General features: G+C 32.2%; 8 protein-coding genes across 9 annotated transcripts; 3 read left to right on the top strand and 5 right to left on the bottom strand.

Annotated features, from left to right (window-relative positions):
* The first annotated feature begins 6,501 nt into the window (after positions 1-6,501).
* On the top strand, positions 6,502-9,958 carry LOC130955681 (putative calcium-transporting ATPase 13, plasma membrane-type). The gene has a single exon (XM_057882603.1). The coding sequence runs from the start codon at positions 6,786-6,788 to the stop codon at positions 9,825-9,827; it is 3,042 nt and encodes a 1,013-aa protein (XP_057738586.1). The 5' UTR covers positions 6,502-6,785; the 3' UTR covers positions 9,828-9,958.
* A 3,614-nt stretch (positions 9,959-13,572) lies between these two features.
* On the top strand, positions 13,573-18,839 carry LOC130955870 (caffeoylshikimate esterase). Its single transcript, XM_057882855.1, has 9 exons — positions 13,573-13,723; positions 13,895-14,103; positions 14,940-14,969; positions 15,078-15,204; positions 15,298-15,444; positions 16,323-16,453; positions 16,562-16,699; positions 16,835-16,933; positions 18,502-18,839. Exons 1-9 carry the CDS (start codon positions 13,678-13,680, stop codon positions 18,721-18,723), a joined length of 1,149 nt encoding a protein of 382 aa, XP_057738838.1. The 5' UTR covers positions 13,573-13,677; the 3' UTR covers positions 18,724-18,839.
* An 823-nt stretch (positions 18,840-19,662) lies between these two features.
* On the bottom strand, positions 19,663-21,276 carry LOC130955069 (6-phosphogluconate dehydrogenase, decarboxylating 2-like). Its single transcript, XM_057881845.1, has one exon. It carries the CDS (start codon positions 21,274-21,276, stop codon positions 19,816-19,818), a length of 1,461 nt encoding a protein of 486 aa, XP_057737828.1. The 3' UTR covers positions 19,663-19,815.
* On the top strand, positions 21,257-24,995 carry LOC130955070 (uncharacterized). Of its 2 annotated transcripts, XM_057881846.1 has the most exons (5): positions 21,257-21,487; positions 23,098-23,238; positions 23,377-23,437; positions 23,612-23,810; positions 24,631-24,995. In XM_057881846.1, the coding sequence occupies exons 2-5, from the start codon at positions 23,125-23,127 to the stop codon at positions 24,671-24,673; spliced, it is 417 nt and encodes a 138-aa protein (XP_057737829.1). In that variant the 5' UTR covers positions 21,257-21,487; positions 23,098-23,124; the 3' UTR covers positions 24,674-24,995. The 2 variants fall into 2 exon arrangements, with proteins under 2 accessions (XP_057737829.1, XP_057737830.1); XM_057881847.1 differs by lacking the exon at positions 21,257-21,487 and having other exon boundaries at positions 23,108-23,231.
* An 895-nt stretch (positions 24,996-25,890) lies between these two features.
* On the bottom strand, positions 25,891-32,642 carry LOC130956272 (plastidic glucose transporter 4-like). Its single transcript, XM_057883315.1, has 14 exons — positions 32,458-32,642; positions 32,096-32,362; positions 30,961-31,075; positions 30,730-30,797; positions 30,048-30,180; positions 29,862-29,961; positions 29,644-29,756; positions 29,100-29,193; positions 28,584-28,737; positions 27,898-28,044; positions 27,743-27,816; positions 27,033-27,121; positions 26,796-26,910; positions 25,891-26,495 (listed from the first exon to the last, which is right to left on the bottom strand). The coding sequence occupies exons 2-14, from the start codon at positions 32,355-32,357 to the stop codon at positions 26,313-26,315; spliced, it is 1,647 nt and encodes a 548-aa protein (XP_057739298.1). The 5' UTR covers positions 32,358-32,362; positions 32,458-32,642; the 3' UTR covers positions 25,891-26,312.
* A 2,553-nt stretch (positions 32,643-35,195) lies between these two features.
* LOC130956244 (cytochrome c-type biogenesis CcmH-like mitochondrial protein) lies at positions 35,196-37,934 on the bottom strand. Its single transcript, XM_057883291.1, has 4 exons — positions 37,698-37,934; positions 36,905-37,093; positions 35,772-35,903; positions 35,196-35,654 (listed from the first exon to the last, which is right to left on the bottom strand). Exons 2-4 carry the CDS (start codon positions 37,046-37,048, stop codon positions 35,451-35,453), a joined length of 480 nt encoding a protein of 159 aa, XP_057739274.1. The 5' UTR covers positions 37,049-37,093; positions 37,698-37,934; the 3' UTR covers positions 35,196-35,450.
* Positions 37,935-38,689: 755 nt separating this feature from the next.
* LOC130955679 (probable galacturonosyltransferase 9) lies at positions 38,690-41,712 on the bottom strand. The gene is made up of 3 exons (XM_057882602.1): positions 41,257-41,712; positions 39,738-40,955; positions 38,690-39,302 (listed from the first exon to the last, which is right to left on the bottom strand). Exons 1-3 carry the CDS (start codon positions 41,407-41,409, stop codon positions 39,027-39,029), a joined length of 1,647 nt encoding a protein of 548 aa, XP_057738585.1. The 5' UTR covers positions 41,410-41,712; the 3' UTR covers positions 38,690-39,026.
* A 5,458-nt stretch (positions 41,713-47,170) lies between these two features.
* Positions 47,171-48,011, bottom strand: LOC130957669 (basic leucine zipper 43-like). The gene has a single exon (XM_057884516.1). The coding sequence runs from the start codon at positions 47,954-47,956 to the stop codon at positions 47,315-47,317; it is 642 nt and encodes a 213-aa protein (XP_057740499.1). The 5' UTR covers positions 47,957-48,011; the 3' UTR covers positions 47,171-47,314.
* Between the last annotated feature and the right edge of the window lie 17,097 nt (positions 48,012-65,108).

Raw genomic sequence — 65,108 nt, 5'->3', positions numbered from 1 at the left:
AGCCTAAAGACTAAAATCGTATTTAACCCTAAAGATAAACCAGGATGAGTGAAAGAAGAGATTTTTTCCTTCAAAGTAAATAGTTAACTTGATTTTTGATATATTAAATTAGGCGGTAATGCTAGGAAGACAAAAAAAAAAAAAAACGGTCAGGACTTATCTTATTTAACATTATTTAATGAACAATGCTAGGGGGTCAGCAACTTTTGTGATTGGTAGCCATCAAATAGCCATCAATGATGATTTAATGGTGTGAGATTTCATCCAATGGCTCACCTTTCTCTACTGATTATATGCTGGCCAAAATTTAATAAAATTGCTAGCCCCCTAAACTTTTCCTTATTTAATTGTTACAACAATTAATAAATACTAAATAAGTCAAGTTATGACTACTTTTAACTAATTTTTTTTAGTTATCAAATATTTCTGTTGAGCTAATTCTATTCAACCTTTTTTATTTTCTAAAGAGTAAATTATTCTTGTGACATATCACATTATTATTAGATGAAATAGATTAACTTATAATGATTAACTTAAATTACTCAAACTTAATCCAACCGGAACATCAAAATCTCAAGGTTTTGAGAACCGGACCGGTCATTGAACCGCTCTAGTCACTGGTTCACTGGTTTATTGGTCCAACCGGTCTAACCGGTGGTTCAACCGAAAAAACCGTTTTAAAATAAAATAATAAATAAATTATAATTAAACACCCTAAAATATAATTATAGTATAAATCAAAAGTAATTTAATGCAAACACTGCTTGCCTGACAAAACCCAATATTTTTAATGCAGAGGCTATAGTAACAGCAGAAAAATATAAGCTCTAGTTCAACATGGATGCTACTGCTTACTTATGGAAATAACTCCCTATAAAGATTAAACAACAAAACTGAAATGCTGTTAACCTGAAGAAAGGCAATTAAATCCCACTACATAGCTAAGCGGACTGAGCTGAAAAATGTTACAGAGCAAGCAAAGCTGCTTTTTCTACAACTAAAGGTGATTCATTTCTTAAGAAGTTAGAACTTAGAACTAATGACATCCCAAAAAATCAATACTTCCTTTGTTTTCTCCTATGCCTAAGCTAAAAGGGTAGTCAAAGTTGGCTTAAGACATAGAGGTGAGGCATCAAAAGGGGTCAGAATCTTTTGCTAGCTTAAAGGCATGCCTTTCTACTTCAGGCAAGGCATACCATTGGAGCCTTGGTAATATAATCTACCAAAACAACCCATATGCTGATCAATTTTCTAACTTGCTAAGCATGCTAAAAAAATTATTGAAAAAGAAAAAGACATTTAACATACTTTTTGCATCTTAGCATCAGAGTCTTTGGCCTTTGGCCTCGAAGCTATCTTAATTTGCTTTTAATGCTATAAACAAATTGCAAGCATAAAAGTATAAAAGTAACAAGCAAAATCTCAGCTAAATCATTTCTACGAAACCTGCCACAAGCAATGCACTGAATTCGCCCTTGCTTTCCATCTTCCAAGTAAGACTTCTTCTGGCTGGGGTTCTCGTTAATCAACCTAACGAAATGAAGAAACGCCTTCTTCAAATTTTCCTGACCAACCTGCTGGTGGTGCTTCACACCCAACCCACCACCGCCAGCAACAACCCCATCAACCCTTATCTGCTTATTAGGCCTCAATTCACTGAACCAGCAGCAGAAAATCCATTATTGAAAAAAAACTCCTAGGGTGAATTTGGAATACAATAAAATAGAAATTGGAATTAATTTAATTTTAAGATTATTTTTTTCTTATACTAAACAACAAACAGAAATTGAAGACCGAAGAAGACCGAAGAGGCTAAGAACGAAGAAGATGAGCAGAGGAAGTTCAGAGAAGATGAAGACGACGAGTCACTCACCTGGGTTCGATGGAGGGCTACTGGTGTTGAGGACCAGGCGACGATGGAGACGATGAGAGGGCTATTGGTGTTGAGAAGATGAAGACGATGGAGGGCTACTGAGCTGGGAACCAGGCGACGATGGAGGGCTACTGGTGCTGAGGACCAGGCGACGGCGGTGGCGGTGGCGCTGACGACCTGAGACCGCGGCGACGATGGAGGGTTACTGGGCGACGATGGAGAGGAACTTCAGAGGGCTAGGGTTCACTGACTGAGATGAATGAATAGGGGTTGGAGGAAGAAGGGGGGTGCTTCACGATCGGGTCGGGTAGGTTTTTATTTTGTTTTTTTTTTAAACAATTAAAAAATGGCGTCGTTTAGAGGAACCGGCCGGTCACCGGTCCGGCCCAACCGGCCGGTTTTTCAACGGTTTTTTTTTAGACGGTTTTTAGAAGAGGACCGGACCGTTTGTATTGCCGGTTCGCGGTTAAACCGGTCGAACCGGCCGGTCCGGTCCGGTTTTCAGAACCTTGCAAAATCTCACTCATTACGCTTGAAGAGAATGAACCGTAACGCAGATGCACAGCATACGGACCTCACGACCATAACATGGTTCGTGCTGGACAAACAATCAGAACACTCTGAATCGCGCGGTGACTTCACCATCTTACTCATCACATTGTTATTGGTTGCATGTTCCTCTGCTCTTTTGTTAACAAGGAAGTTTAATTTATTTTCTAATTCGCTCTCATTTCATTTCATGTAATTTCGTTTCATTTATTCTATTATATGATGATACTTTACACTTTGCACGCTGATCTTGCCAAACTGATTGGACTTGCTGGAGAGACTAATGCTTAGGCAATTATATATAAATTTTGTTGGATTTGCATTTTATTTTCATTTCAATTTCAATTTCATTTTATTCATGTTCTTTTGATGCTTTGAACACGAAAAAGTGAAGAGTATAAAAAACTTGATGTAATTTTCAACGAAGTCTTTCTCAAGACATGATAAGCAAACTAACTTTTTTTAATGATTCTAAGACATTTCATACAAGATACTTTATTCATTATTTTTAAAAAAAGTTAAATAGATATTATGAAAAAATATCTCAAGATTATTTTATTTAATTTAAAATTTATAGTTTTATACTATAATATTTATAATTAAATTTTTATTATAAGTAAATATATATATTTTTTTCATAGTATTCTTCAGTTCAGTAGGCCAAAAATTAATCCGTCGCGGTATTGAACCCCATTTAAAGGTTTGCGGTTGTTCAATAGGTTACTACATGTACAAAGCATAATTCAAACTTCAGACACTTGTTTAAGCAGACTAATGAGCTAACTACTAGATCAATCTATTTTTTTTTTTTTTTGCACCAGGGTATCCATCAGGCCGAAAGCCCAATAACTAATCCCTCGGGTACTGCAGAGACAAACAAAGTAGGCGATCCTCCCAAGCAAGCAAGCTCCAACCTAATTTAATTATACTATAATATATAAATATTTTTTGTTGTGGTTTTTTTGCTGTTGCCTTCTTGTAGATAGGCCCAAACTAAAGCCCGAACAAACCATATTCAACTACATTAACCCAAAACACCTACCTTCTTAACCCTGACAAAAAAAAAACGTCTAAACCAAGTATTCCAAAAACCCAAAAAAGATCAGAAATTTTCTTCTTATTTACTTTCTCTCATTTGCATTCTTCTTGTTTTTTTCCCCCCTTTTGAGCAGGTTTCCAGTTTTTGTTATTTATACATAATTTCTATACTTATCATCCAAAACTTTCTATATATTTCCAGAAAACATCTATTATTTAAAAGAACGAAAAGATAATAACTTTTAAAAGAATTAGTTTAAATTTCTTTATAGAAATATTTGTTGACCCAATATTTCTCTGTTTTGACCTTTGCCCTTAAGTTTTAGCCTTTTAGGTGTATATGAAAAGCATATTTAAAGAAAAGTTATTCTCCATTTCTTGTTTTTCCCCTTTAAACTAAAAAAAGAAATAGAAGACATTAGAACAGAAGTAAAGACATACGCGGAATCAGCAACACAACAAAGCAGAGTCTCCTTCTTCGTAACATCATCATCTCTTGCCGCCTCTACTTTCCGAAGAAGGCTAAGGCAAGTAAGCAGCAAAAAGAAAGAAAAAACAAAAGCAACTTAACAACCAGCATTCATATTCTCATTTTCCATCGACGTTCCTTCCTTCTTAATCAATAATTAGTTAATTACTACGAAGTTTCCCTAGCACTCACCATGTAACCATGTACCATACCGTACCTGGAATCCAAACATTTTTTCTTTGTTTACGGTATTTTTGAGTCTGACAAATAAAAGATTATCCGTTATAGATCTAAGTTTTATTAAAAATTTATCTTTACTTAATAAATTATTACTTATAAAAAATAATATTTAAATTTTTAACACTTATTTAAATAAACAAATGAATTCACCACTTCACTAATTCAAATGGATTCTTCGAATCAAACTACTTGAAAGGAATTTGTTCTTAAATTACAATATAAAAAGTATCATCAATTAATTTAACACTCGATTGAGACTATCTAACTATCTGTGTCAAAATTATTCCCGTCAATATAAACAAATGGTATATATATTACAAAAAATTAATTATTAAATAAATAATTATATATTTATATATAAATATATATTTTTCAATTTTTTAATATATATTATATATTTTAAATATATTCAAATAATTAATTAAATTACTTATTTTTTACCTACATATAACATAATATGGTCAAGATAATTGAATGTTGGATCTCTCTTGAGACTACTTGTTTCCAACCTTCAACTAACTGCCATGGATAATTTTATGTGATGATCTGGCTAATAATAATTTTTTTGGGACATCATCATCATTATTATTATTATTAGGGTGAAATATATTTTTTGTTTTTAAAATTTGATAAAAATTTTAAAAAATATTTTTAAATTTTATTTTGTTTTAATTTTGTCTCAAAATTTTTTGATTTGCATCAAATATAATTTTGATGGCTAAATTTTTAAAAAATTTAAGACCAATTTAACAATAATATATGAAAATTATACTTGATTTACTTGTATTGATAGTTTTTTTATAAAATTATTATTGAATTGATCTTAAAATTTTTGAAAAATTAACCGTTAGAGATATATCTTATGCAAATAAAAAATTTTTGAAATAAAATTAAAATAAAATAAAATTTAGAAATATTTTTAAAATTTTTGTCAAATTTTAAGAATAAAAAATATACTTTACTCTTATTATTATTATTATTATTATTATTATTATTATTATTATTATTATTATTAAAGTTTTGGTTGGGTTCTACACCAATAATAGCCTCCCAAAAGAACCATAGCAGCGACAAGAAGGATTAGCTCATGTACCTTTTAAATACGTTTTGAGTTTTGAGTTTTGAGTCTTTATCACTTGTACTTGTCAATTCTCTTTAAAAATTTGTCGTACAATTTTTTTTATAGAAACAGTGAAAAGACTAGGAAAGTAAAAGGAATAAATTTACATATCTATCCAAAGTACCCGATTAAAGTTTGATAAAAATTTTAAAAATATCTATAAAAATTTATTTTATTTTAATTTTATTCTAAAATTTTTTTATTTATATTAAATATATCCTGACGATTAATTTTTTAAAAAATTTAAGACTAATTCAATCATAATTTTATAAGAACAACTCTTAATACAAGTAAATTAAATATAATTTTTATGTATTATTATTAGATTAGTTTTAATTTTTAAACATTTAGCTATTGAGAATATATTTAATATAAATAAAAAAAGTTTAAGATAAAATTAAAATAAAATAAAACTTAAAATTTTTTAAAATTTTTGACAAATTTTAAGACAAAAAAAAATACTTTTCCTTTAAACAAAACAATGTGGTCAATTTTCTATGGATTTTCTATCTAGTTTTGCATGTATTCATATTCTTCCGAAAGTAGCTACGTTAATTCATTAATTTATTTAGAATTTTCGGATTGATTGGAAATTCCCCTCGAAGAAAATAACAAGAAAAATAGCTAGTCACATTAAAAATATTATTTTAATAATTATTATTGTGAAAGAAGGAGTACAGTTATTAATATCCACAGAAGTGATAAATATAAATAGAAAAAATACGTTAATTCAACAAAGCCATTGTCCCCCATATAAATATAATACATATAGAAGAGTAGTCAAATATTACAAATTAAGCGTTTAGTTTAGAGTGTAATCCTTATATGGTATCTAATTTGCCTTGCAAGTTGCAACAAGTTCAGTCTAAAGAGGAATTCTTAGTCGAACAGAAACCCGAGAGCATATATAATTATATATACACACATGTATTTCATAATTCATAGTAATATAAACATCATAGCAACAGATTAAGCTTCGGCTATATAGTTCGTTTTTCATAATCGCTTAATGGTTAAGAAAATATAAAACATAATCTTCGTTTAAAGAAGACGTGTACGTGACGGTAGATGGTCAAACACAGAAAGAACACGCCATTGCATCTGCTTGGAAATGAGTCATCAGGAGGTGTTTGTTTTCGTCAGCATTCTCGCTCAGGCAGTTATTGTTGTTGTAACTAAACAAGAATCGAATTCTTACTTGTGTCCTCGATCTCAATCATCAATGAATGAGTTATAAACGTCGGTTAATACCCTGTGAGATTCACGACAAGTGCATGAATTGAGTGTAAAGCGGAAACGCGTTTCGTAACTTAGTCCTACTATCAATCTATAAAACCCAATTGTTTATGATCCAAATTTCATTAGCCATCACACACTAAACAAGTAAGCATTGGAAACAATAGTTTCATTCTTCAATTAATTCCTTGCCTTCTAGTATATACTATATAGCCTTTGTTCTTTCGATCTCTCTTTGTTCTTGAATTTTAAGGATTTGAATGAGTTTACTCACAAACATGGAGCGCATTGAGTCATTATTCAACGCACCAAACACCAAGAAAAAATGGCACTCTGCTTTCTTAGTCATATATTGTTCTCGAGCCCTGGCGTCACACTTCACTCTCAACAACAAAACCAAACAAAGGAAAATCAATCCTTCTCCATCATTCACCGTCATTGATTTGAATCCGCAACAACCCTTCACAATTGATCAAACCACCCTAACCACCATCGTCAAAGAAAAAGACCATGCTACCCTCAAGAAACACGGCGGCATTGAAGGCATAGCTAAATCCCTTGAAACCGACACAGAACATGGCATCAAAGGCGATGAACATGCAGAAGACATGTCACGCAGACGCCATATATTCGGCTCCAACACTTACCCAAAGCCACGTTCTAAAAGCTTCGTTCATTTCGTATTGGAAGCTTTCAAAGATGTCACCATTCTCATCCTTTTGTGCTGCGCAGCGCTTTCTCTCGGCTTCGGAATCAAGCAGCATGGACTCAAAGAAGGTTGGTACGACGGTGGAAGCATCTTCCTTGCTGTGTTCATTGTCATTTCTCTCTCTTCCATAAGCAATTTCAGACAGAATAGACAGTTTGACAAATTGTCTCAGCTCAGCAACGATATACAAATCGATGTGGTGAGACTCGGAAGGCGGCAACAGGTTTCGATCTATGATATTGTCGTCGGCGACGTTGTTTGCTTGAAGATCGGCGATCAAGTCCCCGCCGACGGGCTATTCGTCGACGGACACTCGCTGCGAATCGACGAATCAAGCATGACTGGGGAGAGCGACCATGTGGAAGTTGGAAAGGTTCATAATCCGTTCTTGTTCTCCGGAACGAAAGTGGTTGAAGGTTACGCGAAAATGATGGTTACTTCCGTTGGAATGAAGACTACATGGGGTCAAATGATGAGCTCGATTAGCCGCGACGTTAACGAGGAAACGCCGTTACAAGCTCGCCTTAACAAACTAACTTCATCAATTGGGAAGGTTGGTTTGGCAGTTGCTTTTCTTGTTCTTGTTGTTCTTCTTATCCGTTACTTCACGGGGAACACAAAAGATGAAAATGGAGTGAAAGAGTTCAACGGGAGCAAGACTAAGTTCAGTGATATAATGAACTCTGTCGTCGGAATTGTGGCGGATGCAGTCACCATTGTGGTTGTTGCAATCCCTGAAGGGTTGCCGTTGGCGGTTACGTTGACTTTGGCTTATTCCATGAAGAAAATGATGGCGGATCAAGCTATGGTGAGGAAGCTCTCAGCGTGTGAGACTATGGGTTCTGCTACAACTATTTGCACAGATAAAACAGGAACACTCACACTCAACGAAATGAGAGTCACAAAGTTTTGGATGGGATTAGAACCTGTGTTGGAGAATGCGTATTCATCGGTTGCGCCTTTTGTTCTTCAATTGATCCAGGAAGGAGTGGCTTTGAACACAACTGGTAGCGTTCACAAGTCGAAATCCGAATCCGATTTCGAGTTTTCCGGTAGTCCTACCGAGAAAGCGATCCTCTCTTGGGCGGTTATGCAGTTGGATATGAAGATGGATGAATTGACGAAAGGATGCTCCATAATTCAGGTTGAGACCTTCAACTCGAAGAAGAAACGGAGCGGAGTTTTGTTGCGAAGGAAATCGGACAACACGGTGAATGTGCACTGGAAAGGCGCTGCTGAAATGGTACTGAAAATGTGTTCAAAGTACTACGATGCTTCTGGAATTTTGAAAGATCTTGACAGCGAAATCATGAGGAAATTCGAGAACATCATTCAAGGAATGGCAGCTAGTAGTCTTCGCTGTATCGCTTTTGCGCAAACGGAGGTTTCAGATTCAGAGATAGAGCTTGAAGACGGAGAGGGGAAAGCTATGGTGAAAGAAAATGGATTGACTCTACTAGGACTAGTCGGAATCAAGGATCCGTGCCGGCCGGGGGTGAAGGCGGCGGTGGAGTCTTGCCAGAACGCCGGAGTAAATGTGAAGATGATCACAGGGGACAATGTTTTCACTGCAAGAGCAATAGCAACAGAATGCGGCATACTGAGACAAAATCAAGACATGGCTGGCGCGGTGGTGGAAGGCGAGGAGTTTCGCAACTACACGCCGGAGGAAAGGTTAGAGAAAGTGGACAAAATATGCGTGATGGCGAGATCCTCGCCGTTCGACAAGCTCCTGATGGTAGAGTGCCTAAAACAGAAAGGTCACGTGGTTGCCGTGACAGGGGACGGCACGAACGACGCGCCGGCACTGAAGGAAGCTGACATTGGACTCTCCATGGGGATCCAAGGCACAGAGGTGGCGAAAGAGAGCTCTGATATTGTGATTTTAGACGACAATTTCGCCTCCGTCGTAACGGTTTTGAGGTGGGGAAGGTGTGTTTATAACAACATTCAGAAGTTCATACAGTTCCAATTGACCGTGAATGTTGCTGCACTTGCAATAAACTTCGTGGCGGCGGTGTCGGCCGGCGAGGTTCCTCTCACGGCAGTGCAACTTTTATGGGTGAATTTGATCATGGACACGTTGGGAGCATTGGCACTTGCAACGGAAAAGCCTACTTTGGAGTTAATGGAGAATCCGCCGGTTGGGAGAACAAAACCTCTCATAACAAACGTGATGTGGAGGAATCTTATGGCACAAGCTTTGTACCAAATTGCGGTTTTGTTGACTCTTCAGTTCAGAGGTGAGTCTATCTTTGGTGTTACTAAAGGGGTTAATGACACTCTGATTTTCAACACTTTTGTTATGTGCCAAGTGTTCAATGAGTTCAATGCAAGGAAATTGGAGAAGAGGAATGTTTTTAAGGGGTTACATAGGAGCAAGTTGTTCTTGGGGATTATTGGTGTGACAGTGGTACTCCAAGTTGTGATGGTTGAGTTTTTGAAGAAGTTTGCTGATACTGAGAGGCTGAATTGGGGGCAATGGGGTCTTTGCATTCTTCTTGGTGCTGCTTCTTGGCCAATTGGTTGGGTTGTCAAGATGATTCCAGTTCCAGAAAAGCCATTTCTTGATTTCCTGAGTATCAAGAAATGAAGAAGAACTAAATCATTATATCTATTTATTTATTTCATTTTATTATAGATTCTTTATTCTTTTAAATAAAGATTTCCTTGTATATCATTTGATTCTTTAATTAAAAAATTGGCATTTCATAGCATCAGTTATTCAGTTTTGCCCGACAAAATAATTTGCTTAGATAAATGGTTTTAACTCATCTTAGGATGGTTATACTAGGTAATCAATGACCTTTTTTTTTAAATACACTACACTTCTAAATTACTCACCTAAATCTTAATATTAGAATAACTATCCATACACCTAGTGAAATGAATATCCGATATATCTATTGTTCACATTGTTTAGTATTTTCATTGTCTATCTCTACTTTTTCTTTTACCATATATAACTCTTTGGAACACGTTATCACTATATTTTTTTTCTTCCTAAATAAAATAAAATTCATTTTCTATCATTCAGAAATTCTAGCAAAAATTTTAACAAACAATGTAAATTATGTAACGTTACTTTAAATAGTTTGAATAAAATATTCACATCGTACGCAAAGGAAAAAAATTGTTCTGTTCACAAAATAAACTCCCATGCCTTAACTACATGTTCCATGGTAAGATCAAAGTAATAGAAATGTAAAAATGACTCGCAAATCACACCTCTCCAAGGTATTAAACAATATGATTCCATAAGCAGAGTTTCTGAACATTAGAACAGTCTACCACTTATGGTGGGTGCATAAGTGGTACATGGATCACATGGTGAAAGAGATTTTGCAAGCTACCTCAACTTGTAATTCTCAATTCTGTTGCATAACATAACCGAAAGATATTTTAGTTTCGTCTCTCAACTTCTCAAGAGATTATTAATTCCTCGTGGAAAATTACAAACTGCACAAGTTACTGAGAAAGGTTGATATCTATTATTTCCTATCACCTTACTCCTGTTCATCAGATGACATTTTCCTTATTCTGTTAATTCATATGCAAATATTTTGGTTAGGGAAACTGTTGCTTTATGCATAGCATCTAGTTTTAACCAAATAGTCAAATACCGTTGGATTTCATGTTTGCTAAATTGATGGAATATTCTAACCATGTTACCAGTATAAAACCAACTACTAAATTAGTTATTGATATAAAATATAAATTAAAATATTAAATAATATATATTTATATATAGATACCTAATGAATAATTTAGTGATTTATTTTTTGTTTTCACATAACATTAAAAAGTATTTGTCATAAGACCTTCTATGTTTGATGCCCAATAAACACTGTGGCATAAATTTAGCATTCTTTTAATTTTACTAGGTAAAGTAAATTTTTTATTTTAAAATTTGTTAAAAATTTTAAAAATATTCATAAATTTTATTTTATTTTAATTTTGTCTCTAACATTTTTAATTTATATCAAATGTATTCTTCACACTTAATTTTTTAAAAAACTTAAAACCAATTCAATAATTCTACAAAAACAACCTTCAACACAAGTCAAATACAAAATTTTATCACTAGCTCGTAATTGTCAAGTAAATTTTTTGAAAATTTAGTTGTTAGCAGAGATATATTTAAAACAAAATAAAATTTAAAAGTATTTTTAAAATTTTACTTTATTATTTTGTTAAAAAGAAATGTAGCAACAATAGTACAATACAGGTTCTTAGTACCTATATCATCTTACAACTTTTGATACAGAAATCATTAATACTTTTGACATGCGCATGCAGCATCTGCGCAAGCATAAAAGGAATCTTCCGTCAATGGCCAAAGGGTACTTATGTAAATAAACATGTTCAAGTTTTGCTATAAATTGCAGCTCCCACGACCTCACTTCATAATTGCACCAACCAAAGTACACAACTCACTCATACAAATTAAAGAAAATGAAGCACATAAAAAATGCATCATTAGCAAGTGAAATTAATATATGGAGGTCTCCAATTCCGTACCTCTTTGGAGGCATAGCTTTTCTTTTTGTTCTTATTTCTGTGGCATTGGTGATCCTTATTTGCTACCACAGAAAGCATGTGGCTTCTTCTTTACATTCATCATCTGAGGGTGAAGAAGGAATGAAAGGAACAATAATGCCTAGTAAGGTAGTTATTGATAATAATGAGCCCAAGATTCTTGTGATTATGGCAGGGGATGAAAACCCTTCCTACTTTGCTGAACCAATTGCTTCTTTGAATCGTTGCACTTGTGATTGTGAAGCTAATCCAACAACACCTTCATCAAGTTTAATCAATGGAAAAATAACAGAGAAACAATGATTTTTGTTATGGTGCTTCTTCTTCCCCTTTCATATTTGAGTGGTTTTAAGGTCCCCTGAAAACATTTTGCTGAATAATGCTCAAAACATTTTGTTTGCGGCAGCTCAGAAAGACATGGATATCATTTTCTGAATATAGAGCATTGGTTTTGCTTGGTTTTCATTGTTCTGAATGCAAACATGGCTATGAATGCTACCTATGTTGTAATTAACTTTGATTTGCATTCAAAGTATGTTACATGCTGAAGCATGGTTTATGGAACATGTGGAAGAACAAATTTATATTTATTGGAACATGTGCACTTAAATTTATTAGAAATTTAGAACATGTTGAGGCCTAAGTCTATCTGAAACATATCTGTATATGAACTTTGGCAATGAATAATGCATCATATATGGAATGTGCTCTTGTGCAAAGGGAAAAAGTGCACTATCTGTTTTGTTGTTTGTTTTTGTGTACAAATGTCCTCTAAGTAGGACCTTAATTCAAACATCAGATAGTCAAATTGTTTGAATAAGTTAGGGAGGTGAGAAAGTTAAAATTTAATTATTCCTAAATTTAGAATCAAAGACTACTATCATTAAAATTAGAGTAAATAACAATGAGGTTCTTGAAGATTTTGATTTTGGACAAATTAGTTTTTAAAGAAAAAAGTACTAATTTGATCCTTAAACATAGCAAAGAGTGGACACATGATGTTCTTCTATTAATTCAGCAACTAAAATCTAACATTAATGCTTATATGTACGGGTAATTATTTTGACATGTCTATCTATAAAAGATAGTTATGTAGATAATAATTTTTGGAGTGAAACTTTACTTATTTTGATAGGATTGTGATAAATAGAGAGCTGTTGATAAATGATATATGAAAACTCAAAATAATAAATGTTTTATTGTCCAAAATTATATCGTTTTTCTACTCATGTGATAATAACGGACATGTACATGTCCATTGTTTGCTATCTTGGAGGACCTAATTGATATTTTTTTCTTCAAAGACAAATTAGTCCAAAATCAATATCTTTGAAAATCTGATTTTTACTTTACTCTTAAAATTATAAATTTAATAGTAATTAATATTTTGTTTTTTATTTTCATATCACAAATGGGTATCCAATGATAATTGTATTAGATAAATTATTCTTTAAAAAGAATATTAATAAATTAATTTTTAATTTTTTAGAATATTATACAAATTAATCTCTAATAAAAACAAATTAATCTCAAATTTCTAAAAATAATATAAGTAAGAAATTAAATTATTTATTTAAAATTCTTAAAAGATTAAAAAGTCAATTTATCAAACTTTTTTTATTTAAATACTAATGTATACGAGTTTGGGGTTTCATTCTATTTTCGCAAAGCAAGGGTACGAAATGTGATTCTTCAAACTAGAGGGGCCAAAATGTAGATATGAAAGAACTCAGGGGTGGTAAATACGTAAATGAAATTTGTACTATTGTTTTGATCTTTTTCTCTTTTATTATTCTGGCTGTCATTTTCTTTTTCCCGTGTCACTCAGATTTCCCTTCCTTTTTGGAATCTCCTTCCATGTTGTCACCAATAAGAAAAATAAATAAAAATATTTTTAAATTCAAATGGCTCTCACTCCCACGAAGCTTCGCCACCCTCCGGAATTGAATGGTAGGTACTTTGAAAATTAAGAAAAAGCAAAATTTAATTAATAAATTACCATAATATTCCATTCCCGAAAACTTTATTTCCGTTTTTAGGCCGTGAGTCAAATTTGATTTAATTTGTTTTTTCCCCTTTCTGTTAACGATTTATTTATCGGAAGTGATTGGAACGGTGTAGAATTGAAGGAAGTAATTGGTATCCAGAGGAAGAGAAAGAAGAGGAAAGAGGATAAGTTATTATTTTGCAGCATGAAGCAGCAGCTACCTGGCGTTGATGCTAAATTGCAGAAGATTGCAGATTCTAACATGGATGAAGCACCCGCTAGAAGACGTGCCCGTGAAGCCTTCAAAGATATTCAGCTTAATATTGACCATATACTCTTTAAGGTACCCCTATCTTTTGTTTTCTTATGAATCCAATCATTTCTTTGTTAAAAAAAAAAATTGTTTCTTGTTAGGTATTTGTAATAAATCTTGTGTGTGTATGTGTGTTTGTTTTTATTGAGAGGGTATTAATTGGGGGTGGCACAGGAGTAGTTGGGATCTGCTTCAATTTAACAGTTTTGGTTGAGGTGGATATAAAAACATTGACTTTGTGATTGGTACTAGTAACAGTATCATGTGGCAGTTTGGCCACTCCATTAATGATTTGAAGTGTGAGAAGGAATTAGCCAAGGTCTAACTTTTTTAGGTATTTGAGAGAAACTGTGGTGTCCCCTATAATGAACTTGTGATGATTAAGACAGTGGAAGTACTAGGTAGTTAGATATTCATTCATATACATATAAATATATGTAACTCTAATGGAGCTCTAGTATTTTGGCCTGCTTATTTTTTTCGTTACTCTTTTTGCATCACACTGACTACAGGAATTATCTATAGTGAAATTTTGTCCAGTTTTCTTCTTCATAACCTTTCAAATCTATCCTTTTTTTTTTCATTTTTGTTTTCTTTTTGACATTTACATAATCTTGGCTTTTGGTATGAACATCTTTGTGAAGTGATCACCTCATCCAAAGTGCCATGTCATGCGAAAGTTAGTTAAATTTTACTTCCAATTGCGCTAAAGGCCCTCGTTTAGGTGTTAAATGTAGAATATATATATTTTTGTTTTGAAAGCCTAAAAGTTTTGAGTTTATTTATTGTATGAATTTTTTTTTAGAAAAAATTTTTAAACTAGTTATCAAAACCATAATCTAATTCCTTTATTTTCTATTTTGCAGACTCCATGTGATGGACTAAAAATGAAAGAGGTGAGAAAAACGGCTTTATACAATTCAATAATTCATTGCTTGTTGTCTTTATCGTGTTTAGTTGTTGTCATCCGATGATTGATGGTTATCTGATATGCAATCTAACAGTCATACAAGGTAAATTCAAGGGGCATTGAAATATTCTGTAAGAGTTGGCTTCCTGAGGCATCCAAGCCAAAAGCAACAGTGTTTTTCTGTCATGGATATGGAGACACCTGCACTTTTTTCTTTGAAGGCATGTTCCTGGTATTATAACATGTATCTGCGATTAACTAGAGCAGTAATGCTGTGAAGTAGCAACTCAAATGTGTCATGGAATTATTTTCAGGCATAGCTAGGAAGATAGCATTAGCTGGATATGGAGTCTTTGCTATGGATTATCCTGGATTTGGCCTTTCACAAGGCCTCCATGGCTATATCCCTAGTTTTGATGGTCTTGTTGACGATGTCATTGAACATTACACCAAAATCAAAGGTAATTAAATTCTCACCATCTGCTCTGTCTCGAATTTCAGTCGGTGTTAATTTTGCTGTCATAAATCTGTTGAGATGCCACTAGTTTCTCCTCAGAAAGTAGATCAAATATGATATCATTGTCTCCTGGTTGGTGGTTTTTGTACTTTGGATAGAGTAAAGTGATTAGAATGGCATAATATTTACTTCTGTTCTATCATTATAAATTAGTCTGTATGAAGTAATGCTTAATAGTAGAAAGTTCAAAGAGGATATCAGAAGGAATGAGTGTCAACTAATGGTTCATTTCATGCAGCGGTCTTAGGCAATAGCATAACTAGAATTAAAGCATCAAACAATCCAAAGTGAATATAAAAATTTAGAGTCCCGGAACTTTAGATTCTTTTTTTCTATAATTGAGGGTCTGAGAAGGAGGAGCTAGTTCTGGAGTCTCACCTGTGTTTGAAGTGGACCAAGAAAAATTCTTGAGCTTCGTGAAAACGAATTCATCAGGTTGAAGTTTTTCATTCATCTTTATTAGTTGACTGAAGCTTCTATACCATGTCTTCCAATTCATGCGGTAGCTTAAGTGTATTTGTCAGTTTGAAGTTGTCTAAAGTGAATCACTAGGAATTAATAGTGAACTGGTAAACTTTGATTTGTGTTTCTAATTAGAAAACTTATAAGCCTCTTCAATAGTTTCATTTTCAGTTCAAAGGCATGTATGTAACTTTTTCAAATATGTCTTGCTGGAAACAGTTTGCCTTACTATGGAAATAATGAGAGTTCATTATTTATGAAATTGCAAATTTATTGTTATATGTATTTTACGCTGGAAACAAGTTAAAAACATTGAGACTGAGAGTTTTGATTCAAAAGATTTGATTTATTATTTTGCAGAAAATCCAGAGTTTCATTCTCTTCGTACCTTCATATTTGGACAATCAATGGGTGGTGCTGTTGCACTAAAGATGCACCTGAAACAACCTAAGGCTTGGGATGGTGCTGTTCTTGTTGCACCTATGTGTAAAGTAATTTTTATTATTATTATTATTATTATTATTATTGAGTGCTTAATCAACTAGGTGAGCTCTGGTGCTCTTTGTTATGATCTCTCTTTGACCAGAAGCTCTGTGTAGATTGCAGACGACATGGTTCCATCAAAGTTGGTCACTCAGATGTTGATTGCTATGGCCAATGTTTTTCCGAAGAGGAAGTTAGTTCCACAAAAGGATTTAGCAGAAGCAGCTTTCAGAGAGTTGAAAAAGAAAGAACAGGTTTGTATGTTGCAATTCAGCATAATTTATTAGTGTCATCTTTCCTTCTGCTCCTAGTTTTGACTCCATTATTGTCCAATTCTCTTCATAATACATGTGTTAATATCTCTTGACACCTTTTTAATGTCACTACAGACAGCGTATAATGTTATTGCATACAAGGATAAACCACGTTTGTGGACTGCTTTAGAAATGCTCAGAACTACTCAAGAAATAGACGATCGTTTGGAAGAAGTAAGTTTCAACTTTCAAACCAGTCTAGCCTTTGTTGTTTAAGTGTCTCAACAAATCTATCCTTAGCTTGTAGACTATTTGGAAAAAAATTATTTAGTGTTGAAAATAAATGACATGCTTGAACCCTACTTTGTTGGAGTAATGTTGACCTAGGAGTCTTGTTATATAATCAAATAAAAATGTTTCTATTTCTAATATGACTTTTATTATCTATGGCAATGGAAATTGCTGCCAGGCTCTGATACCTGTTTTCTAAAAGCAATAGTTACTCTGTAGAAAGCAAGCTTTTTTATTTTACTTGAATTTGTATTGTCTTTTTAACTCCAATTCATATCCTCTTCACTATGTTCTACCTAACGATCTTGATATTAATTTTTTACGTTTAACAGTCATGGCAATTGATCTCAGTTTCTTGCTGTATATTTTGACTTAGTTTATCTCTTGTTCTTCTTTGCCTTTTTTTTTATTTCATAACAGAAATTTATGCTCTATCTGGTGGTTTCATTTTGAATATGCTTTAAGATAATTGTCCAAAGTAGGATTATTTTTCCTTGATATACCAAAAACAGAAGTTTGAGCATTTGTGGCAGTGAGATGTAGCGAGTAGCAAAAAATCATATTTAAGAAACTTAGATGGTTGAAACAAATGTGAAGCAATTCTAAACTAGGTATTCAAAACACCCTTTGATTTCTTAGAGTAGCTGAATATAGATATAGGTTCTTCTAAGGAAACTTTAGTTTCTTGGGTTATTTACTCTTATCACATGTTTAAATTGCTCTAAAAGTCAAAGGAAAGATGACAAATGAATTCATTTCCATGTTTCTTACAACTCAACAATCTCCTTTTTAATCCTTCGTCTCACTAGATAAGAGCCAACTGTACTTTTGCATGTAAATTTTTTAACCATTACATCGGTCCACGAGTCAATAATGAAATCCCCTTACTCTGTAGCTAGCAGCCTCACATGAGTCGATAAGCTTGATTACAACATTTTCTTTCCTGTTTGGTTAGTGTCTCAGTATATAAAATTTAAATATAAGATTGAAAAATTGTGTATTTGTCCCTGATTTTACCTTTTCTAGTTTTGGGTGAATAAAATATTAGGCAAATTTTGTCTCAAGACATATACATTCTATCTGATTTTGTATCTGTATTCTTTTTCAAACTGGTATGCCTCCCAGTGTTCTTTTATAAGACAATTACCAAACAGGGCCTTATTATCCTAATATTTGATCATCAAGACTATATTACTGAGAATGATCTTAGATCCACTGAATCTCTGCTTAGATATGAAATTTCATTCTCTCCCTCCTCTTTTCTGTATACTATTTTGAGCATTAAAGACTTGCATGCTCCTCGAGCACATTTAATTTGTTCTTCAGGAGTAACCATAACCACTCATTATCATTTATATTAGTTAAAAGTTATTTTAAAAATAAGAATGCATGGTTGTTATTACTCCAGAAGCATGCATTAAATGTGCTTCACGAGCATGCGGGAATTACTCATGTTGAGAGCACTGCAATGAAATTAATTCATCTTCACCTTTATTGACTGTAATTTACAGGTCTCTTTGCCAATATTAATCCTTCATGGGGAGAATGATACTGTGACTGATCCATCAGTGAGCAAAGCTCTGTTTGAGAAAGCAAAAAGTTCAGACAAGACACTTAAACTTTACAAGGATGCTTACCATTCTCTTCTTGAGGGAGAGCCTGATGAACTAATAAATCAGGTCTTTGGTGACATCATTTCTTGGCTTGATGACCACTCTTCAAAACGTACATAGTCCTCCTCTTGTTAATTTATACTGATTATTTTCCTCTCTCTCTTAAATTCAAACGAATAATGATGTTCAGATTGTTTAAGAAAAATAAATAAAATAGAAAATTGGTATTGCTTCTCTATGGTTAGCCACAATTTTAGTCAATTTTCCATGCTTGATGTGAATACAACCATATTACGTATACACACAAATTTTCAGCCACCAAATTATTACTTATATAGAATACATATTGAAATACAAAATATACATTAAAATAAGTTAAATAATACATGTATTTATACATAAATACAAATATTTGTGTAGGAGATGGGATAGGAGTACGATTAGAATAATTTAATACACAACCATTTAAACATTAATATTTTGTTAACAAAATAACACGGGTTATCTCTGTATTTTGTTAATCAAAAAAATAATTTAAATATACAATTAATTAATAGCTATTATTTTTTTATGAGGTTTAGAGTATTCAGTGTCCTAATAATGTTTTGGGATTAAAAAATTTCCTAGAAATATGGAAGAATTTCTCTTTTCACAGATTACATACTAACAATCCTATCTAAGATTTGGTGGTGGAGACCCTTCAACCCGTTTGTTTTGGAAAGTTGTTGAAGTATATTTGTATAGGAAGAGTAGTGTTTAGATTTGTCAGGGATGAACAACTTGAAAGTGGAGGGATGCAGCATCATTTCAACTTGGAAATGACAGATTATATTTCAAAGGAGATTCACTATTTGAACTCTGAATGTTGACAGCTGAGAATCAAATCACAAGCCAAACAGAAATTCAAATTTGTCATTTTCTCTACAAGTTTTTGTTACCCCAAACAGTTTGCACCTAGCTAATTATCACTAATGGAGGGGTGAAAAACATCAATTAGAAAAAAGATAATTATTTCCTGAAAACTAAAAAGACTTTAGCCAACGGGGACAAATCATAAACTTTCAGAAGAAGGATCACCAAATCATACAACACCCAAGCAATTAACATAGACAAAGTGAAATTGAAGTGCTTCTTCAATTCAATTCAATTCAATTATTCATGATGAACTCAGCACAAAGCATTGCATTACATTACATTACAAGCACCAGAAATCTAGCTTCTTGACTGTTTGGCAAGCTTGAACCACTCAGTATGGAAAGATCCCTCAATGTCAGTCCTTTCGTATGTATGCGCACCAAAATAGTCCCTCTGAGCTTGCACTAAATTAGCAGGCAATCTCTCTCTTCTGTAGGAGTCGAAATAAGCAAGACTAGCAGACATACCGGGCGTGCTGATGCCCGAGTTGATAGCAAGACTCACGACTCTGCGCCAGGCCGATTGGCGATCGATGATCTCCTTCGCAAACTCCGGATCCACAAGGAGGTTAGCGAGGTTAGCATTCCTGTCATATGCCTTTTTTATTCTATCCAAGAATATGGCTCTTATGATGCAACCACCTTTCCAGATCCTGGCAAGTTCACCCAACTTCAAATCCCAACCCTTTTCGATACTCTTGGCACGGATCAGATTCATTCCCTGTGCATAACTACAGATTTTTGCAGCATAAAGAGCCTTCCTAACATCATCAATCAGCTTCTGCTTGTCTACTGGTTGATCACTCAAGATATCGCCAAAACCACCGGATTTGAACACCTTTGCAGCTTCAACTCTTTCCTCCTTCAATCCGCTAAGGAACCTAGCATCCAAAGAAGCTTCAATCGTGGGTGCAGCAACAGATAACTCAGCAGCTTGCTGGACAGTCCACTTACCGGTACCTTTCATGCCGGTTTTGTCGAGAACCTTGTCGACCAGATATCCATCTCCTTTATCATCCTTAATTCCAAATATATCTGCAGTGATTTCAATCAGGAAGCTCAGGAGTTCTCCCCTGTTCCATTCTGCAAAGACATTTTGTAGTTCCTCATTTGATAACTTCCCGACGGATTTTAGCACATCATAAGCCTCGGCAATTAGTTGCATATCACCATATTCAATTCCATTATGGATCATCTTAACAAAGTTACCGGATCCACCTTTACCAACATATGTCACACATGGGCCGCTGTCGGGAACTTGAGCTGCCACTTTGAGAAGAATGTCTTCTATGTATTTGTAGGCCTCAAAGGAACCACCAGGCATCAAAGACGGACCATTGCGAGCACCCTCCTCGCCACCCGAAACTCCCATCCCAAGGTAGAGAAGGCCTAATTCAGCCATAGCTTTCTCTCTTCTCTCAGTGTTCTCATACCATTCATTACCACCATCAATGATGCAGTCCCCTTTCTCCAAGTATCCTGAAAGGGTCTTAATGGTTTGGTCCACGGGTGCACCGGCCTTAACCAGCACTATTATGACCCTAGGCTTCTGAATGGACTGAACAAAGGATTCGGGGTCATGGTAGCCGTAAACAGGAAGATTTCCTTCCTGCTTCGCTCGTTCCACAGTCTCATCAACCTTGGATGTGGTTCTGTTGTATACTGAAATGGGAAAGCCCTTCTCAGCTATGTTGAGAGCAAGATTTTGCCCCATTACAGCAAGCCCTGCAAGCCCTATTCTCGTCTTCGGTGGAGCCATTTTTTGTTTCCTGTTCAATGATGGTTAATAATTCACTCCAGAAAAGAATCATAAAAGAAGAAAGAAAACAGCATGAGGTTCTTCTTATTTCTGAAGAACATGAGCTGTAAAGTGTAAACAGATTAGGCATATTCCAAGAATAAATATGTATGGAGAAAGAGGAATCTTCTAGTTCCAAGAATCACAACAGATTACTTTATCCCCAGAAAAGGTACTTGTTTCCTTAAATTTGTACATATATGTGAATAACAGTCCTGCAATTTTTTTTTTGTTTCTCAAATATTTCTAGTTCTTTACAAAAATTATTCAGCAACCAAGTTGAAAGAGCTGCATGCAAAAATGAAAACTAGTACCACAAAAAAAAATGATCCAACATCATTAATAATAATGGCATGATCAGCGAGAAACTAGAAGTAAAACCCAGATCATCAACAACACTATCTTATAGATTTCTCAGAAAACCACAACACAAACTAAAGAAGATAGGTTCATGAATCATGATCACTCACTTGTACCATCAATCAATCATACACTAACTAAAGTGCACATAAAATACAAAAACAAAAACAAAAAAAAGAAAGAAAAAAGAGTAGGTTTAATGCAAACCTGGTTTTGTTGAAATTCGAATAGAATCAGAGAAAATCTAAGGTGTGGTGTATGTGGGAGAAAATGAGAAAGTAGAAAGATATTAAATAGAGGTGAATTTGGTATGCCAAGACAAAGAGGTGAGTGAGTACCAACTACACCAAGCAACGTTTTTGGAAAAAAGAAAGAAAAGAACAACCACTTTCTTAGTTATGAATTATGATTGAAGAATAATATGAATTATTATGAATTTTTTATATAAGCTGGGGTCAAAATTGTCCGACCAATCAACAAGTTGGGGTTGGTTGGTGGAGATGCTCAAATGAATAACATGATCATTTGATTCCATTCAAAATGATCATGTGTTACAAAATGTTGAAAGATTTAACCTGTATTAAGAATTTAAGATGGTTGTGTTTTATATTTTTACCCTTTTTTTTAATAAAATTATTTTAATTTTAACATTTGGTTAAAAATAGCTTTTTGCCATTATGATTGTCTTTCCGGAAATACGTAATAGTAAAAATTGTAATTACAGTGATCATAATAATAGATGTAGTGATTTAAAAGTTAATTTTGATTAAAAACTAAATAACAAATATATAATTTTAACCAAAACTAAAATAATTTTATGATAAAATTATGGTAAAAACTCACATGCAGTTATTTTTATATAAAATTAATAGTTAAAAGTTGATAATTTAATCTGTTTGACTTAAATGACATAATCTTTTCATATTCACTTAAAAGATTACGAATTTAAATTTCTCTATCTATAGTATAAAAAAGTTTCATAAAAAACAACTTAACGTAAATCTTCGCATAAAACTATTTTTACACCAAATTACCATTACATCCGTATAAAACCTGCAGATATTGTTAATTAAAGTGAAAACTTATGAAAAGTTGACTTTACATGAAGTTGATATCTGAGAGGGGTTAGATGAAAATTTAGTCAAATCAATCAACTCATCTAACGACTCTCAAGTATCAACTTCACGTGATTTCGACTGCACCCAAGTTTTCACCGTTAATTAATTATGTATTTTTAATCATTTTAAAAACCAAAAAAAAGAAAAATAAGGTTTATATTATATTTTTTGTGTTTAAATCTTTTATTTTGTGTCATTGACCAAAAAATAAAGGAAATCTCATAATGTATTTATTTTGTTTTATTTATTTTTTCCACGGTAAAAAATATTAATCTTGACCCTGCATGACCGAAAAATCAAATAGAGACGTGTAGAGCAAAGAGAGGCAGCCATGGAAAAAGAAGAAGAGGAGCGAAGAAGAGAAGCAGCAATCGCATCATCACCATGCCTGCGACCCAATTTCAGCGCCAAAGGTGTCACCCAAGATCAGCTATCCAAGTTTCGTGTCGGTATTCACTTTAATTTTCTGTTCGATTCCTTTTATTAGGTTTTTCAACATTCGAAAACCATTGCGAAAATTTGACGTTTTTCAAAATTCCCTTTGCATTGGTATTAACAGTGTATTTGCTTTCAAATGGTATAGGAACTGCACAAGAAGCGTTTACAATTGAAGTCCAAATCAAAGTTCAAAACGAAACTGAAAGGTTCCTATTGTAATTTTTCATGTGCATGGTGTTGTGCTGTTGTTTTAGTTATTTTCAATTGAGAGGGACTTATGAGTAATTAATTTTAGTTAGTAACTTGCGAAAAATAGTTAATCCTTCACTCTCTTATTTTGAATTTTCTGTTATTTTTAACTTCACCTTTGGGTTTTGTAGATGATGCTAAGACTTCTCAAGGCAATGATCATTCAAGAAGCCAAAAAAGTGGAACTGAAGATTTACAAGTTGATGTCAAAGAATCATCATGCCCCTTGAAATGTGATGCTTTTGCTACCAGAAAAAATGATAAGGACTCGAAAGATAATAGTAATACCTCTCTGGTTTCTGCACCAAAGAAACAAAAGTTGCATTGGGGGTATAACTCTAACTCCACTTTGGTTAATTGAGCTTAATTGGTACTTAGTAATACTCATTCAGTTCTTTGGTTTCAATTTGCCCCTTTTTATCCTTAAGAGTTAGTACTTAGTAATAGGTACACCCACTAGTTATTTTGGTCTTTTGAATTTTGATAAATCCAAATAGTTTCTGTAGGTAGCAAATGTGGGTCAAATCAGTCCTTTGAGGGAGTCTCTTGAGGGATTAACTTGTGTTACTCATAAGGACTGTTTTGACCTATCAAAATCTACAAAGACCAAAATGATTCACATGTGTACCTACAAGGACCAAAGTGAGCATTAACTGTAATCTAGGGAATAATTCTATTATTGATACTCTTAAAAATCTGTCATATCAAATTAAGATAACAGATTCATGTAGTCTAATATTAATCAAATCAGGTTATTGAGTGACTGTTAATTTCTGTAAAACAATCTTCAGAAGCATCAGATTTAAGAGAAAGAGACACAAATTACGTTTGTATTTTGTTCCGTAGTAGCGTGGGACAGTGTCAGAAAACACAAGAAATTTTTGTCATAGTGTTTTGTCTTCAACTCTTCATCACCTCTTCTTTTTTGGAGATACAGAAAGTACAAGAATTTTTTGTCTAGTGACACACTATCTCTGCCTTTGTTTCTCATTTCAAACAAAACGTTAAAGGAAATTTTTTTGTTTGTGTTTATGGGTTGTTTCAAACCAAAAAAACTGCTATAATTGTGTTCAGAACATGTAGTTTTATTTGTGATACTTCATGTGAACAGTGCAGAATCTTAGTTGATGTCTGTTATTGATATTTGTAGGCTTGACACCAAGGAAAGGTGGGAGAGGAAGTCCAACATGTAGATATCACCATGGAACTGCTGTGAGGAGGATTCATGGAATTTCTTCAAAATATTTAAACATGGGTTGATATTTGGTAAAAAGACCTGTAAGTGCTCATGTTGCGCATGCAGAATAGTAGGATAAAGGGAAAATGGCTTGACAAGTTAACAAAGCTGGATTCATTATAGCTTGTAAAGAAGATAGATGACAGAGCTAATTACCTTATAAGGAATTATAACTAGTTATATTAGCATATGATCAGACATTGTATAATGTAGCCATGAAACACATCAATGTCATGCTGAAGTTCTGTAAAAAATTATACAAGAATTCACTGTGTCTCTATGCTAATCTTACATAACCTGTTTACTCCAAAATCCGTATTACTAGATTATCATTGTGCAGGAGCATTGTCCACTAAGGGATTATTTGTCAGATGAATTTTGATGAAAGGATACCGGAAGAGAAAACTTGTAGTGCAAATTTTTTACCTCCAAAAATTCAGATACTTGAATGATGAATCTAACAACCCCTACAGATTCAGATGCTTTATGATTAATCTGAAATGAGAAATTGTAAACCTTGAAAATACCTTGATGGCTAAATCTTGGTAAACAGTAGTATAAGCTAGTTAACTGAATCCCTTTATCAAGTGGAGTGGATCTCAGACTACAGATTAAATTGCTATTTGGCAACTTTAGGTTTATTTGATTGATCAAAGTTCAAACACTACAATCTTTTGGCATATCACTTTTATTTCTTTGATCTGTTACTATTATTTTGTGTACATTCTTATATCAATATATTCAAATGGAGTATATACTCAAATAGGTCTTTAAGAAATTTTAAATAAGACGTTTTCATTTCCAAAAAAAATTTATTACATTGGGGTTCCGGAACTTTATAAAAGTAAGACATAAAGGTCCTTTTGTCACATTTTTAAGGACCTATTTGTCTAAGTGAAAACAACAGAATTGACTAAGGTAGGGACTTATATGTCTTATTTTTATAAAGCTTAAAGACCTCGACGTAATAAAATTTTCTAAGTGACAAAATCATCCGATACGAAATTCCTTAGGGACCTATTTGAAAATATACTCATTCAAATGCAAAGGGAAGGGAGGAGTAGTTTCTTATCTAACTTGAAAGTTTAACTAAATTTATGGATTTTAGGTAAATTTGAATTATTGAATTTAACACGTAAACTTGATTCAGGGTCTGAACTTGAGAGTTTGATAAACTTGGAAATCCAAGAAACCTCTAAACTTATTGCTTCCAGAAACAGAAGTTTACAATTAGTGCCAACATCATGGTTTATTACATCAAAGGAAACTCTAAAGGCTAGAGGAATCTTATTCAACCCTGATAAATTGAAGCGAGAAACTGAGAATGTTCTTGACAATATCTACCAAACATACATTCTAGACAAAATTTGTCAGTTCCAAAATAGATACAAAGTACAGACGCTTGACCATAGCTCACACATATCATTCCCATATTTTCACGACTGAAACTTGGCAACAATAAACTACTAGCTGCTGACCGGCTCGCCAGGCAAGATGATGACCATTGAGTAAAGAAAGCTAGCATCAGTTCTAAAGGCAAAACAATTCCATGAGCAGCATTGTAATTATGACCACATGCACCTTATGGAAGATTTTCAATTCGTCGGACTGAGGGCACGTTCTATTTCCTCCAAAGATCGACCCTTTGTTTCCACCACGTTACCTGCTATGTACAAGACGGCGAGAATGCAAACGCCCGAGAACCCCAAGTAAACAGAGCTGATGCCAACCTTGTTCACCACACTCAAAAAGTAGAGGCCGATGACAAAGTTGGAGATCTGATAGGACAAGAAAATAATCCAAGTTTCGTTATCAGAAAAATATTTAGGCAACCAAGAAAGGCTGTATAGCAATAAAATTCAATGCAAAATAAGTCATACCAATCTGGGTATCACATAGAAAGAAATAGATCCAAAAGTTTTGAGGTAGAATAATCAACCTATTTCCTAAGTAAGTTTCTTCAATTATTGTATCAGGCAAATCAATATGAATATGTACAGACATAAAATGATAGCAAGATGTATACAGTAGTTACACATAAAACATTAGAGTTTAGACTGCTATGCAAAATCACTCACCCAGTGTGTGCCTAATGACAAAGAAACTGCTTTGGCTCTGATTCTAGAAGCAAATATCTCTGGTAGAAGCAAGGCAGGCACAGGACCAGCACCAAGGGAGAAGGATAGGACATAGCTGGTTAAATTCATAGATCGCAGAGTCAACAGAAATGGAAAGACTAAATTATAGAGAGAACAATAGGACATAGCCATATGTTAATTAAGGTTTAAATCTTTTCAGATGTTCAAATGACTTACAGAACAGTCCCAAGGACTGCAAGTGTGCCTGAGTATGGCGCAAGGACCTTCCAAGTAAATGACAGGGAAAGAAGCAACATAGAAGCAGCCTGTGAGAAAGAAAAATTGGTTAATTAGTAAAGCCAGTAGTAATGGACACATGGTTAATTGGAATAGAAGATACACCTTCCCCTTAACCAGTGCTCTTGGGTATAAAAAAATCGGTGCTGGGAGAACCATTCCCCCTATGGGATACCAAATGCTCAAATAGGATTGCCTCCAATAGGAGGATACCTATAGTTTAAACCCAAAAGTATCGGCATGCTAATGTAGACGAAGACTAGGGAAAAACTATTCATATATAGAAAACGGAAAATTGGCATTCAAATAATTTAAAGTATTATGGAAACACTGATGTACCCAGTGATACTTACATCCATAATTTGGCATGCAGGCCTTTGGGATATCATGGCTGAGTTGAAAGCCAAAAGAAGATGGGTTTTAACTAATCATGGTAATTTAAAGTGTAAAGTATATAAGCCCTATTGTCACACACAATAAAAGTGCAAGAAATGTCTTTTAACCCAAGGAAGTTTAGCCAGAGAGCATTAGGGCCACAAAAATCACATTTTACATTCAAGCTTGTGATATTCCAGCATATCACCAATCTATAGTTAATATATTATGTTTTTATGCTTTAGGTCTGGATGCATGCAGAAAATAACTAGTACCATCCCAGTAAAACTTGTGATAAGGAGACTTTTCCTTCCTTGTTTGTCCATCAAGGAGGAAGCAATAGCAGTTCCTGCAACAAAATAAACATCAATCATAAAAAGTATCATGCCATGCATATTGCACAAAGCTAACTAATATTAAAAATACTAACCAAAAACATTTGATGCACCAACTAGGGCACTTGCTGCAACATCAGAAGCGATTCCGGCACTGCGAAACACAGAAGTTGAATAATAGACGACAGCATTTATTCCAGCCATCTGCTGGAACAAGAAAAGTGCAGCCCCAACGCTCACAACTGAGATAAGACATTTTAGGGAATTACAACACCATTTTATGTAAGAAAGCATTCATCAACACCAGACTCCAGAGTAAACCAAAGGAAATTCAGCAGTGAAAGAAAAAACATAAACTGTTGGATGATTATCACTTAAGATATAACACTTCACAGTTCACACTTCACACAAATATTTTACGTACAACGGGCATGCCTCAGTGAAGTCAGAACATTAAAGGTAGTCTCTTGGGTTATAAAATCTGACAATGCTATGGGTTTATATCGAAACAAGAGAATTGGCTTTCAAAAAACATATTCAAGATAAAATTATCACAAATCACAATAATTATGTTTATGTATATAGGACTAGATGGACCCCCTTGAAATAAGGAATATTTTTGACAAAGCCTTCAAATGATGAAGCTTTAGCACAAATGATAACAAGCAGATAAAATTAACTGAAGTAGGGATGACATTGAAATTCTTTATATGACATTGAAAGAATTTTTTTAATGGGATTATTAAAACTAGATTAGTCATCAACATAAGTTTTTTGGTACCTTTCCAATATCTGCTACTAAACAGATCAAACCACCCTGCTTCAGGTTCAGAAGAACCTTGAGTTGCTGCTGTTAAATCACGCATAACTGCACCAACTCTTTCTTTCCCATATAGTGTTTTAATAGCCTTTTCAGCTTCAGCTATTTTTCCTTGCTGTAAAATAATAAATGGAATTTTCTCAAAAAAACTACCATAAAATTCATTGCATCAAATCTTAACTAACAAATATCATAAAGAGTAAAATATTCGTGTTCTGATGAATTAAAATTACCAAACACAAGTATCAAAATTCTTACTTTTCCAACCCAGTTTTATAATAAAAAGCAATTGATAATGTCTTTAGTATATTTAAAACAACTATATGGAAGGTTCACGAGTAGAATACTTGACAAAACTCATTGATGGATCCAAAAGCAGCAGCTTCTGTTTTTTTTTTTTTTCAATGGCTATTTGTCAGATAAACTTATTACTCCCACGAGGCCACGACATAAGATAACACTTAATTGCAGGACAACCTGAAAAAGCCATCGGGGACTCTCTGGAGAAATTGCCATTCCAAGTGCTAACAGAACTGATGGAACAATTGCAATTCCAAACATAGTCCTCCACCTGGAAAAAAAAAAAAAAAAACACCAATAAAATTGAGTCAGTTGGAGAAGGTAGAAAAACTTGCCAATAAGTGACTGTGTATAAAAGTTTGACTATTAACTCAAGTTGAAAATAATAAATTGAAAACATCCTCGAAGATTTCTCTTTGAAAAGGAAAAGAACAGTAGGAAAATCACAAAGGAAAGAGGGTCTTGTTAATCTATTTGTTTCTCAATTCTAAAAAAGACACAAGTTTTCCCACTGTCACATGGAATACAAGAAAATAATAGAACTAAGAATTTTGCTTACAAAGTTATTTACACTGAATACATTAATTTGCATCTCCAACATACATGCTACAATATCTGAATGATATGATTCATCAGGAGAAATAAATAGCTCACAAAATGGTAGTGGTGAAAAATTCCCAAATAAATAAATAAAAAGCTTTATGATGAAACAATTCAATACCATATAGGGTTTCCTGCCAGAGGTAACCCAGCCACCAGAGCCAGAAGAATCCCAATACAAATAAAAAGTTGATTAACAGATCCAAGAGCTCCACGAATTTCTGTTGGTGAAATCTGCCCATTATATATATATATATGTAAACATTGTCACAAGGCTCACATAAATACATAAAGATTTAAAAATGTTGACAAATGTAAGAGTAATTCAAAGGTCACAACCTCAGATATGTATAGTGGTACAATAGCAGATGTGACCCCAATTCCAATACCAGCAAGCAACCGACCAATGATCATTGTCTGAACACTTTGGGCTGTAGCACTGTAAGTATAGCATAGCTCAAAACATCAGATATATAGCACATTATACAAAAGATAAAACCTTGTCCTAAAGAACAATTAACATACCAAAGAAATGCTCCAATTGCTAGTGGGATTGCATCTAACTGAAAAGTCCTAGTTCTACCAAATTTGTCAGCCAATGTTCCACCGGTAAAGGAACCAACAGTTGCACCAGCTAGGAGAGTGCTGACAATCCAACCTGCTCAAGGATTTTCCACCCATGAAAATCAAGAGAAAACTACTATCGGGCCTATACAATAATACAATCAAAGCTAATATACTTTATAATCAGAAGATGTAAACATAAGGCATACAAATTCACATGCTAACAAAAATAATAAACCTTTTTTTTACTTATGTTTTCTGCACCCTTTCATTTTGTTTGTATAACAAGGTCATAACATGGACAGAAAGTAATCTGAGAACTTTGTTGGCTACACACACTAACATAAAAATATAAGAGCAGAGTTAAAAAATAGGAGAAACTATTCTCCTTTCTTTTATGTAAATATATGGTATTTTCATAGAAATGTACAGTTTTCATTGGGGAGTGGATAAAACCACTCCCAAATTGATAATATCACTCCAATTTGATAAGTTTTAGGTATAGATGTACTTTGCATTGAGAGTAGTATCTCCCAAATTGGGAGTGACACTGTAAGTTGCAAGATCCACTCCCTTTTCATTGCTCATAAAATAAACATTTCAAAGTAGTTTAAAACTATATATAAGAAGAACTAAAATGTACCTTGTAAAACAGTATTTTCAACTATTCCAAGATCCTTTGCCATGTATTCTAGAGCACCATTCACCACCCTACCCAAACAAGGCATTGTTAGAAGTTTGCAACATAAAGATACTATCTAATGAAAAACAGTGATATAACAATAGAATCCAACAAGTATTGCAGGCACAACATTGTTGACATAACTTAGATGGTTATAAACATGAACAGATACTGTTAAGAGGCAATCCATACCCAAGATGATAACCAAATAAAATGGCTCCGAGGCAAGCAACACCAACATAGGGCAGAACAGTTCCAGAAGATTTCCCCTGAGGAACGGTGGGGACAACATCCTCGACACCTCCATCTGCAACTCAATTTTACTTACTATTATGAGCATATTAATATATCAGAAAGCCAGAAGCGCCAGATTCACACAGAAAGCTGCTGAACCTTGGAAAGCGGCCTAAGACTTTGAAAATATTAGACATGTAAAAGAAACTTCCAACACTAAAAGGAGTGTTTTCAGAATTAACTCAATTAATTAATGCCTATGAAACTGCACATTGGGCAATGTAAGCATATTCAAATGATACACATTCATGAATCATGAGATGACACCAGGACTTTGAGAGCCACCAAGAGCTAAAAACAATAATAAGGATGAATGGATACTATAATATACACTTTCAAAACCTAGATTTTTCAAAAGAAGATTAATTCTTCAAAACCAATGTTCCTAACAGACCAGTTGATCCGTGTTTGAGACAAGCAAAAAGCATGGCAGATTTCAAGCCTCACAAATGGTGCCCATCCCAATTTAACATCACCTATCTCCCACTCCATCTCCTACGCCACAATCTCATTAAGAGGTCATCCAAGATCTTGACAAGGAAACTCTACAGCCACACACACACATAACCTGTATCCAGCCTTAACCAAAAAAAGAGTATAGACTTGTGTAGCTACAAAAATTTACAACCACATTGAAATTCACCACCTATTTGACAAATCAATGCTTTACTTCATACATTATGACCCCCTACCACTTATCAAAAGAATTTCATTCCCACACACACACACACACACACACACACATACACACACAGAGAGAGAGAGAGAGAGAGAGAGACTAACACGGATAACATGTACACAGAGACAAGCAGAGAATTATCAGAGAACAACATTGCAGTTCAAATGTTCAATACAAAACAACAATAAAATGATAAACAAACAATCTCACCATGAAAGCAGGCATCAAGCAAATAAATCATGGCTCCATACATGACTCAATCATATTTCAAAGCTTTGGTAAATGTAGTTAATAAAAAAATCACAATAATCAATAAATCCAACAAATTAAAGCCACTAGAAACAGCATACAAACCAGAAGCATGAACCCTGAGTGATCTAGTCTTAGCAGGATACCCAAGCATGTGATTAAAACCAAGTGAAGCTCTATCCAGGTGAGTTTCCACAGTAACAGAACCAAGCCTTAAGCCAAAGCAATTACTACTATTAGGCATGCATACTCTTCTAAATCTCACACCACTCCCATTTCTCAAGCTTCCAAAATCCACCAAAGAATTCTGCTTTTGAACCCTTATAGTGGCACTGGTTCCTTTAAAGGCAAAACTTGATGCTTGCATGGTAACTGATCAAAATTCCAATAAACAGAAAATTAAACCAAAAAAATACACATTAAATATATTAATAGAAAAAAGAGAATGGCTCGAGATGAATTATTACCGTGTGAAAGAGAGTGCAGATTAAAAGGGTGAGGAAGATTTTTGTGTTGTTAGTGTGGGTTGTGTTCCACAAAGTAAGAAACAGAGAGAAAGAGACTGAGCTCTGTTCTTCGATGGAAGATTGGAGCTTCGGAAGGACCGCATACAACAATGACGAAGATTGTGAATTAATTATTATTAATAATAATTAATTTTGGTGTACTTTAAAATGTTTTTAGATGATTATTTTGACATTGAAACGTAAAATATTTATGTTGGAGTATCCATCATATTTATTAAAAAAATAATGACATATATATTTTAAAGTATAAATATGTTCTCTTTTTCTTTATTTTTTTTCTAACTATAGACGGTATCGAAAAAAAAAGGATGGAATCAACATAAAAATTTTAAATTTAAATGAGACATACAAGGAAAAATTACATTTTTTATAAATATTTTTTATATACTGTACTATATGTTTTTGGTATGAGTTGTGTGATGGATTAGAAACTTACGAAATCTTTGATATGAATTATGCTATGTATATCAGAGACTTGTGAGACGAGACGATAGTTGGATGATCTGATTGGAGTAATGGAAGTGGATACCTAAAAAAATACTACTATATCTCTTTTATATAGTCGGTAATAGTTATCTTATCTTATTTTATTTGGAAAAAGTTTAAGGGGTCAGTAGTTTTGTTGAATTTTAGCCAGCATGTAACTAGCAGAGAAATGTGAATCATTGGATAAAATTTCACATCATTAAATTATCATTGATGGTTATTTATTAACTACCAATCACAAAAATTACAGACCCCTAACATTACTCTTTTATTTGACTAAGATAAATAAGATATTTAAATTTGAATGTTAGACCGTAATATTGGAAGTTATCAGTCCATTTTAATCGTATAAATGACCTCATTTCGAGTTTCCGAATTTGTTGATATTCGAAGAGAGACCCAGAGACCAGTCCGGAGTACATACCAACTAATTTCCTAATTATGTTTCTTTATTGGCATTATTTTACACTAGTGAAATAATAATCACATTGGTATTGTTAAACAACTTTTTGGATATAAGTTTTTATGATAATATAGAAAATAATACATCAAATATTTCACTGAGTGTTATTTAATGTTTTGCTAAGTGTTGCAAAATTAATAAAATTATTGAGCAAACAATATCTTATTTTTCAATTAGAGAAACTTTTGACGATAAATAATTTTTAATGTTTTTAGTTATTATTTAGTCAGTATAAATATTAAATTATCTTTAACAAATAAAATTTATTAATTTATGTGTATAAATTTTAAAAAATTTAGATATAAATTATATTAATTTATGTGTATAAAATTTTGATAAATATAAGTATAAATTATATATTTATTGTGTACAAAATATTTATAAATATAAACATAAATTATTGTTGGTCAAAATTAATAATATTTACTGGTCATATAGCATTCTTCTTTCAATTATTTAAAAAAAGTCTATAAATTTATGAAACTCACCTTAAAACTAAAAGACATTCGATTTATTTCTTAAAATAATATACTTACGTTTGGAAAAAATAAAAAAGAAATCAATTTTAGAAACTTAAAAACTAAAACTAAAACTGTTAAAGTCAACTAACGTAAATTAAAAAAAAAAAAAAAACTGGACTGACTCACTTTGTACATCAGCTACGTTAAGAAAATAATATTTGAGAATGCTAAGGTCTAAGTGACAATATGGTAACAACTAACAAATAAAGAAATTTGACTAAAAACATCTTGCAGTTGGTAAAAGTAAAATGAAAAATTTTAAAGGTTATTAAGTATTGGATCTAAACCAATATAAGCCAAATCAGTAAAGATTGTGTGTTGAATTTTCTCATCCTTAACTCTCTTTAAGTTTTGTCAATTAAATTTAAATTTTCTATTTTGAAGAAAGAACACAAAATATAATCATCATCATCAAGAGTGCTTTGAACAAAATGAAAGTAGATAAGAGAGAAAGTGGAAGTAAGTGACGTGGGAAGTGTGGATTAGAATTTAGATCATATTATGGAATTAAGGAATGAGGTTGCGTTTTGATGTCGCCACTCGTGACATTGGATTGGATCCTCTGCCCTTACTGTCCTTTTCTATACCATTCACATGTACTGGTCCCCATTTTTCAACATGTCAAATTGTCAACAATAACTATTACTCTTATTATTATTATTATTATTATTATTATTATTATTATTATTATTATTATCCTGTTATTCTTTATAATTTTATTAAATTTATAATTAAATTTTTATATTTTTTAATTTTATAATTAGATTTTTTTATATTAAAAACATTAAAATTAATAAAATATTTTTTTTAAAAAAACATGTAGACAAAGATTTAATTGGATTCTTAAATTGTAGATACTTTTGATTTACAGAAAAATATTCATTTAATTCTAATATTTTTTACCCTAAAAAAAGACATCATTATAAAATTAAAAACAGTATAAAAATTTAATTAAAAAAATAGATAAAAAACTAATTATAAATTTGATAAAAATATAATCACTAACAAAATAATTAATTTTTTTCATTCTATATATTTCTAAAAAATATTTTCATTCTCAACACCTTTCTTCTCCATTTCCTCTTTTACTCTTCTCTATTTCTAATTTGCTATAGATCTGTTACACAAAGTTATTTATTTTTCAGAATATAATGTCTGATACTTTTACCTGATTTTATTTCAATATTATTAAAAACATAAAAAGCAAAGAACAAAAAAAAAGTGATACAATTCCCCTTATAACTTTTTTAATAGTAAAACACTATTAAAATATTTGACAATACATCATAGTCTATGTAAATGCCACTAATAACATTGTCTTGGAAATGAATTACTGATTCTACCTTAATAAATTACATCAAATTTTCTCTTCAACTTGATATTTTATTTCTTTCTATCCATAAAATTCACCAAGTTACCCAAGCAAGGATTAGAGCCATTACAGGATGATATAATCAACGGGATCATTGACCTCGCCATCTCCGCCACCACAAAGAAGTTCTTGCTACCTGAGAAGGAGGCGGTGTAAGAACATCAAGCATGGTTTCCTTCTCTCTTGGAGTCAATGGAATGCCTCTAACAAGATTCAAAGCCATGATATGAACATTAGTCTTTTGTCTATGCTTACTGTAAGCCCATACTCCAGCAGCTGCACCTGCAAATAGCACCTATTTGAAAGCAAACATTTCTGGACTCAGCACAAATTCAACTACATTATCGTGAAAAACTAAAAATTAAATCAAGAAGTTCAAGTGTTTTTCATCATCTGAAAATATTTTTCTTACCGGTGATAACCACAAAGCTGCTGTTTGCATATCAAACTTTGGTGCATAAAGTACAGTCTCGCCAAAATCATCCTCGAGTTTCTTGTAGATCTCCTTGTCAGACTTTCCGGACCGAATTTCATCTCGAATTAACTACAAAATAGTTCCGGTGTTTACATCATAGCACAACAATTTGTTTCCTAAGGCTTCTAGCAAGCATGTTTATTTTATATTATACAGCATAAATGGATGGAAGGACAATGATCTTCCGAAACATGTTACAGAAACAGTTATTTCAAACACGAGAAATCTCATAGGAAGCAGCCTGGTATACGCTGTTTGATTTCCTTAACTTCCCTTAGACAGTAGTTTGAGTAATTGGCAAGGAAGGAAACAAAATTAAGGGGGATGAAAGGCTCTTATGTATTTCGATACGAAGTTTCAAAATTGTTTATTTGCTTAAAGACACTATTAGGCATACATGCATAGGAAAATTTTTTTAAAATTAGAAACAAAGCCGAAATAAGAATTAAAAAGATTAACTATATCCATAACTCAGAAATAGTGCATTCATAAGCAATATAGTCAAATTGAGCATTGATGACTCATCAGATGAGATAATATCATAACAATTAACAAAGTTTGGCCATTAGGCTTGTTTAGAGACATATTTTTAGTCTGCTGAAACCAAAAAATCATCTCAATCCTAATAATGCATGTTCCCTTTTTCTAATTATTTCAACTTTGGAGACTTTTAGAACTTAGCAGTTTGTTAGGATCACATTTCAATTAAGTTTGTCAAGCAAAAGAGTACACGGGTTTATTTATACTGGTAGGGGAGCTGGGGAGGGAGAATCTTTGTAAACTAGATAACGTGGAACTTCTTATAATAGATAGAAAAACCAACTTATTCTATTACACATAACAAACAATGCAAACACAACTCATATCTGCTCCTGCATCATGATGTGTGTCTAATTCTATTGTTGTAATTCATTCATTCTGCGTTCATCAATAAACGGTATCTTTTGAACCAAGTTCAAAATAAACTGTTTAGACTATAAAAGGACATTCAAATCAAATATTCTTTTCTTTTTTCAAAGAAAAAAGTTGAAATGGTAAGGGACTTAGAAGAAACAATAGAGTAGAGGTACCTTTCTGAGCAGAATTGCAACGTCTGCTTGAGATTCTTCAATGGATTGACTCCCACACTCTGTACACCTTACATTGTGACTGATGTTTCTTGCTCTCGCCTCTACTATTTGGTTCTTCTTCACCGGATCCTCCTCACTCGCCATTCAAAGCTACCCGACAAAGCTAGTAATATTAATGTGAAAATGCAGCTGCAAAATCCGTTAAAACTTAGTAACCATATCCCATCTACTTAGTGTGTTAAATAGTTGCAATTCACTACTGCTAGCATATTGAGCTTTGCAATTCACTTTTATAAAGCCATATTTTGACCCGAGATGTTTCGAGATGCCTCTCATTTACTGACAAACGGCATGAGTTTTTCCCTATATGGATCCTATTTCAATTGGAAGTAATGAGTTGATCCTTCATGCAAATATCAGAAAGTTCATCTTCTTCATTCAATTCACCCTTGTTTAAACCAAGGTTCTGAAACTGGACCATTCAAACTAGCAACAGCAACCATACCATACCAAATCAAATCAATAAGCTCATAACATAACATCATCATCATTATCATCATCAACAACAACAACAACAAAAGTTTAACATACCAAATCAAGAATATCATAAGCCACAGCAGAAACAACAAATTAAATTAACAGAACTACAGAGGCAACATAAGAAAAAATTACAGAAACATTTGAAGGAAGTGACGATGGAATCCAAAATTCGCAAGGAGGGGACAAAAATTTCCAGAAGCAACTAGATTCGGTGGGAAAAACAGCAGAAAAAAAAAACAAGAAGAATACTAACCAGTGAAGGGACGGCGCCAGCTGAAGAAAGAGAAGCGACGTATGGCGGAGTGACGAGTGCGACGGAGGGCGAAGTATAGGGGCGCGGCGGCTGGAGGAGGAAGGGAAGAACGGCGGCTGGAGGAGGAAGGGAAGAACGGCGGCGGCGGGAGACTGAGAAGAGGAGTGGGAGAGAGGGGTGAGGAGAAGAAGTGGAGACTGGAGAGCTTGGAGGGCTAGGGTTCCGGTTTTACTGAACCGTTTCTCCGGTCTAACTCTAGTTTTCAGTTTGAACTTTGAAGGGTCCTGCCATCTGATTGAACCGACCGAGCTTTGGTTTCTGGTTTGACCAGAAGGTCCGGTTTGAGATGGATATGCCGTTGGAGTTTGTTTGCTGCATTGAAAATTTCTTCATTGCCATGGTATGTGTGGGATCGGTTACATTAACTGAGGTATAACTGTTTGATTACTCACGGTAACTTTTTTCTAAAATTAGGAGTGAGACTTGAACTCAAGATTTCTAGATTAGAATGAAAAGATTATATCATTTGAGGTATAGTTTATTGATATTACTCACGATAATTGAGAATCTTAATAACTAAATAGAAATAATATCAATGGCATTTATAATCTATAATCTAATTGCTATACAAATAATCTTTTATCTCTCAGCAAATGATAAACTCTAAATTATTTTAATTACTTTACTGGTATAATACATTTCTCATATTGACTTGAATATTACAAAGCCTCTTACAGATTCCTCATCCAGTTAAGTAGTAGAAAAGTCCCTTTTAACTTCGTTTGGAATGAGCTATACATCGATCGGATATTATCAACACACAAACAATAGTAAGTATTCTGTTATGCTCTGTACTATCTTTTTATTTCTGTCATGAGATGGTTGATAACAATATCTAAATTCCAAGCCAAAAAAAAAAAACATTATACAATTTTCGCCAAAAAAAGAATATATGCCCAGAAACATGAAAAAGAACAGAATACAGTGGTATATTAATGGATAAAACAGTAATATCTTCTAGTTAATCATAGTCATTACATTACCATCAGCAATTGAACAAATACTAAATATGCTCCAAACTATAGAAGAAAAGAGAGAAAGGGAGTGTGACTACGTGTACATTTTCCAATTCAAAATTATTGGTTACCGTCTGAAAACTATCAACAAATTCTGAGACAGAATTCCCATTAGAATATAAACTTGATGACAACACAGAACTTCTCTGTGAAAAGGGTATATTTAACTTGATAACCCCAATACAATGAACACTTGGTTTCAAGTATATCATATAATAACAGCACCAATGCACTGTTGCAGTGTTGATCTCAATTACAGGCCAAAATTACACATCTGCACAAACTCCATGTCATTGTCAACATATTTAGTCCAGAGATTCTTGTATTGATTCAAAGCAATGTCAAGCCATGGTTTCATGTTTCCATTGTAATGGATGACAGCCGCATTGTTGATCTCGTCCATGCTGATACTAGGATTGTATCCTAGCCCTAGCACATGCCAGGATTTGTCCAATGACTTGGTTGTGGAGTAGAAGGTGATCAAACCAGGCGCAAGGGTCCCTGATTTCCATAAAGTTTGGTCCTCATTCTGATGACAGATTTAGACCAAAAAGTTAAATACAATAGTCAGCACCACAGTTATAGTAACCTATTAGTATTGTACAATGTTGGACAAATACGAATACAAGTATTAAATGATACACCGAAAAATACGGAAATTTTATAAAAGAAAAAAATTAGTCACAAGTTAAAGAAATTTAAGGCAGCAGCATTTGATACAAGATTACATATACGTATACGATATACATATGGCATGCATATGTGACTAAAAGTGAAGTATTTGTGCATCACATGTATTGTATAAAGGGGAGCTCAAGCATTGTTCGGGGAATTTTTTCAGCTGAAAACATTAACCCATGTATTTGTCAAAGTATTGACATAGAATCCTATAGCAGCAAAAAGTAATAGCACATATTAGAGAAGTTAAAAGTTGCACAGATAACTAAAGGCAGAAGAAATTTACCATGCTTTGCCAGTAATGGTAATTATCCGTGCATTTTTCACGCCTCCAAGCATCAAGATTGAATATATTCACACCATAGGACCAAGCACAAGCTTTTGGATTGAAGTTATCCTTGATTGAAGGATGAGAGAAATTTAAGTAATGAGAGAATCGGTGGAAAGAGCCAAAACAGATCTCTACGGCACCATTCACTTTCCCATCCAAATCGATCTTCCACAAACCTGTCAAGTCTTTTTGAACCACAACATCATCATCCAAAAGTAAGATTTTATGCAATTTAGGGTACATCTCCGGCAAATAAAACCGAAGGTAATCCAACATAGACAGGTACTTATTGCTAGTTTTCATGTCATTTGTTGTGTTTTCAGGTTGATTAGACTTCTGCAAGTTTGCTAAGTCTCGCTGCTTCAACACAGGGACATATGATGAATTTAAGAAAGTGAATTCTTCTACGGCTTTCACCTCCAAATATGCTCCTCCTTCTACTGGCCTCATCTTAAACCAAACCTTCATAGCCGCAACATTCATCCTGTTCGATACTACATGAAAAACATGCTTCCATGGCTCTGCTGCATTCTTCACCACCGATCTCACCACTACTGAGACAGCTATCACATTATCTGAAAATATTGCATAATGATACAAACTGGGATCTTCAAACTCCGGTTTAGGACCCTCATCCCGATATTTCTCCGGATTTGAAATCTGCTCTCCCATTAGTCTCATTGCCAAACAATGCAAACTCTTGGGAACCGATCTGGCAGATATCAAGCTGGCCAAGGCCCCATTCTTCTTGGCCTTGTTAAGCGACTCGTGAACCGCAAATATAGTATCCTTCAACTTCTGAATCTTCAACTGATTATCATAATTCTCCTTCGCCTCAACAATCATCATCCGTGCAATCTTCACTCTATCCTTAACCTCTTTCTCAAACTGCCTCAACACATCCTCATCAATAGGACCATCCGTATCAAACAGCGAAGCTCGATACGTCGGCCTCAAAGAAATATCCGAGAAATTCTGCGCCAATTCATCAAACATCTTCAACTGCCTAGAAATGTCAAGCTTGAGCTTCCTTGCATAAGCAGCATAGGCATTCACTAGGGTTATGTGATCTCTAGCTTGCTGGTGTATCAAATCCACTCTGGTCCTAAGAGGGTCAGATTTCAATGCCAAAAACGTTCTATGCACATATGCATTACCAGTCGTGGGAAGAGTCTGTAACACAAAAATAAACAAAAGGAACACAAATTTTAAATCCTTACATCATGTAATTAACTTACCAATTCAACTACGCTGCACAGATACCAATTCGAGTATTCAATACAACACACAAATACGGCAATTTCATGATTAAAAAAAAAATCAGTCACATATATAAGAACTTTCAGACAGAACTATATGAAGCAAATACAGTATTTGTACATCATAAAATGCCGATTATGCTTTTATATGATCAAAATCCTTTTTTTTTTTGGTACACATAAAATCCAATGAAGAAAGCATAAGAGGAACTTACAGATTCATCAGGTGTTGTGGAGGGATTGGTGGTGAAGAGAACTGAAAGAGTTGCAACGAAGAGGAGAAAGAACATTGCAGAGATGAAGATCCGGAAGGAGAAGAAGCTTCGGAAGCTAGATCCACCTCTGGTTCCTCTCACCGCAACCGCCATTGGATCAGGAACAGAGCCCTCTTTGGATCTTGAGGTTTTATCAATCGAAGGAAAAGAGGCTTCTTATGCCGCAGAAAAATTTGTTAATTTCACTGTCAGTGTCAGATCCAAAGAAGAAGAAGAAGAAGAATCTGCGTGAGTGTGTTAGATGAATTCTTCTCAACTATTTCTGTTGAATTTTGGTAGCAAAATTAATTGCGGGGAATGGAAGTGTGTTATGTGATTTTGTGGAGTTAGTAATGATTCTGAATGTGAATGTGTGTTCTGAGTGCTACTTCCAAAAACTGGGTATTTCACTTCCAAAATGTTTCATAATAAAAAAAATTAATCAAAAACAAATAAATTTATTTTATTTAATATTTATCCTGGCTCAACCACATACCTTGTTAGAGATCATGGATTATTTCCGAATTTTGACTTTCCTGTTTATTTATTTGGGACTTAGCTTTGGGGTTTATTGCTTCCATATTTCTTTAGTTAGTGCTATTACAAAAAATCATTTATTATTATTATTATTATTATTATTATTTATATATTATGCATATATACATCTAGTATAGTTTATTTAGTTATGTAAATTGCTTTTGGTGCGTTGATCCCGAACAATAAACCTTTGACGTTGATTCATCCGTGTCGGTGATAATAATAATCAATTATTTTTCAAAATCAATTTGGTTCCGTAGATTTGATGGCGCTGAGTGAGTGCCATAAGAACGGAAGATTAGTTGGGTTTAGAATCTAGACACTTTTTGTTCTTGGTTAAATACCTTTTAGGTTAACCAACTTGGGTTAATCGAGTGATCAGCTCACTTATCTACTTAAGTAAATGTCAGAAATTCGAATCCCACTTGCTACATGCAACAATTCATAAATCAGTGACAGATCTTTAAATAGAACTCAAATCTATTTTTCTTTTTCCTTCCAATATCTCACGATCCCACAAATCAAACTAATCACTCAACTAAATCAATTTGATTATACACCTTTTAGTTTTTTTTTTTTGGGTCTTTTTTAGGCTTTTGTTAAAAAGAAGTATTACTATATCTTTTTTGGCACGGGAGCATTAAATTGATCCATTGTAAGTTGTAAGCAACTGATATTGCGCTCAACATTTCCAAGTCGATATTTTCGGCCCTTTTCAACTTCAATAGTTCCAATCTTGTTTTTTTGGACTTCAATAGTCCCAAGCTTGGACTTTGGGACTTGATAATTATGTTTGCAGACGTGGGCTAGAGCCCAATGGGTTACTACTCCAAAACAACAACGGAATGCAATTGGCAACATAATGACCAAAAAATATAAAAACATGACAAAAAAAACATATGGCAACATTGGATGTGACTATGTGCGGACCAAAATTGCAGCCTATTGGGTAAAAAACCCTACTCTCTCTCCTGGTCCAAGTACATAATGACCAATAAGAGTTGGTACCCCAGACCAGGAAAAAAAAATAATAGGAGTTGATACTCAACTGGGTTGATATATCACGGTAACAATCAATTATTTTGTAATACATGGCATTAATATATTATATCTTTGTGCCACGTAACACCTAATACTTAATATAACATATCATCATTTAAATAACAAAAAATCAATTGATTTATAGTTGTATTTATTAAAAATTAATATAATTAACAAAATTTTTTAGATTAATTTAAATAACAGACTATTTTTTATGGACAAATTTGAATAATAATAATAATAATAATAATAATAATAATAATAATAATAATAATAATAATAATAATAATAATAATAATAATAATAATACGGTGAATTGGTGATGACCACAACAATAACACCAAGTTTAGTTTCAAGGGGAGGTCATCTGAAGGAGTTAAACGATATTATAATATAATGCAATGCCACAGAGCATGTTTTTGTCTAGATGGAGAAAAACAAATAAAGAACATAGAATCTGAATTTTGGACGCATAATTATGGAGGATATTAAGGCTGATAATTTTAATTATATTATATATATATAAACTAATTCAATATCCTTCAAAGATGGGATTAATTCAATAAAACAATAAAAGAATTATGTAACTTATTTGATACTTTATCAAATATTTTGAACAATTTTATCTAACCAATCAAACCTTTGATAAGTATTGAATTAATTTATATATTTTATAATTAGAATCGTCAATGCTCAAAATTTTCATAATAAAAAGTGATAGTTTATTCGCCTAAATATGAACCTTTGCATTTGCTATAGCTAGTATGTGGGAAATAGTATATAAAATGTGTCGGTTCAAATATTATGGATTATATATGAAAAATGACATTGTCATTTTTATTTTTTATAATGATATTTTACACATAATTCTTTTATATTATATATTTGTATGAATTTATAAAAAAAGAGTAACATTATATTATTAAAGATAGAAATGACAATATTATTTTTTATATATATAATAAATTTAAAATACACAGTAGTTATTGTTGTTGTTATTATTATGTAATTTTTACATATAATTTTCAAAAGAGGTAATTAAGGCTCAATTTGATTGATAAGTTTTTACTATTTAACTTTTAATTATGTTTATTATGATTCATGTGCTTTATAACTGTAAATTAAGATGGACTTTTTTCACCAATTTAGTTAACAAAATACTTTTGTGTACAGTTAATTTTGTATTTTCTAATTAAACCAATTATTTTAAGAAAAAGTATATGGAACTAAAAAGTTATCAGCCAAAAATTAAACAAAACCAAATTAATTGATATTAATAATTAATTAATTTTAAATTTTTTAAATTCAAAATTTAAAACTTAATTAAAACCTAATTAAAACTATAAAAACTTTCATATTCTCTCTCATATTAACCTATTCACCTCCAACAATCACACACACAAATCTCTCTCTTTCTCAGGCTCTCTCTACCTCCTCACCGGAACCCACTCTTCTATAACGAAGTATGTGTTACAAGGTGCCAGTTATCATCTCGTCTAAATCTCTACCGAAGAGCCTATAGAACTTGCTGCCAGCACTGCAACTGTGTGCCCCCGGGCACCGCCAGCAACCAAGAAAGAGATGCAAAAATTTAAATAAAAGAAAATAAAAAGTAATGCTAAATTTTTCTTTTTTTTGTTTTTTTTTTTTAGCTGGACTAAACAAAAGAAGAAGTATAAGAGATGAAGGGAGGTGGACGGACAGAGGAGGGGGCTCTCGGTTTGGGTGGGAATTTAGTTTCGGATGTGGTTTTAAAAGGATGAATGGGTGGTTGAAGAGAAGGTGTTGACTGCAAATTACACACTTGATCTTAGTCAAAAGGAATTTTTAAACAATTACATAAATATAAAAAAATATTTATTTAATATAAAAAAAAATATCCTAATACTTAACAAAAGAAATATCCCGTTATAATTTAAAAAAAATTATGAAATTTTAAAGAAATAGAGACATTCACATTTGTAATACAAAAAAATTCGAAAAATATATAAAAGAACATCCATTTAATATGAAAAAGAAACATTCTGATACTTAATAGAAGAAACATCTATATATATTAACTTATAGAGATTTTAAATTCACCCAAACATATTTGATTGATTTTTGGCTAATATCCTTTTGGTTCCGTAACATTACTCAATATGCAGTTATTTTCCAATAATATGTAGTCAAGGTAGCTCCTAAAATAAAAGGGGTATAAAGATAAATTAGTACTAAGAATTCTAGGGGATGGCTTGTCTAAATGTTTTTCTTTTTGTGGAAACTTTTCTATCATCAACCAATGACCACTATAGACTCCCTTTTATTTTATCACTCTATGTCTTGTCCAATTCTCCCCACAATGCAATTCCACTAGAATAAGTAATTACTACTTAAATATTATTAGTTTATTGAAACGAAAGAGTTTATTATTTCCTCCTCACAGTCACATACATTTCTTTTGGCATGATATTTTCACTAAGGCATGGTGTGTAATTTTTTTATTCATACATTTAAAATAGATGAGAAGGAGATCAATATAATGAAAAGTTTTATCATATATTTTTTTGAGTAAATTATTAAAATGATACCCAAAAATTTATATTGTTAACAAAAAAAAAATTTAAAAAATATTAACGATAAATAAATCCCTCAAATGATTTAAAAATGCGACAAAAAGAATTAGATATTAAATATCATATCTAAAAAATGATTTTAGAGATAAGATTTTTTTGCAAATTTTTGCAATAATTATTAGAAAAATAAATTTTTTTATCTTTAAAATTTGATAATATGTCAAATAATTTTTTTTTAAAATTTTTTTAATGACCATATTTTTTGAAGATAAAAAGAAAAAAAACTAAAGATCAAATTTTGCTCTGAATTTTTTGTGTACCCTTTTAATTATGTATTCAAATGTTGCCACCAAAATTCAGATCAAATAAATAAGTCGTTTGTTAATAAAAAAGTTTTTTTTGCCATATTCAAAAATATAATAATTTTTTATTATTTTTATTGTATTTTTAAATCATCCAGAATATTATTGTTAATAATATCTTTTTAAGTATCTTTTTATCAGCTATTGAATCTTTTAAATATCAAATTGGTAGTTAATTCTGTTTTTTTTTTTTTACTATTTTATTATGTTTTAAATAAGTTATTAGAATGAGTATATTTTGTAACAGTATTATAATAAGAGCAATGGTAGGGGGACAACAACTTTTGTGATTGTTAGCCATCAACTAGCCATCAATGATGATTTGATGGTGTGAGACTGGTGTGAGATTTCATCCAATGACTCACATTTCTCTACTGGTTACATGCTGGCCAAAATTTAATAGAATTGCTGCCCTCTAAACTTTCTCTTATAATAATTTATTTGGATAAAAAGACAAATTAAATTAGAATTTGATGAGAACTTCTCCACTAAAAGAAAAAAAAGTAGAAAAGAAAGTATTTGAAAGGTCATCATGGAGAGTTTAATCAATTCTAAATGAGGTGTTTAAATGTAAGAATATTATTTAAATATGTAAACAACATTAAGGATTATTAATTTACAAGTGGAAAATTTAATATATAACAAAATTTAAAAGAGTGAGAAAAAATGTGTAGAAGATATTGAAATGAAAGCCACATCAATTCAACAACAATAATTTTCCTTTTCTTTATAACATGATATTATTATCATCTTTATGCAATCCTTTTTCTTTTTCCTTTCTCTCTCTCTTTCCTTTATTTAATTTATTTATTTTTCCCTCAATTCTCTGTTAATTACTGGAAGATGAGGTCATGAGAGCTTTGTACATTGTTTTCCGGGCCAGAGAATCATGATGCTGTTTCTGACTCTGATTATTATTAGTGACCAACAACTTAGTACTGCTAACCATTAAACCAGCATGTTTATGGATTACACCATTTTTGGAAATTACTAAATACTCAAACTCAATACCATGCTGTCCACAAGAAGTTTAATCAAAGAAGAAAATCAAAAAAAAATCTACCATGGAGACTACAATATTATTGGTACTTTCTAAAATAAGTCTATGACGATACAGGTAGAGATATAATTATTTATAATATTTTTTTATTAATTTAAATTTTTGAGGTGAATAATTTTATAAAATATATAATATTAAAACTCTACATCTGAAAAATATTAAACTTTTAATATAATGATTTAATGACAATTTAACTTTCTAGAGTTCGTTAAAAAATTAATATATCTAAATAAAAAGGCACTTATTTTAAAATTGGAGGAGTATAATTTGTGTTGCAATTTTTTGCAAAACAAGCATTATCTCTATTATTTCACAAGGAGAGTTACTTTAATTTTGGATACAAGATCTAATTAAAGCAAAATAAATTAATTATAAACTAGGATTATGAGAGCGAAGGAGTAATTAACAATCGCAATGTGACTATGATATTATAGAAGTCACAAATTGGAAGGTAGTGAATCAAATCAAGCAACAAGGTCCATAGAACTTGAAAGGGATTGGTTTGAGGCGCAAGAATTAGGAACATCTTCTTCCAATAATGGAGGAGGAGGAAGATGATTAGGGCTATGAATCTTCATGTCACTAAGCATCTGTCGAAGCTCGGAAGCTTCTTCTTTGAGCTGAGCATTCTCTTGAAGAACTTGTTCATGGCACTCCGAGACATGGTTGAGCTTCTCCATCAGCTGGTGGTTCTCGTTCCTCAGCCAAACCACTTGTGACCACAGCTCATCAAGGTGCCTTTGTTTTCTCATCCTCGATCTTCGTGCCGATTCGCGGTTCGATATCATCCTCCGGTGCTTCCTCTCGTTGATGAGGCTCAGTTGTTGCTCCTCCGCTTCGTCCGAAGTCGAATTACTACTCATGCTTATGTATGAGTAGGAAGACTGAGGACTGAAGTCGGAGGAGAACATTTGCTGGTGGTGGTGAGGGTAATTTGGGAAATTCGCGTATATTTGGTTGCAAAATCTTGTTGTGGGAGTGTAGTTGTTATTGTTTTGAATTGCAGTGTAGTTAAGAGGGTATGGAGATGGGTTTGTGTTATTAATATTATTATTTGGGAGTAAATAATTGAAGCTTGTAACAACTTCTCTCGGTTCTTCTTGCATGGTTTTAATTTAGGGATTTGAATAATGAGTAGTTTTAGCAATGAGAGAAAATGAAAGGGATTTATTTGGAAGAAAACAAGGAAGGGATTTAATTTGTGGAGAAAGAAAGAGTGGGAAGGTTAGGTATTATATAGGGAGAGAAAATGTGGTACATTGGACCTACTTAGCTCTACTGTGTTGTAACAAATTGTTGGTGTTTTGTATGTTATTAAAAGGTTATTATTTATTATTATTTAGATTATAATTATTGATTGGATGCCATGCAGATGATGATGATGATGATATTTACAATTTTATATGCCGGAAAATATTGTTGAATAAAGTAGGTATAATTAATAAGAAGGTTAATTTTGATGCACTCACAGTATAATAGTCAATCAATCGTCATGCAATTATATTCATTTTTTTATGATTATTTACATAATCAATGTAAAAAATAGTTATTTTTATTGATATGATATTACGTAATTAGATACATATGTAATATTACTTCATACTAATAGTGCATCAAAATTAAATTTATTAATTAGATCCTATAAATAAATTAAATAAGAATGTGTTGAATAAAGTTGGTGGAATTTATATTTACGGTATAAATTAATATTTGTGTAAGAATATCTTTTAAAAATGTTTTTTTTATTGAACTCATTTTTTTCGTGGGGTACCAAGTTATAAACACTAAAAGGAGAAATAAAGTGTAATGTGTAGTGTATGGTGTCTAGTAAAAAAAAGCAATGTTTAGGTGACACTTTTCATTACATTTTTTTTTATATATTTTTAGTGATAAAATTAAACAATAACAAGAAGTGAGAGTTAAAAATCGAAAAAGATAGTTTATATCATTAAAAAAATATATACAAAAAAATACATGTCCTTAAAAAAATGGAGAACGCTAAGAACAATATTTTTAGTAGAATGAACAATATCAAATATAAAAACAAATATTGATCACCTAATAATTATTTTAAAAAAATTAATAATAAAGATCAAAAGACATATAGTTCCCCATGCATGCATGTGCACATATAACATACATGCTTTATGATGTAACATGTCATGTGTGAATGACATGATGATAGCACACAAGTGAGTGAGTGAGTGACACAAAGGTGGAGAGCAACTTGGGTTTGTGGATAATCATTTTGGAGAAAATTATGCTTACATCATTTAGAGATATACAAAGGCATTTCATATCATGGAGAGCATATAATAATTAATAAAACTATTGTAGGACTGTTTCTTTGAAAGCAAGCACAAGAAAAAAAATAATTTGGAGTTCAACAAGTTTTTTTTTTCATTACATTATTAAATTGAAAGGATGTTTAGTCTCCATGGAGAAATCCATCTGTGTTATGTTAATGGGATAAGTACTCCACTAGAATTTGAAAATTTTTTTAACAGTACACGATCATTTTATTTATTTATCTCAGTTATGTTATTAAATTAGATTCATTATATTAAATTATTATAAAAAATATTTTATTATTATATTATATACATTTTGATTTTAGTGTCAAAATTTTTTAAATTCCTCACTTTGTATGTCCAAAATGATTATCTTTTGGACAGTATTCATTATTTCAATGACATAAGAAATTGGAGGAAGAAAAATAGCAGGATGTGAAAGGGAATTGTCATTTGTAAATTCATAATTTAAGAGAGAAAAATAAAGAAAGGTTAAGAATTTGATGACTCAAGGGTCACTTGTTATGGGACCTCCAAAAATACAATAATAATATTACTACTACTAATAATAATAATATGTATATAAGGGGTTAAAAATAGAGAAGACAAATCTTTCATCAGCAATCACTTCTTAGGTTTTTTTTTTTTTTTTTTGGGGTTCCCTTTTTGAAGGGTTAGGTACTTGAGTACTAATCAGAGTCTGTTTAGGATGTGGGAATGACTGCTTTTAGTGTGGGAAAAAAAATAAACATCTAAATTAATTAATTAAATATTTAATTAGTCTCCATGTCAGGCCAATCATGTATGTGTCAGAAATGCTTAATGCTTCAAGCAATGTACTGTGTGTTTATTTTACAGATATGCTGAAAAGTGAAATAGGTTTAATTAATGATATATATTTTAATAAAGATGTCAAAAATATTTTTTTATAAAAATATTTATTTAAAATATAATTTATTTATTTAATCGTATTTTAAATAAAATAATATTTTTATGATATATTAAAATTAAATTTTATAATTTATTACATAGTTATCAGAATCGAATTGGTGATTGAATCGGTCAGATTATTGAGTCACTAGTTCAACTGCTGAGTTGCTGGTTGAACTGGTTGACTCGATCTTATGTAAATAAAAAATAAAAAATAGTCAAAAGTTTAAAATTAAAATTTAAAATACATATTTTTACTAACATTTTAAAAATATTAAGTTATTTTAAAACAATATAAAACATGAACAATAAATATTTTATTATTTTTATTCTATCATAAATATTTTTATTTTGTTTTTATATTAAAATAACTATTATTTTTTAATTTTAATAATTTATTAATTAGTTTATATCTTTTATACTAGTATATACTACAAGTATTTATTAAAAAATAATATTAATAGATATTATATAATTATAAAAAAATAAGTGAGTTTATAATTAAAATTAAAATAAATTACATAAAAATAAACTAATTGATGGAAGATATCTATATGTATTATAATTTGTAAAAATTTTAATAGAAAACATAATAATTTTGTGGTTATGTAGTGTTTTGTTTTTTTTAGGGCAGGATTCGAACCCTACCTTAAGCATTTTGGAAATATTTTTATTTCCAAGCGGTTCGGTTGAACCGTCTCATCGAATTTCACAGTTCGCATCGATTTATATCGAATTTGACCGGTTCGATTCCTTGTACGGTTTAAATATTAGACCGAACTAATATAGAATTTGGTTCACCGATTTTTCAATCGAACCGACTAGTCCAGTCCAAGTTTTATAACTATAATTTACTATCTAATAATTAAAAAAATATTTTTATATAAAAATAATTATATAATGTTCATTAGAACATCACCTGATTAATTGCATTGTTTCATCATCCTCTATGGTATGGTTCCAGACAAATAAAAATTGACCTTTATTGATTATTATTAATAAAACTATACAATAAGTTATGACTGAAAAGATGGTAAATTGTGATATAGCTTTTTTTTAAAAAAAGAAAAAAGAAAAAAATTAGGTGTTTCGAAAATAAGTTAGTGGTACGATTTTCCTTTTAGAAGAGAATTCTTATGTTATATATATATATATATATATATATATATATATATATATAAGGCTAAGTACGATTTTGGTATTTAAAGTATAGACTGAAAATTATTTTTATTTTTAATATTTTTTTGCATACAAAATTATCTTTCTTATTGAATATTAAAATTTTGGACTAAATTATCCATAATAAAAAATATAAAATAAAAAAATATGAGAAAAAGTATTTTTGCTCTTGCAAAGAAAAAAAATAAAAAAAAAGGAGAAGAAAAGAAGAAATTGTTCACAATCCACCTCTGCCTCCGTTTTTACCGCCATTTCTATACAATTTTTGTCTCTAAAATAAAGACGATTTTAAAATTAAATTAAACCTTACAAATATTTTATATGAAAAAAAAGTTGGGAACATAAAAAAATTTTCGCCTAATACTTTAGATAATACTATTCCAACATTTGAGATTGTTACGTAATTTGATTCTTTCCGTATCATTTTTTCATACCCAAAATTTAAATTTGAAATTATTATTCAATCAACAAAGAGAAATAATATATTTGTGGCTGTTACTTCTCATGGATGGTGATATCGCTATTAGCTTCTGTTTTTGTTTTCGTGACATATTTGTCATCTAAATGAACAAATAAAATAGAGGCATGATTATGATTTATTACTGTGATTATGTGTATGATTGTTGTAATAATTTGTAAAATATTTTGACAGTAACGCCTCTTCAAACAACAAAAGAGTCACCTCATCACCTCCAAATGATTAAATTGCACGAATTTTCAAAATCTATAATTTCCTCTTCAATTTGGCTCATCCTAATGAATATCGTTATTTTTTAAAAATCTTTTAATTAGGAGTGTGATATTGTCACTTGTTTTTTGTTTATTATATGTTATTCCTAAATTACTCTCGCAATCTCTTCATTATGAAAAATAAAATAATAATGATAAAAGTTAATTTTAAAAAAATCAAACAAAAAGAAAATAGCATTGTAATAATTATAAGAGTGGTAATATCACTCTCTTTTAATTAAATTGGTGGCGGTAGTCTACAAGACGAATTTAAGGGGACAAGTATAGGTTTTGGTCTTTCAATTTTTTTAAACAAAAAATAATAATTTTAAGTATATAAAATTATTATATATAATATAATTTTATTTTTTATTTAAAAATAAAATAAATAATTATTTTATATAAATAATTAAATTATTAAATTAAAAAACAAATAATAATTCTTAAATTGAAAAAGATATTATTATTAATCAACTTTTGATTAAACAGATTTTTAAATTTTTTAAATTTAAACATTTTTAAAATATTTTTTCTTTATTTTTATATTTATTATCATATAAAAATAATTTAATATTTATAATAACTAAAAAATCTTTATATATATATATTATAGTACATATATAAAAGTAAATTATTTTAAAATTTATTTTTTTTTCATGATATTAAAATTATAACATATTAAGTGATTTATTAAAACGATTATATTTTATATATTTTATTCATGAATATATTTTAAATACATATAATAAAATTATTAGAACTTATTTATATTATTTTATAACATATCTTTATGATATGAAATATAAAAATATAATTTACTGTCATAATAATACTCAACAAAGTAAACTAGTTAAAAAATAAATAATTTTTATATTTTATCGAATCCAAAATAAAAAAAAATTATAAAAATTAAGATAACTTTTTATATAACAAGTATTTTTTATTAAAAAATAAATAATTATGATTATATATATTATTAAATATATAATATTATATTTAATTACATAATATTTTAATTTTTAGTCCCTTCAAATTTCTGGATCCGTCTAAATGTAAAAAATTTGAATGTGGACAAGTCTTTTTACACTAAAGCAAAGCAGAGGAAAAAAAAAGAAAGGGTTGTCCTTAGCTTTTGTTTATTTGATCTTTGATGTATGTATAACTCAAGACTTAACACTCAAGACTACTTGAGCATTACAGCAATATATTATTTAAATTCTTAAAAATTCTATGTCAACGTCCTTTGATTAATGATTTTATCTTTTAACACACTCCTTTAAATAATAAATTCTTTTAAATTTATTTAAATTTTTGCATAATTTTTTTTTTATTTATCTTATGCTATTTTTTTTAAGAATAATAATGATCGAACTCTAAATTTTTTTATCATAGACACTCTCTATGATACCATAGTATGATAAGTTTTACATAATTCAAAATTCTTATTCTCTCTCCCCTACTCGTTTGTTGCTTTTTCTTTTTTTTTTTCATTATCATCATCATCATTTTTTTTTATTCATCTTTTTCTTCTTATTTTACCTTCTCAAGTTTCTTCTTATTTTTCTCTCTTAATAAGAATAAAAATAAAATAAAAAATAAACAAAGAAAAAGAAGAAGAAACATATAATGCTACAAAATTACTTGGAAGATGATGAACATACATTCATTCAACTAAAAGAAAGAAAGAAATAAGAAAAAATATAGCATTAAAGGAAACGTTTTTGTATATTTGCAGCAAATTTCGGTATAAAAATAAGATATTTATGTGTATTGTTAAAAATTTTCGGTGTATGTGTACTGATAAGTTCTGCATAATTTAAAAATCTTTCTCATCTTCTGCTGCTTCTTCTTTTTTTCATCATCATCACCTACTATCTTCTTCTTCTTCTTCTTCTTTTCTTATTCATATTTTTCTTCTTATTTTATTTTCTCAAGTTTATTCTTGTTTTACTCTCTTAACAAGAATAAAAACAAAAAAAAATCAAACAAAGAAGAAGAAGAAACACATAATGCTGTAAAATTACTTGAAAAATGATGAACTTACATTCATGCATTCAACTAAAAGAAAGAAAGAAATAAGGAAAAAAATACAGTATTAAAGAAAATATTTTTGTGTATTTGCAGCCAATTTTGGTGTAAAACTAAGATATTTATGTGTATTATTTAAGAATTTTCGTTATTTTTATACTGATAAGTTATGCACAATTTAAAATTCTTCCTTTTCTTCCTCCTCATCTACTGCTTCTTCTTCTTTTTTTTCCATCATCATCACCATCTTCTTCTTCTTCTTTTTTTTTTTTAATTTTTTCCTTCTTGTTTTACCTTTTCAAATTTTTTTTTGTTTCACTCTCTTAACAAGAATAAAAGCAAAAAAAAAATCAAACAAAAAAAAGAAAAAACACATAATGCTGCAAAATTACTTGGAAGATGATGAATTTACATTTATTCAACCAAAAGAAAGAAAGAAATAAAGAAAAAAAAGAAGAAGAGAAAAAATGTAGCATTAAATTAAAGAAAATATTTTTGTGTATTTGCAGCAAAAAATTCCAGTGTAAAACTAAGATATTTATATGTATTATTTAAGAATTTTCGATATTTTTGTACTGATAAATTCTATATAATTTAAAATTCTTCTTTTTCTTCATCTTCTCATTTTATTTTTTCATAATTCTTTTCGAATTCAGCTTCAAAACTTCCTTCACTTTTCGTGGCGATTTTGAGAGATTTTTGAGAGATTTTAATTATTGTTTGAATTTTGAGTGTTGCAATTTTAATTGAGGAAGAAGAACCCTTTGTCATAATGGTTTTTGCGCTATTCAAGAGTTGAGAAAACACGTGTTTATACGCAATCTAAACTAAATATTGTGTTTGTTGGATTTGAACCAACTTGTATGAACTTGTATATGCTAAAAAGGCTTGTATGTATAGCTGTTCTTATTATATCTCTAACAATAAGAAATTTTTTTTAAATAATTATTTTAAAAAATCATTGATGAATTCCTTGAATATCAATAAATTAAAATATTATTTTTAATTAATTTTAAGAAGTCACTGGCATTTATAAATTTTACTAAAACTCCAAAATTTGAATTTTTTATTTTATTTTATCTAAACATAAATATTCCTTTATTTATATTTATATAAATTAATTGTCGAATTATTACTTGTTAAGTTATATTGTTAGAACTTGTTTAGCTGCACTAGTGTACTCCTTTTACAATCAGAAACAATATATAGTCTCAGTTTAATTTGTGTTCAGCATGCTTAGAGCGGAGTGCAAATCCATTTAGTAAATGCGGTAGCTACAAAATGACCCATAAATATTTTTGAAAGTATTTTTTCCGCATATTTTGAAAATTAACTTATTTTTATATTTATTTAATTTGAATAAAAGAAACATATTTTGTATATCTAAACACAAATTAAACCTATCTTGTCTAACATTTTCTTTTGTGAGTTCATGCATCATTCATTTTCTTTCTTCCATATACTGTCTTCGAGGCAGTGTTAGGTCAACTTTAAATAATAATTTTTTTGTCTATAGTATTTTTTAATTTGACTGACAAAGAATTAATCCGTTATGAATTTGAGTGCATTTAAGGATCTGTTGTTAGTCAATAAGTTGTTATATGCACAAAAAGAGATACGAACTCTCGACATTTGCTTAAACGACGATCACGATCACTCGACCAACCTAAATTAGTTAATTTTAAATAAAAAATTATGCTCAGCATTTGACAATAATTAATTTGGCTAAATTTCTTGACTCTAGGGTGACTCAAAGTTTTGATGGTAAGAAACTAAGAAGTGGCATATACTAACCTTAAAGGCTTAAATAGCATATCCAAAATTAATGTACATTCTGAGTTGGGTTTTCTTTTCCCACCAAAGGAATCCATACTACCACCAGATAATTGGAGTGGGAATTGATCTTAACCACTCATAAAAGAGTGGAGAGTGAACAAAACATATGGTGGAAATTAATGAGAGTAATAATAATAATAATAACAATAATGGAATTTCTATTGCATCCTCCACTAAACCAAAAATCTAAAAATTCATTCACAAGAAATTAAATGAGAATCAAAATCTTTGGTTAGAGAAGAAGAAAATGCTTTCTACCTTCACTTCAATTTCGTGTGAGTCCCATTGAGTGGACTGAATGGTCAACAATGTCATTAGACAGTGTTGGACTCTTTTCTTTTCTTGTCTTTCTATTGTTCTTTACTTTATCTCTCGTCACTTTCACTCTATTTTTCTTTATAACCTGTGGGAACTTGCATCAATCATAAAGGTAGTTTGTAAAATAATGAATTAATATATACTTTTTTATTAATTAAATATATATAACAACAAAATATAAAATACTACAAGAAAAGAGAGCTATTTTAACATTTTATTTTTTAACACTATAATTAAATATCAAAATTAATATATATTTTTGACAAATATTATAAATGTCAAATTTTCTATACTTTCTTGATGAATAATTTGACCATAGAAAATTACTTCTCAATTTTGACACTCATTTGTTTTTAATTTACTCCATTATTTCTCTTCTTCTCTAGGCTCTGTCAATTTTGACATCACACTGCTTCCAATTTGGGATCATACTACTCATTCTTTATCTTCAAAATCTCAATTTATTCTTCAGTTTTAAGATCGCATATCATTCTTTGTTAAAATTTTTTGTTGAGAATATTTTATGGTCAATAAATATCAAAATAAATAGTATTTTTGACAGTTAATAAGTATCACAAAAAATATATTTTCAAATTTTTTTAATAAATTATTTTTGACAGTTAATATTTATCAAAATAAAATTTAAACTTTTTTCACAATTACTTATATATTAAAAATACTATTTTTAACAAAATTTTTATTAACATATTTTCATAGTTAAAATAGTTTCAAAATTTTATTTTTTTGATAAATTTTATTTTTTTTACACATATAACCCTCAAAAATAATTTATATTGTTATAGTGAAAATAGTTAAAATAATAAATATTTTATTAACAAATCGTATTAAATTTATACTCTAGAAATAGTCACATAGCTAGATTAATATCCTTCTTTGTATTATATAGGAGGAGACTTTGACCATTAGTATATGTCTCTCATTATTGACCAACTAATTTGTACTATATAGTACTCTACAATATATACATGTACATACTATACACATTAGTTTTGTCAAATCAAAATGCTACATGAGCCACTAAGACAAAGTGGACAGCCTCAGCAAATTGACTTTTCCATTTGATTAAAAATATTATAATATTGTTCTATGAATTACCTCATTTAAGATTTAATTTATTAGGAAACATGGATGAATATATGAATATAGACATAGTAGGTGAGAGTGTCTCTCTTTTATTTATATAGAAAACTGTAAAAAAAATTCAACTTATTAAAATAGGGACATTATCTAACTTTTATACATAAATTACTCATTTTCACTTTTGACTTAAAACATTGGAATATTTGTAAGCCTTGCTTTATCAGCTAACATGAACCACTCACTTTGTTTTACATGCAAGAAAGAACAAGTTATGTATGTGTCATTAACTTCTAACCTAACTTGTTTTGGTCAAGTTAATCATTGTTTAAGTGCAACTGATTTGTGAGATCTGATTCTCCTCATGGTTTTCAATTACCAGTTTTACTATACATACAATCATTTTTGTTAATTAAATTTAATTAAATTAGTTCAAACTCAACAAAAATCATTAATATAACCTGCACATGAATCACACACTTCTTCTTCTTTGCATTCTTTCTTTTTTTTTTGTATGTTTTTTCTTTGTCGTCATTCTTTTATTGTTGCTGTTGTTGTTTTATTTTTTTATTTCTTCTCCTCTTTCTCCTCCTCATGGTTACTTCAGTATTTTTTATTTTTATTTATTTTTTCTTTTTTTATTTTTATTCTTGTTAAGGAGATGAAACAAGAAGAATTATGAATAGGTGAAACAAGAAAGAGAAAATGAAGAAGAAAAGAAGAAGAAGAAGATGATGATAAAGAAGAAAAAGAGGAGAAAGATAAAAAAATTTAAATTATGCAGAATTTATCCAAAAAAGTAACACTGAAAATTTTTTAACTATAATACAAAAAATTACTTATTTTTGACATCAAAATTTGTTAACCGTGAGACAGGTTATTTTTAAGAAAGTGAAATAAAAAAATTATAAAAAATAACTAGAAAAAATTATTAAAAATTTTTAAATTGTGCAAAATTGATTAGAAATAGCACCAAAATTTTTATCCATAACACAAAAATTTTTTTAGTTTTGACACGAAAATTCTTTTACCATGACACAGTTTTTATTAAGAGGGTGAAATCAAGAAGAATTATGAAAATGTGAAACAAGAAATAAAAGAAAAATAATTAGAAGTAGCACCAAAATATTTTAAACATAACATACATAGAAAGTTTATTTTTTAATTTGACACCGAAATTTTTTAACTGTGACACAGATTCTTCTTAAGGGAGTGAAACAAGATGAATTATAAAAATATAAAACAAGAAGTAAAAGAAGAAAAAGATATAATGATGAAGAAGAGGAAGAGGAAGATTTTGAATTGTATAGAATTCATTAAAAAAATAGAATAGAAAGTTTTTAATTGTGATCAAGGAATTTTTTATTTTAATATCAAATTTTTTTAACCATGAAATAAAAATTTTTTCTTATCATTGAACTAATTAAGTGGTATTGAACTCATATGTAAGAGGTCTAGCTATTTCTGTGTCATTTATAATAAATTATTGTATTTTTTTATTCCAAAACATATTATTTAAATATATTCTGTTGATCAAGTGAGTTAAGATTTTGGATCTATATTTCTTTAAAAAAAATTTATGTCATTTATAAAAATATTGGTGTCATTTTTAACGGATTTTTTGTATTATTAATAAAAAATTATTGTGTCATTTTTGTTATTGTTAAACTAATTATATGATATTAAATTAAGAAGAATAAGAAGATAATGATAATGATGATGATAATGATGATGGTGATAATAAAAGAAGAAAAAAAAAAGAAGAGAATAAATTAAATAAAAAAAAGAAAATGATAAAGAAAGAAAAGGAGAAAGACAAAAAAAAGAGAAAGATGAGATAATAAAAAAATATAATGATAATGATGATAATAAAAATAAAAGAGGAGGAGAAAGAAAAAGAAAAGTAAGAACAAAAACAAAAAATAAATATAAATGTGCATATATAAATTTAGTTTAGTTGAATTCAATTTAAAAAATTGATTATCTAACATTTCTATTTAATTATGATTACACTGAGATACAACTGCCTAATTGAAATTATTGTAATTTTGAACATTGAAATTTTTTTATGATGTAAATTATTATTTTATATGATTAATTGCAAATTACTTTGAATTTATATTGCATATATCATTTTCTATTGTCTATGTATTGAGTTATTAAAGGAGTTAAGTCCCAAATTAATTTCTGAAGTTGCACTCGAATCTTAAAATAGTCATTAAAGTTAATAGTTATTCAATTTTATCATCGAACTTGTATATTGAAACTCATATAAGTTCTTAAGGCGCTTTTCGTTTATCGAAGCACTAAAAACGATTTCGTTTTATATTTATTAAAAAAAAAAAAACACGCTCCCTTTTCCCAACCATTCCCCAAATCCCCTTTTCCTTTTCCTTCTATGCTCTCCAATCCATCCCCAGTTCCCCTTTCTCTTTCTCTTACTCTTCTTCTTTCCCAATCTGAGACTCTTTCCTTTTTCCTTCTTCTTCCTCTTTCCCAACTTAAGGCCCTTTTTCTTTCCCTTTTTCTTTTCCTTCTCCTTCTCCTTCTCCAACCTCTACTGTTCTGTTGATTTTTCGTTATTATTATTATTATGGCACCGCACTTGATGTCTTCTGTTTTTCAACTACACCGAGAGTCGTTACTATCGTCGATCTTAGTTGCCGGAACCAACTCGCGTTTTCTATTCCAATTCGCGACTCTCAATTCCAACAAGTCAGTGCGTCACCGTCACCGCCTCTTTGCTTTTCTTTCTAGACTAACTGCGCCGCTATGTCGTCGTTCTGTTGTCAAAATTGTTCTCGAACTCGACCGACGCAGTAGTGACAATAGTAGCAGTAGAGTTCGTTATTCTCAACCTTCCAATGTCAAACCACAAGTTCGATTTCAGTGATCATTTTTTCAGGAGCACAACAAGTTTTCTTTCTTTTTTTTAATTTTTTAATTTTTAACTTTTATTAACTGAAAATTGATGAATAATGATTTAATTAATTCATCTGTAAAAATTGATAGTTGGTTGTCTATGAAAAAAAACAAAATGTGGTAATAGAGGAATTAATTTTAGGATTAGGGAGGCAGAGAAAAACTGAGAGGAGACAAGAGAAAAGGGACAGGCAGAGAGAGATAAAGAGGAGACCAGAATGTAAGAGATTAGGTTGAAAAAGGGAAAGCGTGCGGCACGGCACGACACCGTGAACGAGGCCGGCGAAAAACGGCAACAGAGGGGAAGGGGAAGGGGAAGGAGAAGAAAAAGGGGAAGGGACTCGGGTTGGGGAAGGGAATGTTCGGGTTTTCTTTTTTTTTTAAATAAATACAAAACGACGTTATTTTTAGTGTTCCGATGAATAAAAAGCGCCTCAAGGACTAGTATGAGTTTCGAAGTGCAAATTCAAGGACAAAATTAAATAATTATTAATTTCAATGACCACTTTAAATCTCGAGTGCAACTTTAGAGACTATTTTAAAATTTAACTCATTATAAAGTGATTATATATTCACTTTGGTCTTATTTAAACTTTGTATCATATTCTTTTTTATTTTGAACTTGATATTTTACTTATTGAAAAAAAATTCAATTAGTGAGCTAATTTTTCTAATTAATTATCAGTTATTTTTTTTAATTTTAAATTTTAAATTTTAAATTTTTAAAAAAATAAAAAATAATTTTAGAATAAAAAATTAATTAATATTAACTAATTAAAAATTAAATTTCTATAGATATTAAAAAAAACTCTATTGTATGTAGTCTTGATATTACATTATGCGGACCATTACATACCGAATAATGCGGTTTAGTTTAATTTGTGGGGTTACATTAATTATATAGAAAGACTCAAAAGTTAATAATTTTATTTTATATTATTTAATATTTTTAACAATAATTTTATTTTATATTATTTAATATTTTTAACTAATAGTTCAATATCTTTAACCGATCAATCTAATAATATATTTTAATTAATATTTTAAACATTATTAATTAATTATTGATTAAGCATAATAAATTTTATTATCTTTCTAGCATTATCCATAATTATAATCTAGTTACATGGATAATTGCTACAATACAACTACTGTAGTATGTAGAGAATTACAAGGTATATAAAATGATGTGATTCGCCATTTAGAACCTTTTATCCTTATATATGTATCAACAACATTTACATTCTTTTAAGAATTATTATGTTAAATGGGTAACCAATTTGAATTATGTATACAATAATTCGTTAACTAGTAACAATTCTTAAATAAAACTTGTTACGGCCTAGCCCAAACTAAATATAGGCCGGCCCGACCGGGCACCACCCGACCCGAACGGTTAGGGGCGGGGCGCCTCGATCGCTGACCCGGACACGCGTCCCTGACAGCTGTTCTACAGCTGTGCAAGGGAGGCCTCAAAGGGGGTGGGCTTGTCCTTACAGGGCCTACCTCTGACACGGTATAAATAGAGAGGAACATACCCTTCCCCCAAGGTACGTTACCTATCACTCACCCTTTTTCGCCTGCACACTCTATTGACTAGGGTGTCGGAGTGTCTTTGCAGGTGACACCCCCCACTCCTTGCACGAAATACTCGGAACATTGTCTTCGCCAGTCCGGAAGCTCAAGACCAGGCAAGACCCCCACTTCATCAACCGGGATACCAACCCGAACCGTCTGGTACCCGACCTACCAAACATTGGCACCGTCTGTGGGGATCGAACGAAGCTAAATGGAGATCGTGCCGGGTCCAGGGGACCACGGGCGCGCAGCAGCCCCCGAGGGGGCGGCCTCCGTTGCCTCGCCCCGTGAGAGGTTAAGATCCCCTCCCCGACAAACCGGGTTCCAGTCGAGAGCTCAGGAGAGGCGCCCCTTCGACGGAACAGGCAGTGACAACGCCAGGATAATGCAGGAGCTGCACCACAGGGTGCAGAATCTGGAGCGCCAAATAGCAGATCAGGAGCATCGTCAGCGGACCTCTGACCTTGACTACTCTCAGTCCTCTGAGAGTCGGAGAAGAACCTCAAACCAAAGCAATCGCTCCCGATGCATCCCGACACCGAGATCAGAATCGAAGAGTAGCCGGGAGCATTGGCAGCGCCCTAGGAGGCGAAACGATACAATCATCTACGGGCGGGGCAAACGGGCATGCGTCATGCGTGGGGACCGCGAAAACAGAGAAGGAAGGTCCGAGAGAACACGGCAACCCGTCATCATGGGCGCCACCCCATTCCACCGTTCCATCCTCGAGGTCCGGTTGCCGAGACACTTCGATAAACCAACAGACATGAGGTATGACGGGACACAGGACCCGCAAGAGCACCTAACGGCCTTCGAGGCCCGAATGAACCTCGAAGGAGTGGGAGACGAGGTGAGGTGCCACGCTTTCCCGGTCACCCTGGCAGGCCCGGCGATACGGTGGTTCAATAGCCTCCCGCAGGGTTCTGTAGCCGCCTTCTCGGATATCAGCCGCGCCTTCTTGGCGCGATTCACTACTAGAATCGCGAAGACAAAGCACCCAATCAATCTTCTCGGCGTGACCCAACGTGCCGGGGAAACGACTAGGAAGTATCTAGATCAGTTCAACGACGAATGCTTGGAAATCGAAGGACTAACCGACTCTGTGGCCAGCCTTTGTCTGACGAATGGCCTTCTTAATGAGGATTTTCGAAAGCACCTCACCACTAAACCGGTCTAGACGATGCATGAGATCCAGACCGTAGCCAAGGAATACATAAATGATGAGGAAGTCAGCCGAGTCGTGGCTGCCAACAAACGACAGCCCTCCTACAATCAACCCAGGCACCATGGTAACGGGGAAAGGCAGAAGGAACAGGTCAGAGACGGGGGGCCGAGCAAGGCACCCAGACCGTCTCCCTGGATAGAAAAATTCACCAACTACACCCCACTCACTCTCCCCATCATGGAAGTTTACCAGCAAATCGCCGAAAAAGGGAATATTGACGAAGCCCCGACCTCTGAAAGACCGTACAGGGGGGAACAAGAGCATCTACTGCGATTACCACAAAGGCTACGGGCACCAAACACAGGACTGTTTCGACCTGAAGGATCCGCTAGAACAGGCAATCAAGGATGGTAAACTGGCCGAATTCTCCCACCTTATCAGGGAGCCGAGGAGACGACATCGCGACCACGATAAAGACGGCAAGACCCGATCGATGAAACGGCAGCAAGAACCAGAAGACAACGATCACGGCCTCACCATAATAAACATGGTGACCACAAAGAACACAGCGCCAAAGTTGAGGTCTGCGCACAAGAAAGACGCCAAAGTCCTGGCAATTTCTTCCTCGCCGGCACGAAGCTCCAAGAGGTCCCCAACTATTTCCTTTGGGCCAGAGGATCATTGGTTCGACGAGGTCCCTGAGAACCCACCCATGGTCATTACAGCTAGGGTGGGAACCGGCGTCGTCAAACGAATCCTTGTGGACACGGGGGCAGACTCGAACATTATGTTCTGCAACGTGTTTGATGCGCTAGGTTTACGGGACGCCGACCTCATGACTCACAAACACGGTGTCATAGGGTTGGGTGACCACTTCATTAAGCCGGACGGGATAATATCCCTCCCGACCTCCGTGGGACAAAGACAAGGGCGGAGGTCAATAATGGCTGAGTTCGTGGTCCTACAGGACTCCACTGCCTACAACATCATCCTGGGGAGGAAAACGATCAACGATGTTGAGGCGGTAAGCAACACGAAGCTGTTGGTTATGAAGTTCGTGGCTGATGATGGATCTGTAGGATCCATAAGAGGAGATCTGGAAACGGCAGTCGCTTGCGACAACGCCAGCCTCTTCTTGAGGAAGAAGTCTAAAGAAGCATCCGGAGTGTTCCTGGCGGACTTAGACGCCAGAGTCGACGACAAGCCAAGGCCAGAACCTGAGGGGGACTTGGAAAAGTTCAAGATCAGTGACACGGAAGAAAAGTTCACATTCATTAATAGAAACCTCCCACACGAGTTGAAAGAACCCCTAGTAGAAATGATTAGGGCCAACGCAGATCTGTTCGCTTGGACGCCAGCCGATATGCCGGGCATAGACCCTAGAGTCATGTCGCACCACCTGGCCATCAAGCCGGACACCTGTCCAGTGGCCCAAAGAAGGAGGATGATGTCTCAGGAGAGAGCAGAGGAGGTGGACAAGCAGACGGCCAGCCTTCTAGAAGCGGGTTTCATACGAGAACTAGACTACTCGACCTAGCTGTCAAATGTAGTTCTGGTAAAGAAGCACAGTGGCAAATGGAGAATGTATGTGGACTATTCCGACCTCAACAAAGCATGCCCCAAGGACTGCGTTCCGCTTCCCAACATAGATGCGCTCGTCGACGCGGCGGCAGGGTACCGGTACTTGAGCTTCATGGATGCCTATTCCAGCTACAACCAAATATCGATGCACCGACCCGACGAGGACAAAACAGCATTCATAACACCTGGAGGAACCTATTGCTACAAGGTGATGCCGTTCGGACTGAAAAACGCAGGGGCAACATACCAAAGGCTGATGAACAAAATATTCGGAAGCCTCATAGGCAAGACAGTGGAATTCTATGTGGATGACATCCTTGCAAAGACTACGCGGCCTGACGACCTCCTGACCGACCTGGGAAGTGTGTTCGCATCTCTCCAATAGCATGGCATGAGGCTTAACCCCCTCAAATGTGCTTTTGCAATGGAGGCCGGAAAATTCCTGGGATTCATGATAACCCAAAGAGGAGTAGAAGCCAATCCCGAGAAATGCCAGGCAATACTCCAAATGAAGAGCCCGGGATGTGTCAAAGACGTTCAGAGACTAGCAGGTCGTCTCACCTCGTTATCCCACTTCCTCAGAGCGTCGGCAGCAAAAGCCCT

This window comes from Arachis stenosperma, chromosome 10, assembly GCF_014773155.1.
Source record: "Arachis stenosperma cultivar V10309 chromosome 10, arast.V10309.gnm1.PFL2, whole genome shotgun sequence".
Classification (NCBI taxonomy): Eukaryota; Viridiplantae; Streptophyta; class Magnoliopsida; order Fabales; family Fabaceae; genus Arachis; species Arachis stenosperma.
The sequence above is the reverse complement of the archived record's forward strand: the minus strand, read 5'-3'. Positions and strand labels throughout refer to the sequence as shown.

What these genes read in the sequence shown, in the direction of transcription:
- LOC130955681 (XM_057882603.1), top strand. Translation starts at nt 6,786, where the DNA reads ATGAGTTTACTCACAAACATGGAGCGCATTGAGTCATTATTCAACGCA.
- LOC130955870 (XM_057882855.1), top strand. Translation starts at nt 13,678, where the DNA reads ATGGCTCTCACTCCCACGAAGCTTCGCCACCCTCCGGAATTGAATG. An exon ending in TTGACCATATACTCTTTAAG is followed by an intron (nt 14,104 to 14,939) that starts GTACCCCTATCT and finishes TCTATTTTGCAG; the next exon opens with ACTCCATGTGATGGACTAAA. An exon ending in TTGTTGCACCTATGTGTAAA is followed by an intron (nt 16,454 to 16,561) that starts GTAATTTTTATT and finishes AGCTCTGTGTAG; the next exon opens with ATTGCAGACGACATGGTTCC.
- LOC130955069 (XM_057881845.1), bottom strand. Translation starts at nt 21,276, where the DNA reads ATGGCTCCACCGAAGACGAGAATAGGGCTTGCAGGGCTTGCTGTAATG.
- LOC130955070 (XM_057881846.1), top strand. Translation starts at nt 23,125, where the DNA reads ATGGAAAAAGAAGAAGAGGAGCGAAGAAGAGAAGCAGCAATCGCATCA. An exon ending in ATCAGCTATCCAAGTTTCGT is followed by an intron (nt 23,239 to 23,376) that starts GTCGGTATTCAC and finishes CAAATGGTATAG; the next exon opens with GAACTGCACAAGAAGCGTTT. An exon ending in AAACAAAAGTTGCATTGGGG is followed by an intron (nt 23,811 to 24,630) that starts GTATAACTCTAA and finishes TGATATTTGTAG; the next exon opens with GCTTGACACCAAGGAAAGGT.
- LOC130956272 (XM_057883315.1), bottom strand. Translation starts at nt 32,357, where the DNA reads ATGCAAGCATCAAGTTTTGCCTTTAAAGGAACCAGTGCCACTATAAGG. An exon ending in TGAAAATACTGTTTTACAAG is followed by an intron (nt 30,181 to 30,729) that starts GTACATTTTAGT and finishes ATCCTTGAGCAG; the next exon opens with GTTGGATTGTCAGCACTCTC. An exon ending in GCAGTCCTTGGGACTGTTCT is followed by an intron (nt 26,911 to 27,032) that starts GTAAGTCATTTG and finishes GAATTTAACCAG; the next exon opens with CTATGTCCTATCCTTCTCCC.
- LOC130956244 (XM_057883291.1), bottom strand. Translation starts at nt 37,048, where the DNA reads ATGGCGAGTGAGGAGGATCCGGTGAAGAAGAACCAAATAGTAGAGGCG. An exon ending in TTGCAATTCTGCTCAGAAAG is followed by an intron (nt 35,904 to 36,904) that starts GTACCTCTACTC and finishes ACTATTTTGTAG; the next exon opens with TTAATTCGAGATGAAATTCG. An exon ending in CAGCTTTGTGGTTATCACCG is followed by an intron (nt 35,655 to 35,771) that starts GTAAGAAAAATA and finishes GCTTTCAAATAG; the next exon opens with GTGCTATTTGCAGGTGCAGC.
- LOC130955679 (XM_057882602.1), bottom strand. Translation starts at nt 41,409, where the DNA reads ATGGCGGTTGCGGTGAGAGGAACCAGAGGTGGATCTAGCTTCCGAAGC. An exon ending in CCACAACACCTGATGAATCT is followed by an intron (nt 40,956 to 41,256) that starts GTAAGTTCCTCT and finishes TTTGTGTTACAG; the next exon opens with ACTCTTCCCACGACTGGTAA. An exon ending in ACCATTACTGGCAAAGCATG is followed by an intron (nt 39,303 to 39,737) that starts GTAAATTTCTTC and finishes ATCTGTCATCAG; the next exon opens with AATGAGGACCAAACTTTATG.
- LOC130957669 (XM_057884516.1), bottom strand. Translation starts at nt 47,956, where the DNA reads ATGCAAGAAGAACCGAGAGAAGTTGTTACAAGCTTCAATTATTTACTC.